This window comes from Takifugu rubripes, chromosome 3 (assembly GCF_901000725.2).
Source record: "Takifugu rubripes chromosome 3, fTakRub1.2, whole genome shotgun sequence".
In the NCBI taxonomy this organism is placed as follows: Eukaryota; Metazoa; Chordata; class Actinopteri; order Tetraodontiformes; family Tetraodontidae; genus Takifugu; species Takifugu rubripes.
This window is the reverse complement of record NC_042287.1, coordinates 10,386,143-10,454,845: the sequence shown is the minus strand read 5'-3', so window position 1 is coordinate 10,454,845 and position 68,703 is coordinate 10,386,143. Positions and strand designations below refer to the sequence as shown.

Here is a 68,703-nt window from a genome sequence, read left to right as displayed (position 1 = left end):
TTAATGCCATCAGTAGACAGGAAGTAAATATCTAGAGATAGACAGAGAGGGAGGGAGAGAGAGAGAGAGAGAGAGAGATGGGCCTGTATCCCCAGAGTGGTACGGAAGAGAAGATAAAAAAAGAGAGGGCAACTTCACAATTAGTGTTGATAATGAGATCGGGGTTATCCTGCGGCTCGCTGGGCACGGCTCATGAAAACCAGCACTAATTTGTTTGTCTCCTCCTCTGTTGTGGTGGCCCATGATTCTGACTGAGGGAAGAGCAGGAATGAACTGAACCGAGCTGCTAGCATTCTAACAACGCTGCAGCCTAAATGCTACGGCATCAACTGCCACGATCAATTATGAAAACCAGCACATCTATCTGTCTATTGATCTATCGACAGCCAGGCGCCATGTAAGGGGACATTAGCAAGAGCAGAATCACTCCCAATAAAAATCCCTGGGTCTGCCTTAGTCCTAGCTCGAAGAGCATAGAACAGGCGTCCAGAGATGGACCCGCACCAACACGCTGACGGCTGATGAGTCCAACCCTCAAGGTCAAGCTGACCCAAATATGACCAGTCTGATAAATAACACACGGACAGATTAGCAACGAAAAATGTTGTTTAGTCTCCAGTGTACAATCTTCAACTTCCGGAGCAGAGGGGAAGTGAGGGAGGTGTATTTTCTGTTTGAGGGAGCCTTGTTGCCACGCCCTGCGGCCGCAATCCCATTCTCATCGATGCGCCTTATCGATAGAGCCTTAACATTAAGACCGATTAGGAGACAACGCAGTGTGAAAGAACCCCCACGCAGCCCATCTATCACGAACACAGGGCTCAGGCGTGCGCATGCACACGCGCACGCACGCACCACCTTCATCCATCACCCCCCCGCTGGCTGGTCTATCTGATGTCTCAGTGATTAGTTGTCCTGCCCGGCTGAATTATGATGTTAATAAGTCACTATTAGTTTCCACGTCCGCACCTGCATCACGTGTGCGAGAACAAACACGCACACGTACACAAACACACCTGTCAGAGTCAGTCAGCTGTAACTCCTGCATGAACTTGACATCCCCTGCTGCAGACCGACGGACAAATTCAGCTGGAACACGGCACAGGAGGGTTCCTCTTCAGCTCTGCCTCAAAATAAAGCTGTCACACAGTTTAATACCCACAATCGCACCTTATTTTTACTTTCAAAGTGTGAGTCATGCAGATTTCGTGAAACCAGTTACAGGATCCTGTCAACCTGTCATGTTGGTCTGTTCCAACGGGCTAATTGGTGAGACGCAGGTTTCAGTGTGTTTGCTGAGCTCCTGCTGGAGGTGATGCTAAAAACTCTGGATTAAACAGGTTCCCGTCAGCAACAGCATTGATTCACCACAGAGCTTTGGTTTGACATGACACAGTAATTATTTAAAATCTATGGGTGATCAGGCGAAAGTGTCACTTTCTTGTTGATTGGCCTCATTAACAGAGGTATAAAAATCAACCGACATGCCAGTTGGGAGAATTTAGCAGAAAAAGCCATAATTGTGATGTTTTTACTTTTGGCACCAGTTCAGATTTCTTGCTTTATTTCAAAACTTTGACTGTTTCACTATGAGCTGGACTTAAATGTCCTTAAAATTAAGTATAATGAGATTCCTGCTGACAAAGAGATGATCAATAGTCACACAACTCGGCAACATATTCAAATATATGCAAGCCACCTTATTTAGATGAACATTTTCCATCTTATTTCTCCACTCACAATGTTCACTTTTTATTTAGAAATCAGGCAAAGCTTCTCACAAATAACAGGATTAAGTAGGATGAAGCCAAAAGTACTTTTGTTCCGGCCGAATCGATATTCAGACTGAAAAGCAGAGACGGGAACGGCCGAAAAAAAATAGATACTGGTCAAACTGGGGACATGAAATATGCTGCCATGGGCCTCGGCTTTAGGACTGAATAATGGATTAGGACGGGTCAATAGTGATATGTATCATTGTTGTTTAATAAGCTAGAAGATAGCCCTAGAGAAAATCTATAGATAAGGCTATTGATTAGCATATAGCTCATAGAAGGTCGCACTGGTGACATCTAAATGTGCATCACTGAGATGGTCAAAATAATACAACTCATTAGAAACAATCAATGGGAAAAGCTCGTATGTCCCGTCCCGTTTGAACCAATTCTTTATGACTTACTTGGGAGGAGTTAGTGGCGCTATATTGAGTCGTACGGTTTAGTTGTTTTCTCACGAGATGTCCTGTTAGGAGAGAGGAGTGTTGGGAACTTCAATGAAACACAATCACTGAGGGCTGTGGGTAGAAAGCCCATTTATTCAAATATCATCAATTACCAGGAGATCAAATAATCAGGTAAAAAATAAAAGGCTGGCTTGAAGGTCAGGAACACCAAAACCTGGTCAGCAGTGAAGAACTCAAGGAAATAAGAAGACTGGAACAAACACAACAACCTGAAAGGAAGGGAAACAGAACTTATATACAGGAGGGGCAACCCTCTCACACAGGCGGGAAACTTGACAGGAAGACAAGGATGACACCAGACTTCAAAATAAAACCGGATGTGGCAAGGACAAAAGCCCGTACAGACGCTGGTCCCGATGAGTGGGCCTGGTTTGTTGTATTACAATTTCAGATCCACAGATTCAGATTACAGATCCACTTTTGTACATTTAAGGGTATATTATATAAAAACAGAGCAATCCAGGCTTCTGACAAAAAATCCTTAAAGCATCTCGACGTTTCCCAAAACGAGTTAAAATGAGAAGACCTCATTTAGTTAGCATTCGTTGCTCCGTTGCTTTGACACCCGCACAGATCAACACGAGCCGAGTGGAATGGGAAGAGAAAATGGGAAAAACTTTGTGGTCGCGGCAACAGCTCTGAGGGCTGCAGGGCAGGGCTGCAAGGTGACATTTGCTCCGGCAGAATGGCAAGTTTCTAAAAATCTGTTGTAAAATGCGTCTGTGTTACAGAAAATGAGCCATCTGCCACCGGACAATCACAACATGTCCGCTCTCTGTGCCTCACACACACACACACACGCACACATGTTGCTGTGCTGGAAATGATGTAAAGAGGTTGTTCAAACAGCCATATGGGACAGACGTGTGGCGCGGAAGCATTTGTTGTCTTTGTATCTCAGATTTGGCACTGAAAAAGACCAAATGAGAGTCATTGTTGGGTTTGTCGGCGTCTCTGTCCGAGGTCTCGCGTCGGACGGGTGTGGCATTTGATTTCAAGCCTTTTTCTCATGGGGAGGATTTACTGAGTGTGTGAATGCATTTAAGTTTGAACAAGGTGGTAAAGTTTCCCCAAAGCTTCCAGGCTTGTGTTAAAATGCTATTGTCACTTCAGAATAAACTGGGATGGCAGATTTGACAGATTTGCTATGCTGCCTTGGTAAGTTCCACGTTGTGTAGATAGCAAAGGAAAGAGTAAAAGGAAAAATATCACAGAAAGTGGAAAAGGGATTTTCTGACGTGTGTGATGCAGCTTCAGGTGATATGAGGCACACAGTCAAGGTTAGTGTGTGTGTGTGTGTGTGTGTGTGTGTGTGTGTGTGTGTGAGACAGAGAGAGAGAGAGATTGACCATTTTCTACTCTCCAATAACTTCATTAAAGAAATATAAAATGGCAGGCCATTAGGGCAAACAGATTCACCAGCCTCTTATTGAGAGATGCTTTTAGAACAATCTAATTCACCTCAGATTGGATGGAGCACACACACGCACACACACACACACAGAAAATATGACCGTGGCTGACTTCCATGAGGACTGCAGTAGGCGGAGATGGGAAGCACATTTCCATTGAGATGAAGTGGATCCTCTAACGCGTCCATCTACCCTCCTTATCAGAAGGAAAGACAATGAAGAAGTTCAAGGGACCAACAGAGATGCCAAAACTGACAAGTACAAAATCGACAGCAGTATTTCTTCTGGCTCGACCTCCCCGTTCTCCTCTCTGCTCTTGATTTCTGCTCTGCTCTTCAGCCTGAGTTATTAGAGATGAGAGGAAGTCATTCACTCCGTGTGGTTATTAGTATTGATCTGAGCACTGTTCAACAGCCTTTTCCTGCTGATTTCCTCACATTTGCCCTCCCCCCCTTTATATCCTTTAATAGCCCCCCCCCGAACCAAGGCATCCATCTTTGCCCTGCCGCTGTGAAGTTTTTACATACTGCTTTGTCGGTGTGTCACTGATTTACTGGAGAGTGTGGCTGGAGCACACACACGCACACCCACACACACACACACACACACACACACACACACACATCCTTGCACTTCTATCATTGGGTGATATTATAGATTCTCCTGCCCTTTATCCTAACCCTAACCATCACATCTAATCCCTAAACACCTACCCTGACCTTAACCTGAACCAAGCGCCAACAAACAACCCTTTGAAGATGTCAGGACAAGCAAAAATGTCCTGACTTTATTAGTAGAATGCACATTTTGGTACTCGATGCATAGCATGTGCAGAGGACACGCACAACTAATCTAATCTGTTTGTTACTGTCTTCAAAATGCATGTATGGGTCTGACACGGTTCACGTTAATGCATGCTGCGTGTGTGTTGGTGCATGTTTCTATCAACGCCTTGCATGGATGATGTTGACAGGACAAACCGTGCAAGGTGAGGACTGACATTAGTATCATGAATAATGCGCCTGGCTCCACCTGTGTTATTAAAATGGCCCATTAATAATAAAAAGACAGAACACGACACGAGCGGCTGCGCGTCCGTCGCCGGCTCGTCACACTGCTCTGTTTAGATGGGAGCCTGTTTGTGCAGTGTGTAATCTGGTCCGCGCAGTCATCGAGACAGGTGCTGCAGTCTGAAAGCAAGATTAAAAATGAATTGTTGTATTTTAAATAAATGAGTGAAAGTGGATTTTGTATGCCAAACTGTCCCCTAAATACAGACTCAGCAGACTTAGCAGAGCAGGAAGTATCTTACACACCTGCCTGTGAGCAAATTCAGAGGACTGCTGCAGTATATTGTGGTCTTTTCACTGTGTGCACGTGCGGGTGTGTGTTTCCTTGTATTTGTTACATATTTAACTAGTGAAGTAAGGACGTTTTTGCAGAATGGGGCTATTTTGGTCCCTAAAGCGTCAAAGGACTGTTTGTGGGGTAGCGTATGGTTTTCAGCAATGGGGGGATGGGGGGGGGGGGGGGTTCCTGCAGCTTGGTCTGATCGCTTTGGACATCTGGTCCAAGTCTCTTAACAGTCTCCTCTCAACAGGAGTCATTTATTTACCATCTACATTTATCAATTTTAAAGTGTAACTGGAAGCTAAATGTTTAGCCACAGAACTTAATGCATCCTCAAACTCTGGGCGATCATTAGCTTCTCCGTCTTTAGCACGGTGACAGGTCTCCCCTCCTCTTTGACTTTGTAACTGCAATAAAGCAACAATAACTGATGTAGAAGCCCCCATCCCTGCAGCGTTAAACAAGGTCAAAATTAAAACTGCTTGTCACGCGGAGACGCAAATGAAGGGAGGCATGAGCAGGCATAAAATCAGCTCACGCTAACAAACAAAGCCAGTGAAAGAAAGGAGGTGGCAAAGAGGTCTGTTCAGGGGAGGAAATCAGTCTGGCAGACATAATCTAGTTCAACTCGGCCTGTTTCTGCGTTGTTGAGGCAGAGGAACACGCCGAGTTTCCCCACCCAGTTCTTTCGCCACTCGGTGAGAATGAGGACACGAGTTTGTTTTCCGATGAGGAACGGTGGCACAGAGTGAGCGCCAGGCAGAGCACACAGTTTCCAATCAAGTTTCCAATCGAGGCAATTATTGTAAACATACAACCTGCTCCCACTCCTCCTCCAATCAAATGGCCCTCTTGCACGCAAAGTGGGTGAGTTGCTTGTGTGGTTCTTCCCCCAGCTTTCAGGAACACTCGGGCCGGTGGGATGACCCACCTCACCATCAGGTGGAAATACTGCCCCGGCAATTGGACTGAACCTCATTAGACTGGTAAATATTCCATCAAGCCAATAAGTGAATTGACATTTGCAGAAGGAGCTGAAAGGCCATAAAAGATCCAAACTGCCCAATTATTTGTTGTGCCATCTTTGTGCCTCAGCTGAACAAGGCTAATGGATATTTTATGATCAATGCGGTGCAAATAACAAGGAGGACAAGACTGATCTGTGCTGGACACGAAGCATTTAATATGAAAGGGAATAGCTGTGAAACATCTAAACCAGGCCTATTATCAGGCGGAGCTCCTTAATTGCAGGTTGAGGTTTCTTTACTGTTTGGCACACGCTGATTAAGATCAGAGGCAGCTACACACACACGCATGTTTTACTCACACACCGAGGAACGTGCATGATAGAGAGACACCATCGAGACCCAGCTGGCTGCTATAGTCAGAGAAGCACTCCCAAGATCTCTGCGAAGCTTCTTGCTACGTCTGGAGAAACCAGAAAATGTCACGCTCCAGCGCGGCGAGACTCAGGATTGATGACAAACCTGCGTAATGGCCTCTTGTGTTCGGTGTGCCGAGTTAACATATCTGCATCTCATTTGTGCTCCTCTCTGTCCCAGTGTTCCTATGAAAAATACCAGCCTTGCAAGTTAATCCGCTCTGGATATTAATTACAGTCCCCATTAACATTTAATAAATACTTCCCAGGTGGGCCCACTGCTGAGTGAAGTGAGCGCCTTATCAAATATTGGGCCTTTAATTGGCCCTCTCATTCCAATGAATGGCTTTTTAATTAGCGTGCGGCTATCATCTTTGCACCAACCACGGGGGCCAGCCTGATCAGCATGTGCAGACGTGCCAGATTCGCTGACTGAGGGCATCTTAAAGACCTGAGGTAGGCCACACATTGCAGAATTCTCCACTGCCGCAGCCACAGGAGGAACGGTGCAATCTGTGGCCACAGCCGGCCTCAGTTAAGCAACTGCACGGTTGCAGCCTGGAGGCCTCCTGGGAAGCAGGTTTACATAAACCGGGGATATGTATGGATTCCAAAACACTCGCATAAATGACGTTTGCTCTCGTATAAGTTAAGACAGGTCCGAATGATCGTTTTTACTAGCAGCGGGTGCACAATTCTCATTTATTGAGCTCCCTATTGAGTCGCTTTATTGTCTTTATTGCTCAATTGTGCACAGCTTGCAAACTTGCTACCGTGTAAGTGACGGTGATGACAGAACCCGGCTGCGAGGCAATAATGGGAGGAGCAGCAACGCAGAAAGAGCCTTCATGGCATCACTTAACGATGCCTCTTCTCTTCTTCATTGATTGATTCTCCCCAGTAGAAACATGCAGGAGTCTTCTGATCAGGAAATATGACCCAGCTGGACAAACAACAAGCATTTTCCTCAGCAACATTGCTCGACACTTGCTGGACTTTTCCCCCTATTGACTCCGTGGACACCTTCTCCCCCGCGGGAGGGAAACAGAACCCAAATGTGAAACACAGCCGCTTCCTGACTGAGCTGATGTATTGCCGACGTCAGCGCGCGCGAGGACAATCACACAGGGAGACTGAGAAAACAGCAGGAAGGCTGACAAATAACATCACAGAAACACTGACACCCCGGAAGCTTTGGATGTACCCAAGAACACTTTCACACTCACACACTCGCATGTCAGAACAGGACGGGAGAATGAAGAGCCATCCGCTCGTTCAGTCCTTTGGTTGGTACAAAACTCACTTTGGTTCTGAGGGCTCGGGTTTCTTGTCTCCAAAGGCGGGAGCTTGCCTGGACGATGATGAGCGCGGCGGATGGTTTCAGCCCTGAAAGCTTTGGCCTTCAGTCAAAGAAATGAGAGGAAACTTGCTGAAAGCGATCCAATCTGCTGGTTCAATAAATCTCATTTTTGCCTGCTAGATGTTTGCATAACCAGCATGAAAACAGCAATTAAAACAAATTTCATTGCCAAACTGTTTTCATTAGAGCCCAAAAATGAGTGTGAACTCCTTTATGTGTGCTTTTTATTTTCAGCTCTGAGTCTAAATTGTTGTGTTATTATTCAAAACTTAACCGACCAACCAAGAACTGAGCCTCAAACAAGAGCGTTAAGCTTTGAGTGGATCACCCCAGAAGGTTCATTTTCAATGTTTTCTGGATCTTTTCTGGATCTGCAGCTAATATATGCGATCTGAGTTCACGTCAGATGAGAGAAAAGAGGATCACATTCATGATTTGAGCGCTGAAGACAATGGATGTCACTCCCCTTTATTCCATAAGAACAGCTGTGATGAACATCTGTGTGGTTCACATAATTGGTTTCATTCCATCTATTCCCAGAAGCTAAATTTGCTCTTTATTACCATTGATTTTTACTTAAATTGATAACAATGTCATATTTTTAATGTCGGAAATCGGACATGTGTCAACCGGATGAGATTCTGTCTGACTTTTGCTCCTGTAACTATAAGTTTGAGTCCTGTGTTGAAATTATTGTCCATGTTGCTGTAACTCCACATGGACTCCAAATGCATCTGTGGATGTCAGCATGAGTGGCCCTTACATGGATCAATAGTTTACCAGCGATGTCCCTCAATAAACATGACAGCCTCACATTTACTCTGAGGTCACAGAGTTCAGGATGTGCCATTCCCCAACGCCGGCAGAGTGTTGGTCATCTTGATGTTTCCTTTTCCGAGCCCTAGAGACTCGGCCCATCCTTTTGTCGGAAACCTTTCCTTCAACCAAAGTATGGGGATGTTGCGGGGCTGAGGGAGACCTGGCAGAAATGTCTGAAATCATAGTGAAGGTCTCCAACAGCAGCTGAGTTAACGGCTGAAAGACCCTTTAGAATGGTGAGAGCTCCCCCTAGAGGCCAGTACCTCCCCCCTGCTCCGGCCTAATGAGATGATGCTGATTAGGCCTGGTCCAAGGGATTCAACTCTATTATTTATGCATGCTGCTCTGTGATTGGTGATTCTGGGTCAAACAAATATCATTGACTTCACTTGATTGAACACAAAGCGGTGACTGGATTGGATTACAGGAGATATAGCGCGCTGACAACTGCCTCACTGAGCGCACACACAAACACAGGTGCTCAGCCTCCCTCGCCAAATTCTCCTGTGGTCTTAATACGCCTGTGCCATCAGTCACAGGTCGACCCCACGCGCCTTTCCTCTGAGTCAGCCGCCCTGTTCCATTTTTCTGCTATTTTCCCTCATCTGCCCGAGACTGGACCTTCCCATCAGAACGACTCTCCTGATCCGAGCCGCCGCCTCCTTCTCGTCTGTCCCTTTTAATGTCTCCCTCTGTTCTCCCGCGCCGCTGTCATGCTCGTCACCTCTGTCATTCTGGTCTTTCATATATAATTCATGTTAAACAAACAGACATGTCAGCCCAACTGGGCTGTCCCCAGGCTGCAGCTCCTTGGGAAGGTGGAGCCAAAGCGATGTCACATCTCAAAGGCCTCTGTGTGCAACCAGCTGAGCCACAGTCGGATTAACAAGCTACATCTTCATGCAATAATGCTAAAATCTTCAGCACCAGAACAGTTTGTGAAAGGGCTTCTTGACTCATCCGTCAGAGGATGCACCAGAGCCTTGTGAGCATGTTCATGTCTTCAGACACGATTGTTTTGCACTCATGTGTTGTGCACGAAGCGAAGTTTGATCCGTGGAAACGTCGACCCGAATGCCTTTTGTCCCTCGTGGCTCAGAGTCCTCAGAGAGGACTCCATGTCTGTTACTTTCCATGTGAATCTAATTTATCTGTTAAAGCATGATGAGGCTAAGCGACTGCGCTGGCTCCCTTTGAACAACATACACGCACACAGACACGCATGCACACGCACACACTCATCTTGAAAATTCTAATTTTCCAGGTGCAGAGGTCTGTGGAATAAAGCCAGAGCCACTCATAAGGAAACTGCCTTATTCTCCATCAGCACTCTGGAGCGCCAAAGCTATTATAGCGCCCAGTACTAGCACACACATACAAATGGAGTTTACCACTCAACAGAGAGCACGATGGGGCCCGAGGAGCACAAGGGTGTGAGCGCGAGCGTGCACGCTCAGTTCATTTTCAGATTCTACACGGACAGCGCTCCACTTGTGCTGCGGTGGCACAAGGTGACAAAGTGGAGGTTTAAATGAAAATATTATGCAGCGTTTATAGCTGAAAGCCAACCTGGGCATCAACGCAAACATTTCGCTGTGTCGCCTTAAGATCAACAAAGGGCCAGATCTAAATTAATAGTAGAAAAATGCCCTTAGAAAGACTTCAAAGTGGATGTATTGTACATTCCCACGTTGTGTCGTGAGCTTTTCCTGACAGATAAGAAAAAAACATTAGTAAATATGGATTCCCTTGCCTATTTCCACCCACTGTATGGAGAGAGAAAGAGGATTTATTCAGACAGCACGTATACACAGCGACTCACATTGTATACAGTGTGTGGCTGAAATTGGCTCCAGAGGCTTTTCCACTCACATAAAGCAAATATCAGTAGAGGAATAAGATATTGATTTGTCATTTCCCACAGCTAAAGCCAAGTCAACAGAGTAAGAAGGCATGTGACTGGCGGTCCCTCGCCCTTCCCGTCCTCTAAAAGCCTTTTCTCCACAGTGATACACCGAAATGAACCCTTCTGTAGTTTACATCACAAACAGTCCTGTGCATGTACGCACACTTGATTGGTATTCATGTGGCCCTTCTGTCTATCTGCACAAACCAAACAATTGGAATTTGTAGTATTCTGCTCCCACAGGCTGAACAACAAGTTCCCGTTCACACGTCTCGAGGAGGGAAACCAGGCAGGGAAGCCGTAGAGTTGAATCAATTGAGATTATGCTCACCGGCCTCTTTATTGAGGTATATTAACAATAACAGCTGTTTATTAGGTTCAGGTACTTGCTTGTTAGCACAAATAGCTCATCAGCCAATCACATGGCTGCAACGCAATGCATTTAGGCCTGTAGATGTGGTCCAGACAACCTGCTGAAGGTCAAACGGAGCATCAGAATAGGGAAGAAAGGGGATTTAAGTATTTCAGAAACTGCTGAACTTATGGTTCGAGGTATCAAAAAAGTAACAGTCGCTCAAATAATCACTCATTACAGCTAAGAAATGCAGAATACCAGCTCTGAACACAAGACGTCAAACCTTGAGGATGGCCTACAGCACCAGAAGACCGCACCGGTGTCACTCCTGTCAGCTAAGAACAAGAAAGTGAGGTTACTATTGTGCAGGCTCAAATGTGGATCGGAAAAACTTTCCCTGGTCCGACAAGTCTGAATGTCAGCTGCGAAATTCAAATGTTTTGGCCGGAATTTGGTGCAAACAGCATGAAAATATCTCCCACACCATTCTTGGCCTACTTTGGGCCCCTCAGTACCAACTGAGCAACTGCGTGAGGCTATCATGTCAACATGGAACAAAATCTTGAGGCTCGTTTTGCCACACAGGAGTCGCTGTTGATCTATTGCTCCCCCTGCTGGCCGAGGAGTCAAAAACCTGTGGCAGAGGGAAACGGCAACAAATGATTAATAATCTTTTTTTTTTTTTTTTTTAAATGCTCTTAAAAGCTGTGAATCACTGTTGTGTGAGGCTTTTAAAGCAGTTGTGAAAATCACCAATATTATCATGTCTGCAGCTGTAGGAACATGAACGCATGCACAATGCCAAAGGACATCTAAGGCTAGAATTAAGCAAAAATGCCACATTTTATCATTGAATTAATTTTTAGTTTGGATTAAATCAGCTGCAGTCACTGGCTCCTCTCTAATGATGGCAGGCTGTGTGTTCAAGCACCAGAGAAATAACACCTTCGATAATGAAATGCATGAGCATGAATACTGTGGATCGTTTACTTTCCTCCCGTTTTTTTGCTTGTCCTTGGTTGAAAAGTTGGACAAATTATTCCAACTCTTTCTATCACCACACATTGATTACTTTCCAACAAACATCTGCTTGACCCTACATTCTTCTTTTCTGTAGAAACAATTGCTTTTGCTATTAGACTCATAATGAAGCATATTGGGTTTGATGAAAGCTGTTGCATGCTTCTATTGGCAGGTGTGAGATGTTTTGTATCTGTAGTTTCCAGCTCATACTGCGTCGAAAGAATTTTCTGCCTCATCAGTTAAAGTGGAGTCATATTTTAAATAATTGGTCCACGAGAGGAAGATTTGAGTTTGTTCTTATGGTTTTATGCAATTTATTCTCTTTTGCTATGATGGAAGTGCCACTTGGGGTTAGTAAATTGGTTAAATGTAGAGCTGAGGATGCTGCTTTTGCAGTTTACTGTTTCTTTAAGGTTAAATTATGAAGTATCGTGAATTTATTTTATAATATTTGAGTTTTCATCAACCCTTCTAATGTAGACCAATATATAATTTTAACCAAATACGACTTGTTGCACATTAAATGTCACCAGAAAACCGTCGGTATGTTGAGATGTTGCCTGGAGCTGGAATTGTAGTGACGCATAATGTCCACATGGTGGCGTATGATGGTACTACGTACGGTTTGCTACCCTTTGAATTTACCAATGAAGAAGTGATTGACACTTCAATGGAAAGTGGACTTCCGAGTGAATTAAGGTAAATGCGTTTTTATTAAGTTTTTACTTCATATTAATTCTTGTGTTCGGTAGAAAACAAAAAAGCAATTAAATCGTTATTTGCATTGATTCTGAAACGCAGCAGCCCCTTGGGAATATTTGTTGTATGTTTTATGTACGTTTGTTGCGTTCGGAATGCGCATCCCTTTTTTAAATGGTTTCGCGCTCAAGTTGTGTTTTCGTGTGTTTTCATGTAAGAAAGACGCTCGTATTTATTTTGATAAAAAGAGTACAAACTGAGCATTTCTCTTTCATTTAAATTACCGAACTGTCTGCACTGGGAAAACAGATGAACACACTTCTGAAACTAATTAAGTTGTTTTATAAGTTGTACCCATCTTTGTCATTTTGACATTGTTCATGTTCTTGAACAAAAATGAAAGCGTTGTCAGCAGTAATATTTCTGATGGTTTATACTTGACGATGTAGCACAATAGAGCTGTACGATTGTGTAACCTGAATAAAATAATCAATTACCCGAACAAAACCTTTTTGGGGCTGTTTCTGCAGTACTATAATAAAAGGTTCCTGCTAGCTATGATTGGGAACCTCCTGTTCAGTCATTATAACTGAGTTTGCATTATCAAATCCAATTATTTGTAATACAGTGGAAATGGCTTTTGGACAATCACACAAAATACATTTAAATGGCTTTTGCTAATTTACAATAAAAAGGATGTTACATATTACAAAAAAGATTAGTTGCAAATGCCATCAGCCTCAAATGTGGCTCCTGTTGCTCTCAAGTTCAGTGTTTTTTGGTTTTAGAGTCTGAAATGAACTTTGATAATGTTTAATGATGTCATCTGAGTTGAAAAATTGCTTTGGCCAAATTTGGATTTCGTGTTATGTTGAAAAAAACGCACAAGCCCATCCATCATCTAAAATCCCTCATCGTTTCTTTTGGATGACAGGAAGAACGTCTTCAAGGAACTCAGGAAACTCCCGAATACCTAAGATTGGACCTCTTTGACAAATTAAAATAAAGTACTTGGAAAAGCTCACTGCTGACAGGGCAAAGCAAAGTCTGCTTTAATGCGGTTTGAGCTAAACACACTGGTTCCATTTATGTACCTACACATGCAGGTGAGGAGCACTTTGCAGACCTCATAACGTGCATGGAAGCCAAACAAAGTTTGGCTGAACTGCGCAATATTTCGCCATCATTTCCCATTTGACCGTTACCATCATCCTGGGCAATAAACCGTAGAATATTGCCGCAGAAACAAGATTAAATGACGTCATGGCCGAAGAACCTGTGTCAGCTGTGCAGCTCCTCAGAAGCCAGAAGGTCAAACTTATTGAGATTCTCAGCGCAGACGCTGATTTTGTCCTGCAACATGCCGACTCGCGCTGCCTGCTGTCCTGTCGCAGCTACCAGCAGGTGAAGGCTTGTCACGTTCCCAGTGAGAAAACAACAGAGCTGCTGGATCACATCATTCAGAGGGGGCCTGAAGCGGCAGAGGGCCTGATCAGGCTACTGAAGGATGAGGCCCTGCAGGAAGCTTTCCCCAGGCTTCACTTTATGAAGGATCAGCAAGTCAACACAGCATCCTCAGGTAGAACAAAGTCACCACTGTCAACAGACTTGTCCAGATTCTGTAATTAGTTTTTGATATAATTAGACGAAACATCAAGGAAGAGACAAGCAGCTCCTGTTTCCCAGCGCTCAGCCAAAAAGATCTGCAACACCGGTGGGTGAAGCTGCAGTCCGATCTTTTAATCCTGAGCCCGAGAGCCCAGTATTCACCAGCCTTGGTCTCGTTTCACATCCCTCGTAGTGAAGGAGAAGCAGCTGATGACCGTGGCTCGAGCCATCGGGAAACCTTGGCGAGAGATCGGCAGACTTGCGCTGGACATCCCCACTGTAAAGCTGGAGCAGTTTGAGGAGGACCACTCACTCCACGTGGAGCGGGTGTTCGCCATGCTGCGCTACTGGTGCACGTGTCAGAGAGAGAAGGCCACCGCCGTTCACCTGCACGCTCTGCTGTGTCAGGGGGATTGGGCCCTCCCCCCAGAAAATATTGACTTTCTGCTCGAGTCCGACTGAGGCGGCCACGTGTGTATCTTGGAAAAATACTAAAAGACTCGAGTCCTTTGTGGAAATTCCCCACAGACAGATTTGTTAACTATGTGCGAAAGGTCAGGTAGATAGATAACTTATCATGCTTCAGCTTTTCTGTGAAACTGCAGCTCTTTTCAGATAATATGAAAAATCAAACCCTTTTTTTCACTGTTTTATAATCCTTTCCATTTGGAAAGAATACATAGTAGTATATTATTCCCAGTCTTTCTTTTACTGTACCTGAACTGAACAGTTGGTGGGAATTTTGTGGAAATGCTCGCAAAAATTCCTCTGATACAGCAAATCGTATCCATGCGTCTTATATGGCTGCAGTTTTGCCAGGTGTTGCGTAACAATAAAGACATTACGCCACAGTTTGTTGGAGTTCTTGGAAAGGTTTATTCTGATTTGATTGTGAATGAGGTTCGCCTCTGATATAAATTGATTTTATTTGGTTCAAAGGTCGGCGTGCTCCCTCACTCATTATTCCATGACTTTGGTTGTCCCTTTCTGCTGTCCTCATTTTCAGCCCACTCAAGCAAAGTCGACGCACTGATTTTCTTTTCCCAACCTCCAGATATGGCAGACGTGGTTCCATGTGAGTATTATAGTCCATTCCATCCTAAAACTGTGAAGTAGATATTTGCAATGTTTTTAAATGTTTTATCAACAGCAATTGGGCTGGTAGAGGACCTAGCCGGTCCCCAGCACCCTGAAGACTCCCTCGTTAATCACTCGGAGGGACAGTTCTTCCTCAACGAAGCCTTCAAAATTATTGTCGACGAGGTGCTCAACAAAGGCACCGACGTCCAGCAAAAGGTCTTTCGTGTTGCATTCATGACAGAATGCATTCTTAGGTCATCTGAACACTGCTGTTTTCTTTTTGTTGCAGGTTTGTGATTGGAAAGAACCAGAGGAGCTGGCTCAGCTGCTGGACCTGGAGCTGAGAGCAGCGGGCGAGCCACATCACAGGCTCCTGGAGAGAGTCCGGGACGTGGCCAAGTACAGCATCAAAACAAGTACAACTGCTGGCTCACACCAGTATATATTCACATATTATTTAGGGCACTTTATTTCTGTACTGCACTTTCTAATACTTGGGTGGGGAAAAATACTGCCTTTATTATTTTATTTTTTCCAAAATATACATTTTGAGATTTTATTTTATTTTGTTGTACTGTAGGTCATCCGCGGTTTTTCAATCAGCAATTTGCTGGGGTGGACTACCATTCCCTGGCTGGGAGATTCCTCTCTGAGGCTCTCAACACAAACCTGTGAGCATGAAATATCCCAGTAGCCAACTGGAATACTGTGGTTTTCAGAAAAAGTCACAAATTCAACTACGATTCCTCATAAATCGCCGTTCTCACCTTTGTGGTTAGTGTTTGAGTAACGTGAACACTTTGCTTCTATCACATCTGAAGCTACACCTATGAGGCCGCTCCGGTGTTTGTGCTGATGGAAAACGAGGTGCTGAGAAGTTTGCGTCTGCTGATTGGTTGGACGGAGGGCGATGGCATTTTCTGCCCGGGGGGGTCCACCTCCAACATGTACGCCATGAATCTCGCACGCTTCCAGCTCTTCCCCGAGGTCAAAAGCCAGGGGCTGTGCGGGCTTCCTCGACTTGCCATCTTTACATCTTCGCAGGTGAGACGCATCTCTTAAACGTTGCTCGTATGAAGATGTTAAAGTGAAAGAGTTGCTCGAGTCCTCATTAAATCTGAGTGAGGACAGTTGCCTTTTTTCCCCCGCAGAGCCATTATTCTGTGAAGAAAGGGGCGGGCTTTCTGGGCATCGGAACAGACAATGTCATCTTGGTGAAAGTGGACGATGGGTAATGTGCTGTTTCATCTAACAGCTGGGACAGAAGGAATTTGAAGATGTCATCCGGGAAGGAGCATAAAGGGTTCATCTCTGTTTGTGTTTGTCCCACAGAGGCTGCATGATTCCAGAGGACCTGGATGAAAAGATAGCGCTGGTAAAATCTCAGGTAATGATGCAATATTTATATTAGCAAATGTCTGTACAGTATGGTGCTGTGTCTGTTAGTGGCACCACTTTTAACACAATGAAGTCAAAGTCATCAGTATTGCACAGATTCACTGTGAGGTTGTTTCCAGGGCACGGTGCCTTTTATTGTCAGCTGCACAGCAGGAACCACAGTGCAGGGTGCCTTCGACCCTCTGGACCGTATAGCTGATGTCTGTGAGAAGCACAAGCTCTGGATGCATGTGGACGTGAGTCATTCCTCTAGAAGATAGAATCCATGTCTGCTGATGACCAGCTTCTCCCAACTGGGACATCATTATATATGTTTTATAGTGTTTTCATATATAATGAATACATGTCTAAATTTAGTGAGTAATAACAACCATACAGTTTAAATTCAAACATAGTTGTATTTTCTTTTGTAGGAATGTTTGCACAAGAGTAGATGTGGCACAGACGGCTTCAGTTGTGTTAGCACTGGCTTTAAAGCAGCATTTCACCTTCAGACTTCTCATCTGATATTTCACGATGCCGTAACCGTGTCTGGATTTTGGACGTCGTAGGAAATGAATCCCGTTTCAGCCGCGTGTGAATAAAGTTTCTGTTGAAGTTATGAAAACGTGATTTCCTCAGGGTGCCTGGGGAGCGAGTGTTCTCTTCTCCAAGCAACACAGACATCTGTTGAAAGGCATAGAAAGGTGGTAAAGTATATTTTAGAAATATGGCAAATGCAACATTTTCACTGTAAACCAGTTAACATGTATATGCGTATATGTACGTGCATGCAGAGCAAATTCAGTTGCTTGGAACCCACATAAGCTGCTGCTGGCTGGTCTTCAGTGCTCTGCCCTGCTGTTGCGGGACTGCACGGTTTGTATTCCCGTTCTGAGACTGCTCAGTCATCCCGTTTACGTTGGAGGTTATTGAAAATGTTCGACCATAATGGTAACGAGGCAATCTTTAATCAGGGTTTGCTGAAGCGGTGCCACGTTGCCAATGCTACATACCTGTTCCAGCAAGACAAATTCTATGATCTCGATCTGGATATTGGGAACAAGTCGCTGCAGTGCAGCCGTAAGGTTGACTGTCTCAAACTGTGGCTCATGTGGAAAGCTGTTGGCTCTAGTGGCTTGGAAGAACGTGTGAATAAAGCATTTTTCAACGCAAGGTAAGCGGCTTCAGCACACTATGAGATGCAAATTATGTCTTATTTTAAGATCAAAGAAATGTGTTTCAGTACAGGGAAAAAGAATCTGTTTTTAATAAATACGGTGATTCATGAATTTTGAATCTAAACCAATACTATAGAATTATTCAAATGTTGTTTTTATGAGCCAGGAAACCAAACTCTAGTGAAGGCTTGTCTGTTGTGCAGGTACTTTGTACAGGAGCTGAAGAAAAGAAAAGGCTTTTATCTTCTGCATGAGGTAAGTCATGATTTAAGGAGAGTCAAATATATTTCTGCCCTTGGATTATTTTTAATACTTGCCTGTTTTCTCTGATCAGCCAGAGTTTTTGAATATCTGCTTCTGGTTCATACCGCCCAGTCTGCGGGGAAAGGAAGGAAATCCAGATTACCAGGAAAAACTGGCCAAAGTGAGTTTTTAGGCTGGAATATGGTGTCTCCATCGTCTGTCCAGATGCATGTAGGGGCCAATTTGGTACAGCAATTAACTCTTTCTCTTGATCTCGTCACAGGTGGCTCCAGCCATCAAAGAGCGCATGATGAAAAAAGGCAGCATGATGGTCGGATACCAACCTTTAGAAAACAAAGTCAACTTTTTCCGCATGGTTGTCCTGTCTCCACTGGTTTCCCAGGAAGACATGGATTTCTGTCTGGATGAAATTGAAAGGCTTGGTAATGACATGTGAATAAAACCCTAATAGCATGTGTAGGCTGCACATATTTGCAGCTTTTGAATAAATCCTGCCAACTTTAGTTTAAACTAGCTAAAAAAACACTCAAAGTGCAGACCTCTTCCAAGCAGGCCATTTTGTGACATCCATCCATAGTTTGGAATATATATAAGCTGTATTAGGTTACATAACATAGGTGTCTTTATGATCAACGTTCCACCAAAATGTAATTGTCTTTTCCTTGGCACATTAATATTTCCTGAAAATGTTAATAAAATCTGTTCTAAACATTTTTGGTTATTTTTCTTGGTGATTAAACAAATGCCAACTGTCACATAACCTTGGCTGAGCTAATAAGCCATAGTTAGGATTGTATTTTATGTGGGTGGTGGTCTACTTTTAATGAGATTACAATTTCATGCACGTATCACATTTTATCTTTCAACACAAGCATAACAAACTCAGGTAAAGTGGTAGACTAGACTGTGAATGTGTTTATGTGCTGTTAGCCCGGCCGTAATCATGCATGTGTGATGCAGTCGTGTTTATTTTTGGTGGCTCTTTCCAAGAGCCTGATGCTTTTTAATGTCAGGATAGTCTGACAGCTGATTTGATGAGAAGGCTGAACGCTCAGCTTTCAGCGTTGTTTTCTGTGAACGTGATCTTTTTAAATTTTAATAAATGTTGGCAAGCCACACAAATGTTTTCATTCCATCCATCAATGTGTTTCTGTCAGATCTCCAGGCCTGGGATTCAAGGGCTGTTTAATTTTTGTTAAAGATCCCAAATAAGTGTAGTGAATTCACATGTTCTGCTCTAGTGCGGTGCAAGGTTATTACGATTTTTGCAAACATGAGTTTTGATGTCTACTGCTAAAAATGGTCTCAATGTGATTGTTCACGTTGTTTATGGTAATTTAATTACATTATTTGTATAAAAAAAAACTCCCCATACATAATTGAAAACATGTCAATGTACACTAGGCTAAATGATCATGTATTATAAGGTTAAAGGAGTTCTCCATGTGCTGTGACCACATTGATCCAAGGAGTTTCAATAAATACTTGCATCATCTATCTACTAAATCCTGACCATTTTTCAGGTAGCTCGGCTTCATGTACTAGTGTCAAGTCTGCAACTGAGAAAACATCAAGTGAGATTTGATACTTGTTAAAGGTACCAAAAAAAAATCTCCCCAAAAATTGGACATAAAAAGTTGCATGGAGTGCTGCATGGGTTTTGAAAAGCCCAAAAATGAAACAAAGTGTAATCTCCCGGGTGCTCCTCAGTGTAGGGATCCAACTTAATGTTTTGAGGAGTTCTGAGGCACCCAAAGGGACTATTGGTTGTGAAGCCTTCATTTCATGGGGGCTACGGAATCATAAATTTAAAAAAAACAAAACAAAAAAAACCAAACTCCACATACTTTGGGAATCTGCAACTAAACGCCAAGTCGATCGATTTTATCTGAAAGCGGCCGCTTTCCCTCGCAAGTATGGCCGCTCGTGCGGTCACGTGACGAGCCTCCCAACCAATCGCCGCGCTCCTCGACGATCACTTCCGGTGGTGTTTCCTGTCAGTGTTTGTAAACTGAGGAAAAAAAATTGGAAGTGCGACAAGATACATTAATCCCCAGAAGTGTTAAAAGGGAAGGGTAAGCAGATGGACTTGTACTCTTGCTTTGCTGAGTGTTTTAATGTCCGCCAAGTGTGCGTGTGAGCCGGCTGGGGCGGGAGAAGACGGCGTTATTTGCGCGGTCGGCGCGGATCCTGCACGCCCTGCCTGGCTGTTGTTGTGTTGTCTGCGGGGGGGTGGGGGTTCAGTCACACCAGAGTTGTCCCACAACCCAACTACTGGCTAGCTAGCATTGAAATAGATTCAGTTTAGAATGAGGCAAAACGTGTATTGGCTGCTCTTACTGCGGGGATCCACTTAGGAAGGGGGTGCCTTCATTTGTGGCGGAGTAAGCGTCTCCATCGACTATCGAATATCCACAAAAGACAGTTAAACGTTTCCCGAATGAGTGGCTAGCTAGCTCCTGCAAAGACCCCTTTCTAGCACATAAAAGGTGGTCTACACCAACCAGAGCTATTCGGGGGCTCTCGAAACAAGCCATGAAAAACTAAAAAATACTTACATTTATCACGTAAAACTTATGTCTTGATAGTATAATTTTGATTGTATAATTGTGCCGTAGCGTCAAGACACTCAAATATGCACAGATTTGAGATAATTCGAATATTCTACTTTTTTTTTTCATTCATATCACCTGCAGATTTGCTCTGGCCGATTCACACTGACCTCAGCTGAGCATGTTTGTTAATATATAATTTCCCCTCTTGTGCATGTTATTGTCTTGTTTGCTTTTCTTTTGTTTCCTTTTGTTGTATTATATTTAACTATCCGACTGGTTTCTCCCACTCACAGAAACATGTCATGCACCAAACCATTGGGGCTTCTGTGCCTGATAATCTAATGTCAGAACTTCATTTATGGTCACAGATGTACAAATTAGGGGATTTGGCAAATCTACTCATTCCAACTCCTAAAAATGTTAGCTTTATGCTTTGTCATGCCTCTACTTTCAGGCCTTGGCCCCTGATGATTTGGGTGGGTGTGATCTCATCTGTTACCCCTAATCCTGAGTGAAGTGTCCCCCCTGTTTTCCCCAAACACACACGCATTCAAACAGCGACGATGACACACCATTCCAACAACTCTGTTCGAGACCATATGAAATGGGTCAGTGCGAATCACTTTTCATCTCCAAAAACATCCTGGTGCCAGTTTCTCTGTTCCCTTTTCACACCCCCTCCTCCATCCCACCACTGCTTGCGTGCGCAGTCATGGCAAAGATGATCACTTTGGTTCCTTTGGTCGAAGCTGAAATCAGAATAATCTGAAAGGGTTTATTTTTGTAAAAGCATTTGCTCATTGTCCTTTTATTACTCTTAAATAAAGCCCACATTGTAGAAACACTTGATGTAACTAGGTCAAATGAAATTGAAGTGTGATTTATCCCGATTTTTGACAGCTCTGCTTTGGCTTTGATATTTCGTTTGCATCACCAGGCTGGGTTGCTGGGCTGCGAGACGGTGTTGTCTAGCATGGCCCTCATGCAAGCGAACAATATCCCAGGCCAAAAGAGAATGACGTCACCCTTGGGTCAGGGGCACAGGGCCAGTCCTGAGAGCCACCAAGCCAACACACATCATAGCCACAACCACCACGGACACCAGGTCCACCATGGACAGGCCCACCACAGCCACGTGGGGCATCCATCCACTGGGAGCTGCCCTCCGCTGGTGAGATAGAAAGAAATAGGATCTGAATGGCCTTTAAAGTGATTTCTGAACAATTTTTGGTGATGCAGTCGTAAGACGGACTCGCAGAACTCGTTTAACTGCCATCATTTACACTTCATGCAAGGAGAGATGCTCGCAGATACAAAATAGTGTATTAAACTATAATCAATATTCTATTAAGTGTTCAGTATTAAATGATGGCAGGTTGAGTCAGTGAGTTGACATTTTGCCGTTCTTTACCTTAAAAGCTCATCAGAAAAGATGGCGATTATCACTCATCGAGGATGATGGATGGAAAAGACATCCAGGCAAATCAGAATATGCAGCCCAAGAAGAAGCACAAAAAATCAGGGTCATCCATCAAAGTAAAGGAGAAGGTGGAGGTAGGGGCAATGTTCCGCCTGCAGTGCTCCTGCTCAGTCGTCTCCTCCAGTTCTAACGAGTCTTGTTGTCAGCATTTACTTTCAGCCATCGACATGGACGACGACAGCGCCCTGAAAGTCCAGAAGAACTTCATCTGTGACCACTGCTACGGAGCGTTCCGAAGCAGCTACCATCTCAAACGACACATACTCACGCACACAGGTGAGGAGACGAGAACGTCAGCAGTTTGCATCTGAACTTTACTCCCACGAATAAAAGGGACAAAAGAATAAGACAAAGGTGTTTTTTTTTAATGTAGTAGAGTGTTTCTGGTGGAGATCTTGATGAGCTATGGATCGTTGTTGCTTGTTTCCAGGAGAGAAGCCGTTTGCCTGTGATGCGTGCGACATGCGGTTCATCCAGCGCTACCACCTGGACAGACACAAGAGAGTGCACAGCGGAGAGAAGCCATACCAGTGCGATCGCTGTCACCAGGTGGGTTTCGGAGAGCGCTTCGGACGGTTCTCATGCTGGTGCTTTTGTTTTGGAACTGAACCAAACCCGCGCTTCTTTCCCCTGCAGAACTTTTCACGGACTGACCGGCTGCTGCGGCACCGGCGCCTGTGTACAGTTGGCGTGACTAAAGAGGAAAGCCAGTTCTCACAGGAAACATCTGCCCACCCAGCTTCCTGGAGCCCTTTACAGCCTTCCAACAACCGCCTGACAGTGTGACATCCTGCAGAGCTCCTCCCATTATTCATTCATTTAATACCTTTTTTTTTTAATTTTTAAATTCTGCTGTTATATCATCAAACTGGCTAAAGCAGAACTACTTGATTGTGGACATCAGATATCACGGCAATAACTGAACTGAACAAAACCTACGTCTCCTTTCTGAACACGCGTGAGTCCGGGTCGGTTCTGCTGCCAGCTGTGAGCAGCTTTGACTGAATTCACCAACAGGTCCCGAGCGCCGCGCGCCAGAACAACCACGGGAGCGCCGCGGTCCACGCTGCTGAGGTAGTATCTGCTCACCTAGACGATGCTGTGGGTGAAAACGACTTTGACACTGAGTCAAATATGAAAGAAGCAAGAGTAAGGAATTAGTTATCCACTTTAGTCTTTTATTTTAACACGTGTCTTAAAAGGACTAATTTTTTTAAGTTATTCCTTTAAAACACTAAAGGATGTCCTGGAGTTCCTAAAGTTTTTTTTCAACTGATCTTAATATTAGTTCATTTTAGTCTTCTTGCTTGTTTAAAATGGGTTTGGGCTGATTTTTTTAATAAGGCACAGCATTGAAATCCAGCAGAGGCCAACACTTGTCTTAAGACGGCCTTATTGTTTCAATGTTTTTATTTTTCCTGAAGTCCCTGTGTGACTCCCCCCCCACCACCGACACCACCACTTTTTTTAGCAGTGACTGCGTACCTGGACACCTCATCAGTGTTTTGGCTTTTTAGAGAGCATATTTTGCTAAGTCAGCATATCCCAAGTCCTGATTTTTCCACAAACATTCCTTGAAATGAATGCGGCACCTCCAGGAAGATGAATTCAGACAGCTGCAACTCTCCTGGCAGGTTGATAGAGCTCCACCTGCGTCTCGACCCGACTGAATGTGATCTGCATACAGTGCCATGTTGTTTCATCTCAAGATCAACCCTCAGCATCTTCAGTGAAGGTGACTACCGGTAATTGTACGCATTGGACGGGATAAAAGTCCACACGGTGTTTTCTTCTTGTATTCAGGCCTCTGTACAGTTCCTGCCGACTGTAAACACTGGACTGAAGAGATTAGCTCAAGTGTAGAGGATTTGATTGTAGATTGGTACTTCTGTTGCTGTCAGACTTTTACATTATGTTGAATGGGTCCATCAATGATGTGTACTTTTTATGAAGGTAATATATATTTAAAATGTAATTAGATGTAGAAGATAGTATGTATGGGACCTACTCAAAATCAGAATATCTACAAAAGTATAATCCTTAGATGATTTGATTTTTTGCCTTTTTTACAGTCCTTGTGTTGTCATCTTGTTACTTGGTAGTAAGAATTAAATCTAAGCTGCCAATCTTCCTCTTTAGTATAGCAGTCACCCTATTTTTTGACATTGCATGCATTTTGTTGGAAGATCTTGTATACATTTTATTTTGGTAAAGAAAGACTTCAAGTTCTTTTTTTCATTTTGGGACTGAAGTTAAAAAAAAACTGGGCTCAGTCATACTGTATTATAAAACTCAAGAGTTTCAATAAAGCTGTTTTTTTCCTAAAACAGGCAAATGTGGGGGTTTTTTTCTTAGTAAAGGGAATTTCTGTACAGTCTGTCCCTCAAATAGCATTTACAGTGTAATGCGCGAATATTGCCAGTAGGTGTCGTCAACGGCCTCATGAGGTTTATTTACCTGGTAATATTAAAATCGATGTTAAGCTGCAATGCTGCTGGAACGGGGAAAAAAACCTGCATCGGTTTGATTCAAGTAAATCTACATTTTAGGAGTTGCTACTACGTAATTCTCCCTTTAGTTAGCTTGCACAACTGTACATTCTTAAAATTGTGCAGCCCTCGCTTGCACCAAAAGAGGGGGGTATATCCTCAGTGAAGTCTGCTTCATGAAATGCATTTCCTGCTGCTGGCTTCGTGTTTGTGATCAATACGAACCTGGTCAGAAGGTGATTACTCCTCTGAACAAACGACAACATGAGGTATGCAAAAATAAATATACCTGCAGCGCATGAACAACAGGTTCAAGTCGAACTGAGCCATGAAACAGACGGCAGGTAACCCTGGCGACAGCTGATACCCACAGTCAGAATGGAGGAATGAGTTTCCATCCGAGCAGGTACGGCCACATCAGTCGTGTGTTGGGAAGTGCACATTGTGCCCTTCGGCACCTCTCTTTGCTATTGACCAGTTCGTTAATTAAAGCATTAGGATAGGCAGGATGAGATCAGCCTGAAGGCTGCGAGGAGTGTGCGGTTACCCCCATGGGAGACATCCCCTCCCTCTGCAGTCTGATTTACAGCACCCACAGGCCCCTGGCACTTAACAATGGACCTCCTTAAGTGAGGTAGATGGGGAGGAGAGTAGAGAGATGGAGATAACCCTCCATCTTCATACACAAAGTGCTGAAATCATCTCGGTTTGAAATCATCCCTGCTCGCTCCGTCTCGCAGGGAGTCGGTCCGGAGTGTGGGAGTGCCGCCTCTGCTCGGTCCGAGGGTTCCCTTCTAAGAGTGATGGCCGGACTCTCTGCGCGCTCACCTCTGCTGTCAGCAGGGATGAAAAAATAGGCCATTCAAAGAGAAATCTCCTCAACCACCGGTAAATCTGCCCTGGCTGTAAATACCGAGGCTCTGCAAACATGCGGGCGGTGCGGGGCTTCACCGGTCCGCAGAAACTGTATCCTGCAAATGTTTGGATGCCCTCTGGACAAATACATCACCGCCGTGCAGCGGCTGACTGCAACCCTCCCAACGATGGCTCCCTCTCCCCGAGGTGTGGGAGAGCCTTTTCATCTCCGGCTGTGATTAATAAAGGAATTGCCACCCTCTTGAAAGCACCCCCTCCGAGCATCCATCACGCCGTCGACAGCCCACCTCTCCGTGTTAATTAGCGGTGATATTTAAGCTGTCTAAGGTGTTGCGCGGCCGTCAGCGCACTGACGCCGCTCATCATTAAAATTTCAATCCCCGCGTCCGAGTTACTCCCACTCTCTCGGTGAGCTCGTCCTGAACGCACCGGCAGAGTCACCCAAGGTCACCGCCGAGGGAGGGGAGAACGGCCGAGGCTTTCTGTCATTTCTGGGGACAGAAACTGAAATTTTCTTATGATGCTATATTTCATTGTGAAGAAAGATTCATCCGGCATGAATCTAAACATTCAAAGCGAGCATGACTTATTAACGATTAGCAAATATTGCAATATTCCCTGTTACTCAGGGCCATTATTTGGAAATAAATTATGGATGCAGCCGAATCCCGGTCTGCCTTTTCCCTGAATGGCCTCCTGCACCAATATCACAAATCAACTGACATGAAAATAAAGAGTAGCTGCTTTAAATCACACCTCAATCAGCCATTTTTTAACCATTTTCGAGCGCTTCGCCCAACATAAAGGTGGTACCTATTTTCAATCTCATCTATGGATGACCCATCCGTCATCCACTCTCATAACACACCATCTCTGATGGGAAATGTTCTGTCAGACGGTGCATCCAACTGTCCCAAATTCAGATGTATGCCGCTGCTTTAGTTTTCTAATTAGTGCAGCTCAAGAAGATTAATTAGCCGCTGCATCCACCATCATTCCCACTTCTCCAAATATCATCGAAACACCTCATTGGCGAGCGAGGGAAAAGCCATTTTTGGCTCATACGCGCACGTTTTCAGTGGTTCGGCTCATGAATATTCACACGGGGAAATTAATCACCGGTCGAGCAAATTAATCACGAGTCGATTGCGCAGCTGTGGCTTTCAAAATGAGCGTGCATGGGTGAGCTAGCCTGAGCGGAATAGGAAGCTTAAGAAGGAGAAACGATTGTTCGTTTTGACGTGTAACATTGAAAAATAAAATGAATCAGAACCAGTGAATCTGGTGGCTTAAGCTAACCCACCCTCAGCTAACCTAACTAATGCCCCTTTTCCCCGACATTCTGAGGTGCTTTCCTGCATCGGGCTGAAACTTAAGCCAAACAGTCGTAAACTATTATCCCTTAGTTTAAAAAAAACGTCAGTATTGCAAACAGTAGCGCTCTCACACCGAGGTGGGGGCCCTCCTGCTCTACCACCACCTCCACCGAGGTCTGTAGCTCGCTGATATATTCACAGAGCTCAAGTTCACCGGCGCTGGACCTTGTTGCCGAGATTTATTCCAGTGCAGAGTCATCCACATTCCCCTTGACAGGATGGACTTTGAGATGGAGGCGCGTTCAGCCTCGGCAGATACGTTAACACGCCTTGGCCTTACGCCATCCTATTAATTCACAGCCTGTACGGACACGCTTGGACTAGGCTGCTTTTTACGGGAGGAAAGCCAGCAGCCGCCACCAGACCATATCTGGCCTTCAGATTTCCCAGGCTCTCGCTGCAGGATTTAGGACCTAAACATCTGCATGGTCACATGTTCTATTAAACATTCCACTTAATTTAAGGCTCTAATTTCTCCTTCAGAATCGCTCCAGTTCATCAAAGGGAGAGGCCATTATGCGACAGAGCAGAGCGCGCCTGACAAATAAAGAACATTAACAGCAAACTCTTCAGCGGAATGAATAACAGATTTCTCTCTGCCTCTTCAAACACACCTCCAAACTATCCATCACTCCCGAGTTCAGAGGGATCGTGTCAGTTAAAGATGTAAAACCTGTTGCCACGCTCGGGTATGGCACACTGTCAGGAGACGTGCTGGTTCACCCCAGCTTATCAAGTTCACGGGCAGGTCGCTTTTGAAATTACGCAATCTCATCTGACAAGAGCGGCCCAGGGCTTTCCTCGGGCTTTCCCACCGTTCCCCCATATGCTGCAGACGTGCACGAGTGTGAAGTGAAAAGGTAAAGAGGAGGACTTGATAGCTGAGAGAAATGGCAGGGCAGGGCGGCCGCGCTCTGCACCCCAGAGAGATTTCCACGGATCAAGGCTGCTGCAGGGCCACATTCCCGCTCTTCTTGATCCTGTCAGCACAGACTGTCAGACTGATGAAGAGATAGGCTGCAGATAGATGACGGCGTGGCACGAACAGAGGAGGGAGAGCAGGGGCCGCAGTCAGCGAGCTGCTGATGATCGGCCCGTGATTTACTCTCATTGTGCATCTTTTGACCTCCGAGTCAAGCGAAAACCTGCTCTTTATGAGGGGAGAGGAATGAGAAGAACGCTCGCCACCTTCTCAGGATGAAGAACAACAGGGTTGACCCAATCAACCCACATCCAGGAGGAGGGGGGAGGGTCATATGAGCGAAACCATTCAAAGCGTTTTCCATCATTTTCTTCCATTGTTCTCAGGAAGGTCTTTTCTGCCATGACGTCAGCGCCAGTACACTCAAGCCCCGCCCCCCTTTAAGGATGAGGTTTTACGACCGCAACCCGACACCGTTTCTGTGTCCTATGAGCCACAGAGCCGTAACTCACTTCAAAGGCAGGAGGCATCAAATCACAGCGCGCCCGTAAATTAACCTGTCCGCTCCCGGCCAATGAGAAGACGGCATTAAATCTCGGCTGTCGCGCCGGCGGCCAATGGAAAGACGGCGGCGGTAAATCTGTCAGGGCTCGTCTTTTAACGGTGTTGTGGTGTGGTTGGGGAATCCGCGGGGAGGGAGGGAGAAAGTGAGAAAGAGAAAATCACTGGGGGTGGGAGGGGGGGAGCTCTGCAACAGAAAAATGGCTGCCTCTGCATCCGCTGGCATCACTAGTGAGATGACGGGTGTGTATCGGCTGAACATGGCCGCGGCGAAACAGCTGATAAACGCAGTGAGACCTTTGAGCGTCGCCAGCAGAAACAGCCATAAAGCTTTATGACCGAAGTGGCTGCGTCTGATGTCCAACTGTCTACAGTGAGAATGACAGACGGCGCGTCGTTTGGCGCGCTCTCGCATCCCGACATCCAACGGTCTGACAACAGCAGTGATGCAGTGGCGTCCCGCGGCCAGCACGCCTCGCCGTCAGGCGCCGCAGCCAAACCCTCTGAATCACGGGCAAACCAAAGGAACCAGTTGCGGAGCTCCAAGGAGATGACTGAGACCACTGGTGGCGCAGGAGCCACAGGCCGCCGAGGACTTTTGTTTCTCCATCCAGCCAATAAAAGCTTTGGCCAGAGATCATTTCCGCAGCTTTCGTTAGCGCTCGTCTGGAGCATGCGCTCAGTTAGGAGGAATGTTCTGCACTTTTCTGGCTTGGAGAGTGGAGCAGAGGGAAAACAGAGGGAACAGCAGAGGGAAAACACATCAGCCAGACCATTTGCTCAATTAGCGCTATCCTGGGTGATGCGCCTTCATTTTTCCATCATTAGCATCATAAAATAACAGATATTGCAGACTTGGATGAGATTGTTACCAACTATCTATACATCATTATAAATGTTTTTCTCCCCGAAACACATAAACACTGTGCAGCGCAGGCAGACAATAGTGCCGTGGTGGAGGTGTTGTTTTTGGCCTGTCTGTCCCGATGTGGCCATGACTCTAAATTGTATGGGAAACCATAAACAGACCCAGCGAGGGCAACCGGGGCCGTAAACCATGTCAAGCTGCAGAGCCGCTGCACAGGGAGCATTCCTCATCCTCTCCACACGCACAAGCTCACGTGGAATAGCACGCGCTTTTAGCAAGCTTTAATGGTGCATTTTAAAACGCTGGATTTACAAAAAAAAAAATCTGCTGATTTAGTTCTAGTAAATGCTACTAAACGGCCCACGAACTGCTGATTCCGTTGGTTTGTATTTCAGGTTATACTTAGATATCAATATCAGCCTCAGCACCATGGCTCGGTGTAAACGTGGAAGCCATAGAAACAGAATAGCCTAATTAATCTTAATGCTCTGGGTCATTAAACATCATGTGGGTCTTGGCCTTTGTCCTGCTCAGACAATATAACGGCACTTCCTTTAATATGTTTGCTGTATTAGATCCAACATGCCGTCATTGTTTTCCACCAGTGTTGTTTCTTCTGAGCAGGACAAGCTATTGGATGGTGTTCAGACCCATTGACTGTGACATAAAGACTCTGGAAGCTTGCAGATGATGATAATTTATTGACTTTAATCCACACGGTTTGCTCACACACACACACACACGAGCGCGCGCCCTCAACGCCGAGCCACACATTCACTGCATGCATCGATCAATTACAAGGCACTTGTCCACACATCTCTGACAATTTTACTGCATGTTATGCACAGCATGTCAAGGCACAGCACTTCAGACTGTTGTACTTGCGCCGGTATAATTAATATAAATTGCCTAGATTTTTTAAATGATGGTGCGGGTCTAATTAGTAGGCGACTGAAGCCGCGTTGGTGCTGCAGGCCTATCAAGATGAAAAGTGATGGTTTGGACGGGCACCTTGGGCGGGATCTGTTTCATCCCCTTTCTCTCCTCATCCTGACTGGGATCTGATCTAATCACATTTACTGCAGTCTAACCTTGTCCTCTTTAACCTTCACGGAGAGCAGCAGCATCAGCATTGGAGAGCTGAGTCAGTTCCGCTTTAACAGATTCACTCACTACAGTCGGTCTCGTCCTGTCCGTCACTACAACCGGGCAGGGAAATTCACACTAGGCGCTTTCTCTCCAATCATATCTCGCAAAAGCATGTACATCGTACACTTTTACTGCTGGTAAAAGTCCCTAAAATTAGCTCCCATCAAATAACCACCGTGAGATTTAACACATTATTAGAGAGGAGCGGGGAGAAAAAGAATTTCCCACCGGGCAACTGTGATGCTCTAATTAATACTCTGCATTCCAACATCAACGCTTGTGTGTTCGTCTCCACCAACTGCTGCAGGCAACAGACACCCTCCACATCAGAAATATTCATTTCATCGCCGGAGCCTGTGCCAAAGGACTCATTTAAAGATGAAAAGTGCATATAAAGTGGCAGAGTGCCAGTTTATGAAGAGGCTACGAAGAGTCGTTTAACGGCTTCTGACTCAGACGTATCACAGCATGCACGGGAAGAAAGCTGATTATGACTGCAGGAGTGAGGAGGGAAGACACATAACAGATAACTAAACCTGCTACTTGTGTCAAATTAGTCGAGTTTGTTTGCATTGTGACACAAATTTTAGAAAAACATGACTAAATATACATTCCCCCAGTAATATTCTCCTAATTTATTTTATATTCTCTCCTCCCAGTTCTCTCCGGAGCATAAACTCCATTTGCATGAAAATGAGTGTACAAGGTTAGTGTGTTAAGTGGGAGTGTACGCACCGAGGTATACGGCTCATAATCCACTATATAGATTTAATGATGCTATAAAACTTATCGGCATGTAACACAAGAACTAGAGATTCTGACTGTAAGGGAGAGTCTCTGGCCCTTGCTGCTCTTTGGTCTGTGTTTCTCCAGTACCTCTAGCCTTGCACTCTGCTGCAGACACCAGGAGATGGAACCCTTGCACTACTTTCTCTCAGGCTGAGCCCTTGAGGGAGCGGGCTGGACTCGCTGCGCTGCCTTTCTGGAATAAGGAAATATCAGCTCACATAACAGATTATTATGACATGTTCACAACAGTGCTGAGATGTGTTTATTAAGAGGTTCTGACATGGAGGTGCTCCATACAAATATATGAAAAACAGAAGGGTTTATATCAATCGGTATGTCAGCAGTCATACACACTTTTTATATCCGATGTTGATGTCGAGTGACAGCGTCTAACGCTTAAGATTTATGAAGACATGGAATGTTGTGGCTGAAGGTCTGTGCCCATTATCCTCACGGTGATCGTGTCAAGAGAAAGCCTGGCCGAAAAAAGAACGCGGACAAAAATATATGGACAGTTTTGTCAAGTAGTCCCGGGAGTGTGAGGGCATCAGGCAGCGGCGCTCCTCACGACTCCCACTGATGGAGAGGAAATGACAGGAAAAGGTTCAGTGCCACGAAGACTGGTATGAACGCCGGCTCACTGGAGTGCAGGGCTTCTATCGTAGGAGCGACCACTTGATCTGTTCTTTGGCAGACTGAAGAACCTGAAGGTTTGGAGAAGGTTTGTCTTGTTAGATCAACATGAGAACAGGAGTTTAACATGAGTTTAACCACACCATAACACTGTGATTAGCAGTTGTGCATTTATAAGACAGAACACCGGCATCCTGAAGGCTATGGATGGTGTTGCAGTAGAGAAGAGTGCTTTAATAATGTCTTCTATTGCCAGGTTACAGTGTAATGGCTTAACAGTCGATAAACTAATGGAGCTTTTAAACGTTATAGCACCCAGAGTGGCTTTTTTCCTTACCTGGGTGACTGTCTGCTCTGTCAAAGGCACATCGTCCCCCTAAAAGAACAGATTCACGTGTGAGTTTACTAATGATGGAACCGAGATCACCCCGTGTTGAATGTTTCTGAGATGAGAGAACGACATACTCTGAGGGCCACACGGTGCACCACTTGCTGGGGGTCACTCTCCAGAATCACCCTGAAGGAGGCAGTAAAGCATCACTCAGCCATCCCAGACACATTTAAAGACATCTTTTTCTCAACCGTGTCTTATTGAGAATGTTTTTCATGCTCATTTAAATTTAATAGGCCTTGTATTTGGTGCTCGAAAAGCTGTAGGACACTTCAAGTTGGAAATGTAAGAAAACCTCCAGACATGACGCTATGGTGGCTTGCGTGATTTATTCTTACTTACCCTCCATCAACAATTTCATCCACTGCTAGAAAGAGACCCTCCATATTCTCCAACAAAGCTCTCCGCTCCACGTTTTTTCTGCCATGTTAAAAAAAACAGGTTTAATCCTCCCCGAAAAAAGATAAATTTTGATCGACACATTGCAGAAAAATAGCAGCTGTTCAAACATACCTCAGCATCTGACTGAGTGAATCAAAAAGGCAATTTAGAACAGCCATGAGCATGAGCTGTTGAGGAGAAACAAATAAATTAAAAGCTGTTCCCACACAACAACTCTACAGCAAATTAGGATCATCTGGGGGAAAAAGACATTAACAAAATGGTTTGTTTTGCGACGACAGCGGGTGAGTTCACACAACCCGGAAGTAAAATATTTATTACCTTTTATTTTGTACCTGCATCTAACCCGGCATCCATCAAGTGACAAAATGAACTCAAATTAATAAGAAGAATAAGTCAAGGCAAAAGTCTGACCAGTGAATTACACTGTAGTTCATTCTCGAAGGAACAAAACACCTTTTTTCTCTGGCTCTTTGTCTCAATCTCTCTGACATGACAGCGATGAAAATAATAATCAACATGATAATAAAATAATAGAGGAAAAAAAGGTCGCTAAAATCACTCACCTCATTTTCATGGGAACTTCCTATGACATAAAAGAAAAGGTCTATGTTGCTCTTGTAGACAACAGTGAGGCCCTCGAGCAAAGCGATCTCACCTACGAGGACACAAAAGAAACCAGACCTTACATTTCTCTGAAGCAGGGCAGATTTATCACTGACAGCCACTAAACTACTTTTAAGCACTCTTCTAAAGTGGTTTATATTTGTTGTGTATTAGCATGTACAATGTGGTTGTACAATAATCCCACAACAGGCATGGAGGAGTAGGACTAGCTGAAAGCATCACCAGGTTTCAGGTGTCATTGGGGGTTTTGGGACCTTGAAAATCCCTTGCAAACAATCTAAACACGGCTGTCAGGCTTCATCCAAGCAGCTGTCAGCTGTACCTGTCTTAAATTCAAATTCCAAATTTTATCTCACCAAGGCAAAGGAAGTGAAGGAATTAAATGCATTTTCTGGCTTTTTTTTTTTAAAATAATGTACAGAAATCAATGGAAGCAAAAGCTAAATAACCTCTCTAGAGTTGAATGAAAAACATAGTAAATTAAACCTAAGAGTAAGACCTAGCTGTGTTGTATTGCAATTCTTATTTTAGTCACAAAAAGACACTCAATAATAACAGTGGCGGAATTATCACAATTTGGGTCAGTTATTACTGATCAACAGTCACCAGAAGAGTTAAATTGAAATAAATTATTGAACAAAGAGAGATCCCACTAGGTACCAAAATAAAAGCTTGACATATTTTTAACATTAAGAGACAGATAAAACTGGCTCATTTCCGTGTGTTGATGTGTGGTGACTGCGTTTCCTCTGTAGAGCAGGTAGAACCAGCACGTTAACAATGATGGTATCGGAGACGACTAATCGGTACTGTATAATATAACCAATGTAGAAAATTCTCCAGGGTTCATATATGTCATACAAACCGTTGTTAATGCTTAAGTTGAACATATCTTACTATCTGTTCGGTGTGTTTTGTTGAAAATGTTCTTCTCAAATGCCTTCTGCTCCTTCACTGTTGGGTAAGTATCATCATAATACTATAAAACAACAAAATACATTAAATAATAATGATTAGCATAGTTGGGAAATTCTCAGTCATACAACACAATATCCAATTACTTCTGTCTAGTTAGTATCATGCTGACCACATCCTACTACTATATATTCAGCTTTCTCAGTACATTTATTGCAAATATTGGTAATTTAAAAAAGGAAAAATAGTAGTATTAAAGGACGTATCAAGATATATATTTATATAAGATTAAATGGCAATCTAAAACGCTTCAGACACCCATGTAAATGTGTGTAATTTACTATACCTTGGCATAAAGCCTGTCTCCATCGTTGTCCAGTATTAATACAGCCTTCACTGTGTACAATGACGGTTCCTGTTGACGCCAATGACAGGAGATAAAATTATCAACAATATCACAAGTGACCGGAAAGGATGGGTGCATCATTGTACTTGTCGAGTGAGGGGGAAAGTAATTTGGTCAACGGTTAGCATTATGACAGCGTTTCATGGGATTTATCATAAGCGAACTCAAAACAAATCCACAACTTCCACATCACCAGTGTACACGAAACTAAGCTGTGCGTTGCTAACTGTTAGCATTGCGAGTCGAGTGGCTGATGTTAGCGAGCTCTCGGCGCATTTTGTTGCGTTTGAAACATTTGCTGGTGTTACCCGCCGTAAGACAAAATGTATATTACATGTTCGTTATATGGTGGGAAAATACAATAGGCGACAATACCAGAATGGGAGAATCCATCTTGTTTCCTTATAGCTGGCTAGCTAGCTGGATAGCGGAAGGGTACGAACGACACGCAGGAATGAAGCTCTTCCTCATTGGTCGTCGAGGACGCTCACGTGGTTCATCCAGGTCAAAGGTCAGTTCTCTGCTTGCTTCACCTGTATCTGGTTAATCGTCATTGCTAAAACGTAATTGAAACACAGAAAATATATATTTTTTTTTTTAAAGTGACGCTGAACACTTTGATAACAATGCACAAAAATGGACAAAAGCAGTGCATTCATGTCGGTTTTTACTTTATGCAATAAAAAACCCCACTAAGCTAAAAAAAAAAAAAAGTACATAAAATATGGAATATCTACAGTACATATAATATTCATCAATGGAAATTGTCTTGAAAACAATTATGATGAAATAATAAGACTGACAAATCCACAGCAGGTATGGATGACTGCAATTAATATATAATACTTTTTATCAAAAATGCACATTGCCAATCTGCTTTTTTTCTTGTTGGATTTTATCAATTTCTAAATTTGGGCATGACTTTCATGGCTTATCATAAACTGAGACTCGGGTTTAATACATTAGTCCATTATAATAAAAGTTTATTTAGCCTAAGTGGAACATTTGTTCTGTAGTAACAAATAATTTCTGCAAAGTTGTTCACACAGCTTCTAATTTTGCATCTTGTTATTTTAATTTAATGTTGCCTTTATTTCACTATTAAAACATTAAATGTGTTCAATGATAATCTAAAACCTAATGGCCCATTAATAGAATATTGACAGATTGTTTTGCAGGACAACGAGTTCACAAACACCAAAACCCTCAAGAGTCTACAAGCCACTTTAGCTTGTATTCATCGAAATCTTTTTACAGGATCCTCCTACATTTAACCAACCTCAATTATCTTAGCTCCCACTTCTGGGAAACATTTGGAAACCTAGCCTGATGGGGTTTTCCCTCTATCTCCCTCCATAGATGACATCACTGTGTGGCCTTACAGTAAGATATACTGTATTTGGGCCAGAGTTTAAAACAATACTGGACTTTGTACAGTCTCAGAAATAAATAGTGGCGAGTTAACTGTAAAAAAAAAAATCAGCACCAAACATGCAAACTGTTTTGAAATGCATTTAGCACTGTAGAATACCATGAAATGTTGCAACGTTTACACAATTCAACTGTGAGATTTCGAGATTAACTTTACTGCAGATGTAAAAAAAAACCAACAACATTAAAAGTAATGTTATAAGCTGTTAAAATGCATTTACTACCAATGATCAAATCCAGGCAATCCATGTGAGCTGTATTGACAATACTTTATAGGTTTTTTTTAATGTGTAAAATTACACAGAAACAATAATGAATATGGAGTTTAACATATATAATCATCAAAAATGTAATGAAATAGCACAAGGGTCCTTGTCCCCAGTCTAGCAGCAACCACAGCAGTTAGCAGTTCCCTTTTAAGATACAAGTACTTGTTTTATCAGCATTAAGCAGCACTTCCGCCAGCCAACATCCTCCTTTCCCCGCCTTCCCTCTCTGTATGTCAGCCGGCAGACATCACATTTATTATTATGAAGTGTGGTGAAAAAATACCCAAAGGCCTTGAGCTATATAAACTGTGCATCTTTCTTTACAATTATTTATCTGAGAATACAGTTATACAGCTGATAAACTTGTGTATGTCATAGATAATCTCATGCCACAAATTAGAGGTTATTAAATCTAGAAATATTCAAGAATATTCTGATTATCAGAACCTTTGAATGATACCTTTATGGATTTTCCAATCAAAACGAATTAAGTTCAAAGTTTTTGCTATCAAATGGAGTGAAAAAAGGAATGAACGTCTGAACAAAATGTCAGTTTTATAAAAGGAAAGATTGAGCTCAAAACCGTGTTGTTATTATCTAATAAATTAATAATTTAATAATTGTCATCCTGAATGCAAAAATGAGGCTGCCAAATGGAGCAATTACAAAAGCAATCATTCCGTTGCAAAACCTTATCTTTGCCTATATTTTGTGATAAGGCTGTGATGAAAGATTGAGAAACTCAGACGAATGATGCTGCATATTAAGTTTCCTCATTTGGTCTTTCTCAGGTAACGAATGCTGCCTGCCATGACTGACACTTTCAGGAACGTCAGTCAACCGGCGTCCGGAGGCCGCTGGTCCCTGGACGTCCACCAGGTACAACAGACTCAGCCAATCCAGTCGCGGAAGCTTTTGGCCAAAAAAACGATGGAAAATATCGCCGTGATCCAAAAGGACCATATAAACACCGTCCGCCCATAATCTGACATCAAAATGACCCATTTTGATATCACGACCTCAGATACACATTCATTTGTTTAAAGGGGTATTTTTAATGTGGTTTATCCACAACTCAAAGCAACGATGTGCCAAATGACCCCATCAAGTCACAGTCGTGCCTTATCTAGAAGTCATGAAGCAAATTAGAGAGAGTGACCTAAGAGCAGCATCCAGTTGAAACTTGGGCTAACAGTACAGAGATGCACACGAAAAGGCACAACTGACGGATACTAAAGAGATTTGGGGAAGCTGGAGAGCGACAGAAAGCAGACGGAAAGATGTCAAAGGCTAATGGAAGCAAACAAACATAAACAGTCTCCGTGGGCGTCGACCTGGGAGCCGTGTCCAGATTCAAAACAGCTGCGGTCGCTGTAATAACAGGGTGCTCTTTGGCGAGCTGTGGCGGCGGTTGAGTCAGGGGCTGGGTGCTAGGAACTTGGGCTGGGAAGTCCCTTCTTTTTCTTTCCTGGTAGAAATTCACCTTTCTTGACTCTGTCAGCCACCTACTTTTTCCAACTTAGAACAATGACAGAAAAAACACACAGAGATTTATGCCTCAGTGGGTTGTGATATGGTGAAGGGCCAGAGAAAACATTCGCCTGCACACATTCGGGTGGTATACTGGCTGAAGGTCTGTGCCTCTCTCCTGAACCTATGGATAGCCTATGGATGTCATTTCACTATAGAGTCGGACTTCTGAGGGTCGAACTGTCTGTGTCCATTGTTGTTTCATTCAGATCGGCACCGTTTGTTGAGCGTTGGTAATCATCAGCTAGACTCTGAATAGGAACCCTTTGCCCGAGATGATGAACTCGGCCAATGGAAAGTTGTGTAAAAGTTCTTCGACCACAAAACATTTCACAGAAAAGCAACAATGTTACAGCAGTCGCTTCACTATCAGACCAGCTGAGGACTGTTTTTAAAAGGCTCAGAACCCTCCGTTGGTTATTTACGCCTTTTCATTGGTTTCTGAGCTAAATATGTTGACACAGACACCCACATTAAGGCATTTGTCTAAAAATGTAAATTACATGTTTATTTATCTCAGGATGTCCATTTGTCCTACAGTTTTTCTTCTCTTTTCTCAGTTCCTTGTTTGCTGCAACTTTCTTTAGAAATTCCAGATATTCTGTTGGTGCTGACGGTGCTCATTCAGTTTGAAGCTTTGACAGAAGGGAAAGAAAATCAAGATTATTTTGAATTTGCACAGTTGTATACATACTCACCCTGTGAGGTCCTTGTAATTATGTAAGTCCATACAAGGTAAACACACTGGCAAAATGACTCATTTTAAAAGCAAATCATCAGTATTCACTGACAGGCTGAAAGGTTTGATTCAAAAATTGCTGATATACATTTCCATGTAAACTTTTCAGCTCACATTTCCTCAGATCAGGGGCACCGAGGGGCTTTTTCTTGGTGGGGGGGATTTTAATGCTCACTTGCTATGTTAGACACGCTCCCTTCCATTCTCTTAGCTCCTCTCTCTCTCATGGCGGCTGCCCCGCCAGATAGAGGAACAATGTAGTCTTTCTTACCTGTCGGGAGGTTGAACATTCCATCTCCTCCAAACTAGACCTCAACCCAGCCCACCGTGGCTCGAACGGGACCCTCACGGCGATGCCGAGTCTGACGCCTGGTGCTTTCCATCACACCCCTCACTGCTTTTATTTGGGAGGATTTGAGAGGAGACGGTTCTTGTGCAGGTCGGCCAGCAAAGAAACAACAGCCTTTGTTTGGGAGACTGCTCTCATCCAAATAGGAATACATGATTATTCTGTGTACGTCTGTGTTTTGTCACACACATCTGTCCGCTTCAGTGACAGCGTATTTGTCACAGTGTGTGTCAGGCTGTTGGGATGTGGTTTCTCATGTGGGTAAAAAGGGAAATTTGGAGATTGGGGTGCCACCACTTGTGGCATCAAGGATACAAGAGTGAAGAAAAAAAAAAAGAAAAAAAAACTTGGTGTGGGTGCTTTACAGGAAGGTTGCGTTCGTCTGCACTGAGCCATCCCATTTATGTGTGAGTCTGTGCGTGCAGCTGAGCAGAGACAGACAGACAGATGGTTGAATAAGAGATAGGACGACAGGCCTCCGCTCCACTTTATGGGATCCGTTAATAAGAAGCAGGTGTCAGAATTTACCCAAGAATAACATCAACATTTCAGAACTTCAGGGGTTTTTCCATTTCTTTTAAATATATGCGTAGTTTGTCTCCAGTTGAAGAAGCAGACTATGTTGATCAGGTATGTTCATTTTCTTCTAGCAATTCAGATTAACTAATGCTAATTGTAAGATGTGCACTGTTAATGAATGCAGGTTAAATATTTGTAATTACAGCATATTTATTAACAGTGTTTTTGGTGCACGTGAGACAAACCAAATGCCTCACATTCATGCTCAAATGTGACCCTTCTGTCAGAATACAACAAGTCAACAAAGTTATCAACCATGTTGATGGTTCGTCATAGCAAATAATATTCTATTTATTCATATCCATATTGACAAAAACATGTCACAACAGTGCATTAATTATTATAGCAGCGAGTTTGTTGGTCACATATGAAAAAAATGAAGGTAAAACACAGTTCAATAATTATATTGTGCGATACAAGAGATGCTCAGGCATTGAATTTAAAATGTTGAAAGGAAGAAAAAGGGCACATATTTTGGTTATGCATGCAAAACATTATTGATATCTTCAGTAGCTTTTATTTGAAATAGGTGAATGTGTGTATTAAAATGGAATTAGCAGTGTACATTTGAAATATAGTACCTTTAAAAGTGCCCCTCACACATACACACAACCAAATGCAGGGTATACAGATGTTTAACCACCAGTTTAAATGAAAGCTTTAAGGTTCATTTAAGGTCGTTATCAACCTAAATTCTGTTCCATGAGGAGAAGACATGTTAATGGATGTCAGTTTGAAGCCTGAAGTGGTTTGAATTCACTATAAAAATGTTTTTGTTGTCTAGAGCTTTCCTGAAGTTTTATGTTTGAAATCAAATGCATGGAAATAATTGCTGCTCTGTTAGAGCTCAGTCAGAATGAGCAAAACAGTTTTCCCAAAGCTGCCTGCTGTGCTCGTCCTGGGCCCGGTCTGCCTGCGCAGCGCGCTGTTCTCCCGCAGATTGTCTTATCAGCGGTGGGCATAGCTGCAGCCTGGGGCGGCTAATGGGAGGAGCCAACTGTAGCAAATCATTCTGTCTTTTTCTCCAAACTACACCCAAACAGCCATTTATGTGCGCTGACAGCTTCATGCATCATGAATAAAAAGGTTCATTCATTGTTATGTGGTTTTAATTTGCCCTGACATCTTGGTCATAACTCTACATGTTCCCCACCAGTGTGACACAGAGGAAGAGCAGCCGGTCCTGAATGTGTTCCACAGCCAACTATGTTCTCCCTCTGAGGAGAACCTGCGAGGTAGGCCCACACAAGCCACTTGCACAAATTCCACTTCAGCTTCTGTTCACATCAGCACTTTTTTTATTTCCCCCCCTCAAGATATTAACAGCTCCCGGGAAGCTGTGCGGAGGAGCGCCCATGACAGCTAATTTCCCTGGAGCCAGGCCACATGGAACCCTTCACGACTGCGAGATGGACGTGACTTGGCAGGAGCTGATGGCCATTACCGAGCTGCAGGTAGCTGTTCATCACCCCTCCCAGTGTAAAGACGGGGCCTCCCGTTCAGCACAGACTCGTCGCCCACTGTATCATTGTTGACGCCTCTGTGGGGAATGAATCTCCCCAGTTGATTTTAATCTGTGCTGTAAAAAAAGGTTGAACTGTCCAGAGTTCAATGCAGACACAACTTCCATAATCGCTACGGTAACTGTTGAAAAGGCAATACGCGTGCAGTTAAGGAAGACAACAATGGCCCATTTGATTAATGTTAGAACGAAGCGATTGTGAGCGGGGGAAAGTGCTGTATGTTGCTCGTGGCCCCCTGTACGGCACAATACTCATCTGTTCCACGGTGAAACCTGATCACCTGTACCAAAGCCCTTCATAGGCTCTGGGTGGCATTCTGAAGGTCCTCTATGATGAATCAGATTGATTTTCCCCACTTATAAGGACATAGGCTTATGTATATGTTTTCATTCATGTCATTTTTTTTGTTTTTTCTAATAGTTCGATGCTCCTGCTGAAGGTTCCTTTGAGGCAATGCAGTACCAGAGTATGGAAGCCATGGCCCCTATGGGAGGGTATGGGATGCCCTCGTCCCATTCCGCGCTTCCTCCTGCCCCAAGCGACAATTACAACAGATGTTACCACGACGAAGTGCCTCTAGGTCACCGTTTGGGTGGCAACACGGAGGCAATGTACAGCCACGCAGAGACCCAGCTGAGCCAGAGAGTCCTCCCGGCGCCCTCTCACCCGCAGCTGTCGGTCATGGCCCCCGGGGAACAGAACACTTTTCCATCCACAGGTCAGGTGCAGAGAGGGCCCAGCGCTCACTTCTCTCAGGGTCCGAGTCAGCACATGCTGTGGAGCGTGCACGAGCAGGCGCTGCACGCTCGCTCAGCTGACGATTTGGAGTCGGATTCCGGACTGTCGCTGGGCTCCAGTCCATCTTTGGCCTCTCCGGATTACCCCGGAGGCAGCGGGGCCCCGTGTTACCAGAGTGCAGAGATGGGCCCAACTTATAGCGACGGCGAGGCTGACATGACTGAGCGTGTCCAAACCGCACGCATTCATTACTCCATGGAGTACCAGAGCCAGTGCCACACGTACGTACAGTCTGCTGGACACCCGTCTAATTTCGCCACACAACCAGTTGTAGCTCATGCACAGACTCACTGGTCCACCAAAGAACCAGACCAGACAGCTGCTGTCAACAGCCTGTATGTTGATCCTGGAGTGTCCAGCAGAGGGAGTCCACACCCCAGCAGCTTCCCAAAACCACAAGCCAGCGTCTCCACTCCACTGAGCAGGGACGAGCGCAGAGCCAAGGCCCTGAAGATCCCGTTCCCCATGGACCAGATCATCAATCTGCCCGTAGACGACTTTAATGAGCTCCTGACGCAGTACACACTGACCGACTCTCAGCTGGCGCTGGTGAGGGACATCAGGAGGAGAGGGAAGAACAAGGTGGCGGCTCAGAACTGCAGGAAAAGAAAGCTCGAGAGCATCATTCACCTCGAAACCGAGCTGAACCAGCTTCAGACCCAAAGGGAGCTTCTGTCAAAGCAAAGGTTCGAGTTCACACGCAGCCTGGCTTTCATCAAACACCGGCTCTCGGACCTGTACTCTCAGGTGTTCTCTCGCCTGAGGGATGAGGATGGACAGCCATACTCGGTAGAGGACTACGCTCTACAGCAGACGCCAGACGGAAAAGTATATTTGGTGCCTCACAGTATGAAGACTTGGGGCAAACTTGATACCTTTGCAGCAGACCTGCTGCCCAACTGTGCCAACTGATGGGCACCTTCACGAATAGCCATGCCAGTATGACTTCTTACAAAGAACCACAGGAGGTTATTAAAAGATTAAAAATCACTTTATTTAAAATACAATAAAAAGACTGCACAGCAGTCATGTCGTCGACACCAGTGTGATCAGTTCATGCAGCAAACCTATGAAACGGGGGGGGGGGCGCTGTTAAAAAACAACCATTGAAAGATGAAACTGGTAATGCATGGACGGTGTGTACCTGCGAGCCATTGTCACTGAAATGAAGTCAGGGTTTGGATGCCACTGCGGAGTTTCCTGAAAATCAGAAAATTTGCAATAAGTCAAACAGGAGGTCCGTTAAATACTGCTAACTGCATGCAATGTTGTAGTGCCTGCCCATTTAGGACAATATTATTTCATCTGTAGGCCAAACAAGTGTTACATTACTGGGCTACAGATCTCACTATCAGCTACACAACAAAAGAGATACTGTCAGTAGTTGAGAAGTCTGGTCTTACCTACAGACAACACTTAAGCCTTTCGGTAGCTGCTGTCTGCTAGCCTCAGGCTTCTGCTCTCACTCTCCCCTGCTTCAATGATCCTGGCGATGGGTTTTGCTACTTCTCTCCCTCAGCTGGCTTCCATGGCTAGCCTTAAAGACTGCATGTGAGCTAGCATCCTCCAGATGATGAACTCAGGATAGCGAGGATATGGAATTGTCCATTTGAACTAGTTTAGCACTGTTCTCCAATCACTGGGTAGATTTAATTCACTCAACTCCTTCCACAGATGCATAGTGCGACCTTTAACCCCCCTTATCAAATGAACCCTCCCTTTTCCCAGTCGAAAGAGGCTAACAAGACTGTAGAAAAAAAAACTGAAATTTTATTTCAGAGTATGATGGTGCATTTACAAATAAAACCAGACATTAAAGAAAGATCTACATAAAAACCTTATTGGAATGCTTAGTTTCCAGAAACATGAACAAACGTAAATGAACACCCTCCATGATTTATCTACTTTTCATCTCTTCAGTTCAACAGCTGTAACCTGCCACAACTGTTTGGCTGAGCAGATTAGGAGGTAAACCTGCAGCTGTCCTGTTTCCTTGCTCTCCTCGCTCTCCTAAGTACTCAGTCCTGTTGAACAATATGGAACAACATTGTAGTGTTAACTGTGCACTGACTTGGTACGACCTGAGATCCAGATACATTTCATTAGCTGCACTTAAGTCCCTGCAACGACGAACTTGCGCTTCATGATAGTGTCGTTCGGCCTCGTCTGTACTCACCTTCACAGCTCAGAATCTTCCTCCACGGCCATATCCACTATTGCCGGACCCTCCTCCATAACCACCTGGGGGCAATAGACTCATTGGAAACGATGCAGGAAAATTTACACCAATTAACGCGTCGCCCGCATCTTACCAAAGCTTCTTCCGCCGCCTCCCCCAAAGCTCTTCATCGGACCAAAGTTGGATGACTGGGATTCGTAGTGGCCCATGTTGTAGTTGTTTCCTCCACCTCCGCAGTTACCTGCAAGCACAGGTCAGTGAGCTCAGCTGCATCCATCCACCATTTAAAAAAAAAAAAAAAAAAAGCTGTGAGGCCACAACACGTACTATAGCCGCCGTTGTCATAACCGTTTCCTCCTCCATAGCCGCCGCCGCCGCCTCCACCCTGGTTATAACCTTGGTTATACCCTCTGTTACCCCCATTATAACCACCAGGGCCTCCTCCATAGCCTGCAAGATAAACGCCATCAACAAGATGTCAGACACGAGACACAGACACTTTTGATTGGTAGCTTACCGCCGTCGCCTCCATTACAGTTGTAAGGACTGTCGTTATATCGACTTCTGCCGCCTGGAAAGAAACACAGGTGTTGACGCTGTACACGCTCACGTTACGGTGCACCACGCTGTGCCAGTCTTACCCTGACTGAAGCCTCTGTCATAATCGTAGGGCCTTCCGTTGCTACGACTGCCTAAACGAAGACAGAGCCATTAACAATTTGTCGGCATGTTCTGGGCAATCTGAGTGGAACAAGAACCTACCTCCTCTCATGCCCGTTCCCGCCCCTGAAGTCTGCATTTCCTGCCTCGTGAGGGCCTTCCTCACTTCACAATTGTGGGAGTTGATTGTGTGGTATTTTTGAACTATTTAAAAATAACAAAAAATGCATTTCAACTTTGAAGCCTTTGCAGTTTAGATAAATCGGGATTTGCAGGATTAACACTTACTGACAATCCGGTCGACTGGATCGTGGTCGTCGAAGGTCACAAAAGCAAATCCTCTCTTCTTCCCACTGTTACGGTCGGTTATAATGTCGATGATTTCAATTTTGCCAAAGCGCTCAAAGTAATCGCGTATGTGCGACTCCTCCGTGTCTTCCTTAATTCCGCCAACAAAGATCTTTTTCACCGTGACGTGGGCCCCCGGTCGGTTTGAGTCCTGCAATAGTTGGAAACGCACATTCTTCCAAAACAGAAACTCCAGGTGAATCCAGCACGCGGGCCAGTTGAACAGAAACATACCTCCCGGGAAACAGCACGCTTGGGCTCAACGACTCTGCCGTCGACCTTATGCGGACGGGCCGTCATGGCTAAATCGACCTCGTCTACCGATGAGTAGGTCACGAAACCAAAGCCTCTGGATCTCTTGCTGTTGGGATCCCTCATGACCTAAATGGCACCAATCACAGTTCACAATAGATAACAAGGGTCTCCGACATTGCGTTGAGTGTTTGGGGGGGGGGGACTCACCACACAGTCTGTAAGCGTCCCCCATTGTTCAAAATGGGCCCTCAGGCTCTCATCTGTGGTCTCGAAGCTCAAACCTCCAATGAACAGCTTGCGCAGCTGCTCTGGTTCGCGGGGAACCTGCAAAGACAACAGCGCCTTCGTTATTACCAGAGCATTTTAAATTTAAGGCAGCATCTCTGGTGCATCCTGCCTCTCCGTGGTGCAGAGCTAACACGCAGCATCCATTGTTGGAGCTCGGGCGTGATGTGCACCTTCAGAGACGGTGGATGCCCCGTTAATGCCGAGAAACGGGGGCATAGATTAAATGAACCGTCTGGGTGCTCTAAAATGGCGGTTTTACACAGCATTAAAGCTGGGCTGGATGTGAAAAGGCGACCTCATAGCGTGCCTTTCTCCCCCCCCGACAAAGGCGAAGGATCGTCCAGGCCCAACGCAGCACCGCCGCCGCAGCGGCGCCGTAGGCCGCAACATCGGGTCACCACCGACCTGTCGGTGCCGCCGCCGAAGCTACAACAATAGAACACGAGGTCCAGCTGCGAGAAAATGGCGGCTTTGACCCGATCAATGGTGCAAATCTGCTCATAACGGTCTGTAGCTGCGAGCCGCCGCCCCCGCAGCACCGACCGCTTCTAACCCGACTGAAGTAGGAGCAAGATGGGAACAAGGAAATCGAGTACTCACGTCTTTAGACATGTTTTAAACCAATCCCCGGTGCGTCAGATTTAACGATGATCCGAGCCTGCCGAGCTGCTGGTCAGCAGTAGAAATAGCGAGGAACCCGCCTCCGGCAGCCGGGTATTGGTCGGTGCTTCCCGCTGCAGTCTGTCGTCATCAACTACCGAATCATGCCGAACCACGGTCCGTCAATCAATCGCCAGCGCCAATTACAAGCAAGAAGGCGTGCATTTGTGCCACATTCGTAGAGATAAATATAAAAATAGAGCTTTTAATGGTCCCGTTAATTCCACATCTGCCCTCGTTAAAACACTGTAAAGTCCCAATAAGCCTCCCGAATCATCTCACCTTCACCATAGGTTTCACGCCCGCCCGCGATACCCGATTTGCTAATATAATTCTTTCTGATGCATTGCGACACAGATGTCTAGGATTAATTTAAAGATCCTGCTGTACATTGAACAGCCTGGTCGTTTAACCCCCCCCCCCCATCCCCGGGCAGCAGCTGACCGAGGGGCGGGGATGCTCATTGTGCGCCTCGAACCCGCGTTTTTCTACGTGCAGCGTCTAATGTTCCGGGCTAGACGCTAAAGAAACCGTGTTGCTTTGCTGCACCGATCCCTGGTTCACTATTAACACTAAGCTACAGTATTTCTGAAGGCTGCTGGTGCCCGGTGGTCTGCGCACACAGAAGGGTAAGGCCGTTTGCTCCCAATGTTTCCGGCTTTCATTGATTCGTTCGATTCCCTTCGGCGGACGAATCGTTAGCTTATAAAAGCGTTAGCCTGGATGCTCCGGCGGTTAGCACGTTTGCCTCAAATGTCCATTTGTTTGCTTTAGGAAGCTCTATGGAATCTCTCTGTGCACGTAGTGCATTCCTGTCAACATTGTCCAGTCGTTTCAGACAATTACTAAATAAATGGTCGCTTTCCAAAGGCCTTTAGGTAACTGCTAAGTTTGTTTGTTGTTCCTGGTGACTGTAGCACATTTGACCCATGGCAACGAAATTGCTGCGTTTGTCAGCAAAATACTGGACCAAGTTAACTATCGCTGGTTCTTGTTTGAGAACTGTTGTTGGGAAAATGTTTCGGCGGTTTTATCTTGTAGTGCAACATAATGAATGGTTTATATTGTGTTTAACGTTAGCTTATCTTCGGCTAGCCTACAGGGGACGGCCTGCTAGCCTGCCACAGCGTCGTGCTCATCAACAATCATTGCAATGGGCAAAAAGTCTCGCGAAGAGGAGTCTTCATCTTCCGATGAAGAGGAATATGTTGTGGAGAAAGTGCTGGATAGGAGAGTGGTGAAAGGAAGGGTTGAGTTCTTCCTTAAGTGGAAAGGATACTCGGAGTAAGTGGTGTGCCAGTTTCTGCATCAGCACCATATACCAATTCAGATTGAACGTCTCTGTTTGAACATGATCAGTGTTATCAGCTAAGGACTGCGTCCGATTTTGAGTCGTATACACTCACAACAAGCTACTTTCTGTAAGAACTGAGATCCTGTTACTGTAATAAGCCAACCAAACCAAAAGGATAGTGAAACTTTGTCTCCTGGTGTTCCTGTCACTTGAGAAGGTTCCCAGGCTCTAAACACTGCAGTGGCTTCTCTGTGTGGATGCTCATCTGTTGCTCTGTGTGCTTCCACAGCAAGCACAACACATGGGAGCCGGAGAAGAACCTGGACTGTCCCGAGCTCATTGCTGAATTCATGAAAACATACAAGAAGAACAGCAGCTCCAGTTCTACGCCGAGCGGTGGAGGCGGCAAATCCAGCATGAGCTCAACGGCACGCCCCAAAGACCCAGGTTCTGCGAAGAAGAGGAGCTCGGACGATGAGGAAGAGGGTGGCAGTAAATCCAAAAAGAAGAAAGAGGTAGATAGTGCGGCCACACAATGGTGGTTGTTGCTGACTTTCATGCAAATAGATGAGAGTAATTATGGGGTTTCAGCCGGTGCAGGGTTGGTATCTGTTGGGAAGCAGCTGATACTAACAGCATAGTTTCACACTCCACGTGTGAGGTTAACGCCTTTTACTGGTTTGGTGGCTCAGATGTTTGTTTTTTTCATTTTAGCAGAAAGGACCATACTTCGAAAGAGAGGCAAATGACCTCTGACCCTTTGCTAAAACCGCTGCTGGTTTCAGGTGTTCGGTTTATTTTAGGTTCGACTTCCAGGGGTGGAATCAGAGTTTTGTTGACTTGGATTAACGGTCACTGGATGCATTTGATGGGTTTTAATAAAGACGTTATTCCACAGCTGATATTTTCTTTCTTTGAACTGTAATAATATTGTTTTCTTTGCTTTTTAAGGACGACGTTCTAGTTGCACGTGGATTTGAGCGAGGGCTTGAGCCGGAGAAAATTATAGGTGCAACGGACTCGTGTGGAGACCTGATGTTTCTCATGAAGTGGTAGGTTTGATTACGCGTGGTGCAAAATAAAATATTCCACTAATATTTCCACGGGACGCTGGGACGGGGAACAGCAAATGTGCAAACATGACAGATTCTATTTGTTGTGCACCCACGTGCAGAGGCTTTTAGCCCACTGTGAATGACTGTAAATCCCATATTTTGCTGGTGTGTTGGGCAGAACCTGTGATTATTTTAGCTTCTCCTGGACAGTGGGATGAATGTCCAGCTCAGGCAACTGCCCTGGTTTCTTAATTTAATCAGAATTTTTAGTTGATTATTGGATATAAGAATATTAAATCAGTTTTGTTGTAATTGTCTTGATATTGCAAAACGGTGTGTTTTGTGGTTTAGTGTTTATTCACTTTTTCTGGTTTTGAGGCTGTTTGTTTCCCACTGTTTCTCCATTGAGATGCTCTTTGGACCATTCCTCCATCCTACACGTTGTAATGGTGCAATTCATTGTAGCGGCAGCTTTCTGTGCCAAATTGCTGCAGATAGATGACCCATTAACAGTAATAATAGCTTCGCCGTCCATTTATATAGAAACAGTAACCAACCCTGTGATGTTTATTGTCCTTCCGCATTAACTAGACGGATAGTCGTACCTCGTCTCAGTTCAGTCAGGAATCATTGCCTCCAGAGCTGGTATTTACCATTTAATTGTATAAATAATTAATGGCGGCTAAGAGCTCCAACAGTATAAAGCTGCTTAAGAAACCAAAGAAATTTTAAAGCCTTTATTTCAAATAGTTTTTTACTGATGGGGTGCACCAACAGTGTCTCCAGGACTCGCGTCTCAGTGCTATTGCACCCAGACGACCCCCCCCCCCCCCCCCAGAAAGCCCGTATTACCATCGTAGAGGTCCTCCTCCAGGCTAGAGGAAGAAGTGCTGCGTTGGGCCTGGACGATCCTTCGCCTTTGTCGGGGGGGAGAAAGGCACGCTATGAGGTCGCCTTTTCACATCCAGCCCAGCTTTAATGCTGTGTAAAACCGCCATTTTAGAGCACCCAGACGGTTCATTTAATCTATGCCCCCGTTTCTCGGCATTAACGGGGCATCCACCGTCTCTGAAGGTGCACATCACGCCCGAGCTCCAACAATGGATGCTGCGTGTTAGTTGGAGCTCTGCACCACGGAGAGGCAGGATGCACCAGAGAAGGGGGTGCACGGCTTCTGAACTAAATATTTCTAAATAATTAGCTTTCTGTGGCTTCCTGGAAGTCAGAGAACTCACACATTTGGTGACAGTACTGGTGCTCTCTGCCCTCCTGCCATAAAACATTTACACGACCTTCTCCCCCCTGCAGGAAAGACTCAGAGGAGGCCGATCTGGTGCTCGCCAAGGAAGCCAACCACAAATGTCCGCAGATAGTAATAGCCTTCTACGAGGAGCGCCTCACCTGGCACGAAGAGGGGGATAAGAAGGAGAAGGATGCAGTCAGTGCCTGAGTCGCTCACCACTGGAGGAAACTGGGACCTCCTCCGCTGCAGGGACTACCTTGAGTCAGATTTCTGTTTCACACTCGAACCTTCCATCCTCCCACGACCTCACGCCCTACGACATAAACACAGCGGACACAGCCGTGTCACCTCCAACCAGGCCTTCCGGTGCACAGGAGTCCAGGCTGCCGAGAGGGACACCACGCAGGAGACACTGTAGTGACACGGGTGGTATGCTGCTGGGGTTAGGGGTTTCCTCCGGTCTTTCTTTGTAATCTTTACATTTTTGTATTGTCTTGACACTTGATTTAGCGCGCAAGGATGCAGTTGTGTATCAATGACGGACTCACGTCTGCCAAAACACGCCAAGAGTCAGAGATGGCACTGGCTCTTCTTAACTGTGTTTTCTTTTCCTAAGCTTCCATTTTTAATCCATCATGAGGTACATTTCTGTTGAAAGAATCCACTGTCGCCACAGGCAACACAGTCTCAATATTCAGGAACGCTCACAGTACCTTTCCCGGCTCCATTTTAACCTTTTTCTTTTAAAATGGCTCCTGCAGTAGTTAGAATTGTATTAGTTTTTAACTGTCCTGCAGATGCAAAAGCTCAAATAATGAATTTTAAAAATGACCCCGGCCAATCATATCTTTTTAACTTCGTAAATGACACATGTTCTATTTTTTTATGTTTTTAACTCCTGTTTCCAAATATCTTGTGTGGTCTGTGTTTTGTGTTATTACCATTTGGAAAGACAATAAACTCATTTGGAGCTCTTTTGTACTTTTGTTGTAAATGCAGCTTGGTCTTTGCTCTGATCTCAACCAGACAATCTTAACTCGTTCCTCGCTTCAAGCTCCGGCGTTCGGCAACATTCTGCCCCCTTGTGGCGACGCGGGGCACTGCGACCAAGATTATGACCGCCGCAGTTTAAAGGTGTTTATTTGTGGTAGTCAGTGGTTGTTTTGCGTTGTGTATTAGTTTTAAATATGGGAAATGCTCTTGGCTTATTTTAGAAGTATTTCATTCTAGATTTGAGTACCGGGGTTTTTGACACGTGGAGCTCGCACCTTTTACTCGAGACAACTGCCAGCTTTGTAGTATTTGTGGTGCTCTAATGGATTATTGAAACAACTGTGTAGTATGTCTGTTTAGAAAACTTTTTTTTTCGTAAAGATGTGAATTACCCATTTGTAAATTTACCTATAATTATTTAATCGCATCCTTGGTTCTTGGGTTATGATTGATGCCAATTAAAGATGTTTTTCAAGCCTTTAGTTTTGGGCACTTCTTTCTGTCCCATTCAACATAACTACTGTCAGCAGCTCTTGGAGATAAAATCTGTAAGAGGTTTCAGAACTTTACAGTATTTTAGGGTCGTTCTAATTGAATCAATGGTCTAAGATTAAAACGTGCAGACCTTTGCAAAGGACGCCGCACCACTGGTCTCCAGACAGCAGGTGGCGCTGTTACACCACATCCGTCAAAAACAACATGGACCGTCTTTGTTTGGACGTTACTCATTTAAAACAACGCCAAATATTTTGGGACTATTTTGACTAGAAGGTGTAGTTTAATACATTTCAATTTTGAGGTTTTATTGGCGTCAGATCATGCAAAATTTTTCTGAAATTACAGATTACATTATACAGTTTTATGAAAACCATGATTCCCATTTAACATTCAAAGTCATTGACATTATGTATGACATTATTTTAATGTTTGACATTAAAATAACATTTTTGTTTTACATTATTCTAAAAAGTAAAAACATTGGTGAGCCCAACAAAAAAGGAGGCAACTATACCAGACAAATTCATCCTTGAGGACAATCTTCCCAGGCTGAGATGATCTGTCCATCATGACGAATGCATGGGATTATTTATTTATTATAATAAATGGATGTCAAGTACCAACAATTTCCTTAATATACTGCTGTGAAGGTGGAGTGTAAGCATTGTACTTCTCTCATCACCCCCTTTTTCTTTCTCACTGCCTTTTATAGTGCCTCTCTCAAAGCACACGCGCGCACAAAGTGCTGCTCAGATACGTCCAAAGTGATGGAATTTTCCGAGCAAAAAGCCTTTTACACTCCAAATGGAATGCAAAGGTCACTAGTAAATTTCCAACCCCTGGGACCATTAAGGCGGGCAAAGGGAGTGAGAGCAGCAGGCTGTTTTATGGAGCCTGGAGCTGTCTGCTGACTAACCCGGGCCAGTGGGTTTGGTTGGGAAAGCCACATGGGCACTCATGGGAGCTGTGCCGGTTCCAAAAAGCTGCTCGACAGGCACGCAGATCGAAGCTCCGCTGGAACCTGAAAAGCATTACATTTCAGCTTGTTCTAAAATGGCCTTCGTGTGCTCGCTCTGCATACGTTTCCCACGCTCTCAGAATTACTGACGATGATTTAAGAACTGCATAAATTGAGCCGAACCTCTGCTACGTTTGTGATTTAAAAATCACTTTACTGAACCATTTCTGTGGCATTGTGGGTCGAATTTAGCTCCATTTTTGCTGTTAAAGTACCCTATTTCTCAAATTTAATTTATTTACTAGCAGCAGCCTCCCTTACCCCTCTGACATAATTTCTTTCTGTGCCAGTGACTTCTAGTGCAAATGAGTTCCACAGGGTACTGCCCACAGTGGCCCTGAGTCGCCCTGCAGCACATTAAAGCAAATGAGTGCTGGGGGAGCCGTGGCGAGGGGATGTGACTGCTGCAGAGGGCCTCATCAGTGCTGCAGAGCTTGTCCAGCGACACCAACAACATGGCTAACAAACAGATATGCGCTCAGGGATGCAGCCCAAGCTACTGAAACGTGTCCCCGCGCGTTGAGACGCACGTGTAGCACAGAAGCACGTGTAACTCGATGTGGGCTTTGCTGATGCTGTGCTCGAGCGTGCACAGCTGCCGGACAGCTGTGCCTCCATTTCCTCGCCGCGGCCACATTAAAGGGTCTGCAGTCATGGCCGCCACGTCGCCCCTCTGCACAGTGCAATGATCTGTATGAAGGTGATTGTAATGTGATGCTCTAATTTGGGCTCCTATCAGACTTAATGTGCAGTAAAGCGCCGCAGACAAAGCATCTTCGTTGTAAACGTGACCCCCCCTCCATCCCTCCACTGCGCCATGACTCTCGCCAGCCGAGCCTCCGACGGCTGTGTTTCCCCTTCACCCCCCCCCCCCCCCCACCACCACCACTGCCTTCATCTTCTCTCCCCACCAGGGGGAAAAGAGTTATAGCTGCCATAAAAGGCAGGTAATGCATTGTTAACTAATTCTGTCTGCTCAGAGCTGATATATCCTCTGCTCTAAATCTCAGTGCTTCCAATAAAATGCAAATGCTAATGCTTGCCCTCCATGAGCTGATATCATTTTTAACAGGCCAGAGGTAAAGGCTGCAGAGGGGCGGGGTTGGACCATGAAGTCGGTGGCGGTATGATTGGATTCTGATGCTTCATGGTGCATTTTTCCCTCATCTTCTTTTCTTTTTCTTTTGAAAGACCCCGAGACCTGATCTATACTGTTGGCGAGTGGCCCTGTGCTCGGCATGCACACGGTTGTCCACATGCGGCTGCAGGTTCACACGCAGGAGCGTCTCACATGTTTGATCCGTGATAGCTTCAAGCTGCGCCTGGCTCACAGAACGCGTCCCGGTTAGCACTCATTCGCCATCGAACAACACGAGTTCATTTGCCTGCAGATGTAATGCATCATATTTCTATGTTAATAGTATTGTCATACTTCATGTAACCCTGGGCTTCTAAATATTGATCCACTTCTAGATTTTCAATTATCCCATGCCGTTTTTCTGCCATCTGGTAAGGACCAGTGATTTGTGTTCCTTCATATCTGGAGGCTTGTCCTTTAATTAGACCATAAATTAATTTGCAGAGAGTGAGGCGGGGTGAGAGAGAGAGAGGGGGAGAGAGAGGGAGACATTAAGTAAGTCTTCTTTGACTGAGACAGGAATTCATAGGAGACCGCACCGCAATGGTTTATATGCAAGAAAAGGGATAACTGCATTACAAATTCATGCACCATAACTTCTGTCTGTCACTTGTTTTTCAGTCAAGTATTTAAAACAACCCTGCTGCTAATGGCTGCTTGTGAGTCAGTCCTCCAATAAATAACCAGGAATCACCACTGACATAATTAGACCTAATTACTTGCAGTGCAGGAGGGAAATGATTAGGAAAAATGGGGCGTATTAGCATCGCAATGTGTGCGAAACTTTGTGTTGTGAATCCATCAGGGGATTTAAAGTGACCCCCCGCGCAGGCGAGGCAACAATGGCGCGTTTCAAACCCAGCTCTTACTTACAGCTCAAGTGGAGGTCCTCCAAACGCATCCCAATTGATTTTAAATTGGGAATATATGTTCTCCCGCACAATTAGCTCATTGTCCCCTGCTGCTAAATCGGGGCTGTCACTGCAGCCTGTCTGAGCTCCACAACCGTGGGAGACGCGCACGCGTTTTCAGCGCAGAGCTGTTTAGGCTAAAGAAAAGGGGTTCCCGTCGGAGGAGGGGGAGCAAAATCAGCAGGGTTTGAATGTGAAGTACAGTCATGGTGAGTGAGGCTGAACCTTGGGTGCATCGTGGGTCATTCAGGCGAGGACACAGCCGCCGGCGTGCACTGATCCCGTCCTGCGAGGCCTCCGGAGAGGCAAGGTCAGCAAACCTGCCCCCCCCACCACTGCTCCATCTCCATCTCCATCACCGTCCCCCGGCCCTGGACTCACAGAGGAAACACGCCCGGCCGCCACAGACAACACCCGGCCCTGAATTTACGACGGCGACTCGGTGGCGGCCTTTCACGTTAAAAGTCCTCTTGAGTTTCCTGCGGCGCGAGCTGTGCGTGGAGCGGGCGTTAACCCATTAACATTCGGGGAGGACGTGTACACAGGACACCTTTGTGCCCCCCTCCACCCGGGCCTCTGACCTGCAGCTGACCACAGCGCTCCGCAGCCTCTGCTCCCGGCCGTGGTCAGCGGCAGCGCCATAAACCGGCTAATGTTACGCTGCACGTGAACTTGAAGTATTATACGCTTGAGGTCCGGCCCGGTCCAGCTGTGACAGGCTCGTTTTGGCAGAGTTCAGAGGGAAGGGAAAAAAGGGAAAGATCACATCTGTCTGCGGAGCTCGACACTTGTTATAATTTCGTCGCGGTGAACATAAGTTCTCGGGTCTTTTCATTTCCATCAAGGATTGGACTTCAGAGGGGCTGTGAAATCCCCGGGATTTTCTGCAGCGGTATTTATTTCAACAGGGAGATGCCGGAGAACCGATCCGGGAGCGGGCTAATGGTTCTGGCAGAACATGAAATGCCGTGAGGCTCAGAATAGAGAGGTTTCCACAACAGGGGGAGGGAAGCTGATTAACATTACAGTGGGTTATAAAGCCTTGATAAATACTTTATAAAAGCCAGCTGCATAGCAAATCCAACACATAAAAGAAGTCTGAGGTGTTACTAAAGGAGCTCCTGACAGGTTCTGGAGCAGCTTTTATAATTCAATGTTACAACCATCCGTCTAAGGGCCCTGTCATCTCCCAGGGCCAGCAGGATATATACGTTAAACACACATTCAAGTGCTCCCAGACTACACACTCCAGTCCATTACACTGATTAGCAGTAAACACATTTGTAATAAAAGCTGGTGAAATAGAGGAGGATGGTCAGCGTGCTGATTCATGGTAAAACCCAGCTGAAGTATAAGGCAGCTTAGGTGTCACACTTCTGAGGGCGCCGGAGTGATGCAGGGCTTTTCTTCCAGGATCTGTAACACATTTATCCAAACAGCTCACATCTAAACACCGAGTCCTTCATCTGAACTGCTGGCCAGGAATAAACCCAGGCGGGTCTGGAGGCAGAGGTCCAGTAAACGTGAGCGAATCTGGGCCACGTAGTAAACGGACCAGATGTCTTTCCATAGCAGAGACACCTCCTCCACCTCCTCCTCCTCCTCCTGTCCTCTGCTCCTCTACCTGACTGTCCACCCAGCTCATTTCCCCTTTGGTCTTCTAATTGAATGTTGCCTGGTTCGAAACCTGTTTACCGTAAACAGAACCACGGCTAAACCGCGGTCGGAACATTTAACACAGGCGGCTTCATTCCAGGCAGAGTTTATTGGAGAAAGAGGAGCAGGAGAAGAAAGGGCGGATCATGTGTTTCCACTTTTGACCTCTCCTCTCTGGCATGTGCGCACCTGGTTCAGCTTAGAATGCCGTTTCTGCTGAATAGCTGTCGGCAAAGCGACTTGTGGTTTCTTCTGGGGACAGGTCCAAGTGTTCGCACCAGACTCCCCCTGAACAGAGCTCTCTGTGTGCCTTTTGCAATTTGCTTTCCAGGCAGCGGCTAGGAGTCGCTCAGGCGCAGGCAGGGAATCAAAGGGCGCGTCAGTGGCTGCGCACGTTTGATGGTCCAAGTTGAAACCTGAAGAAAAACGTTCCACCTTTAGGCAACGGCAGCCTCGCTAACACAGACTCTCTTTCAGGAAAATCCACTCTTGCTAGCGATAAGCAGAGGGATTTTTCTAGATCATTTTTTTTTAATTAAAAAAAGGTATGTGAAACGTATGTCAGCTGTTTTGTTTCAACGATGGGAAGGGCACGGCACCGCCACCTCAGAATCTGTGCACCTCATCTGTTTCCTATTGGAGGAAGTGATTCTGGCAGGAAGGTAGGGGCGATGCACGAAGACAGGCCGGGATAGAAAGACAGTAAAACCAGAGTAAAAGGGCAGCGAAACAGGAAATGACAGTGTGACCCACTGGGTCTACTTACTACCCTGCCAGAACCCCCTGGCCACATCCAACCTATACTGGGCCAGCAGTTTCCATCACCTGCTGTTACTGGTTCCCCCATCATAAATCCAGGTGCTCCTGAATAAAGCTTTCTTTCTCCAGGAACCGCAGGGGGCCAGAGGGGAGTCTTGTGGGTTGGAGGGGCCGTACTAATCTCTGCCTCCTTGCAAGGCAGTATCACGGAAAAGATTGCTTTGACTATGGGCAAGCTAAAACATTTCCATTAACCCCCTGCTAGCACAAAACACCTTCTTTCATATTATTAATTCTACATACTAATTAAAAGAAGTTGGACCTTTCAATATGAAGTTGATGCATCTTTTTATTACACGCTGCCATATTAATATGGGCCCAGTCCACATGGGAGGGTGCTTTTCGTCTCTCCTCGGCTCCTCACTGCCCCCTCTCCTCCTGAATTGGCGCTGCAGTCGCTGAGCTGATAAACCCAGAAATCATTCCCAACTGCAGCTAGAGCTCTTTACAGTACCTTCAGCGCTCCCTGGTGATGGATTAATGTACTGTTGTTGTCATTTTATTGCCATTTTATTGCCCCTGTGCAATTTACCAGGCTTTATGTGCCTCCGCTGTCCAGCAGAGCTGCGCGCAAGCGCATAAAAGCCGGGACTGTGACAAAAGGACGGACCAGTGCGCATGCGCAGCATTCCACCGCTCCTCCACTCGTGGCCGCAGTCTAAATCAAAAACACGATTCATTTAAACGTAAACGCAACAGTATAGACTCTAGCTGATCAGAGCACTAGCAGTGAATCTTCCCAGCTCAAGAATTTTCACACTCTGTCTTTCCCCATTCTCACCACCTGGGGGCGACATCTCCCGGTCAGCCCGCAGCTGCAGAAACATTTGGCGCTCACATGACACAATGTCCTCAAATATTTACGTCTCAAAGAATATTATATTTACTCCCCTCGCGTTCCAATGCACGAATAAGGGCTGGTGCAATTTTGCCGGAGTTCCACTTAAAGGAAATCTGGAGCTTCATTTCTGGGCGAGGCTCGGTTTATTTTGGTGATAAACTAGACACATCCGAGTGAATGATTTGCCATTATAAACATTTTGTTGTGATAGTAAAGCGGTTTATCTTTATGGATCGCGCACGCGCAGGCGTGTACGCCCACAGCTGCGGTTTCGGGGTTGCTGTTCCAACTTGTGCAGGTCTGTAACATCATTTGCCAAACATTTGTCTCTCACTCGCTATGGAGCAACTAAAAGAACTTTATCTGTTTTAATGAAGCGGGCAATTCCATGTTACTGTTTTTCTCTTCCAAACATTTGCAGCATAATTTGCACAATTTAATGTAATGAACATTAACCTATATACCAGACAGGAAATAAACCCAAGTATAAGTCGTGGACATTAGTGACCACCAGGGGGAGCACGAATGCTGCTGAATCAAAGGGCGGTAGCTGACAATTTAAAACTTTTATGTCTACAGCACACAGCATGAGAATAAATTCACCTTTCTGTGTCCTGTGACTGTTACTGTTGTCGTAGATAGATACTAGACATGATGAAGTTTGTCCCTGGCTGCCACAATATGTATTCTTTGTGATATGTTTAGTGCAGGTGAGCATATGCATGTATGCTTGTGTGTTCTACCATTTATACATTTTTTGTCATGCTTGCCATATAAAGTACAGTATTTCTAAGGACTTGTAACCTCAAAGTCTTTTACGTCCTAAGAGGTGCTGATCCATCACTCTTAATGGAAGAGGATAAGTTTCAGGCAGTGAAAGAGAGGACAGACAAAGGGAGGGCGATTTATGGCCACTGTCGAAGTGGAACTCCTGACTGTGGGCCTTGATCTGAGAAGGGCTGTGGCTAGGTTACGTTAGGCTACGCCCCGGGCCAGGGTCATTCACATGCACCCTCCACCCTCTGCGCACACACTCTCTCACACGTGCACGTACATTACTCCAGACCCAAAGTATTTCAACTGCTACACCCCAGAATCCAGGCCCTTTTCATAAGCTTTTGATGTTCTCCTGCCCCCTTCTTCTGCAACTTTTACATGACCATCTTTTCCAGGGAGTTGTGTGCACTGGGTGGTGAAATATGGAGTGGAGATCTGTTACATGTTAGCCTAGGAGATAGCTCAGGTGTAAATTATGTGCTGGCCACTGGCCAGCCTTATTTATGAGAGGCTTGTCGGGTGTTTAGGTGTTGGAGTGAGAGGTGCGGCTTAAAGCGTTTACTTCACTGTAAATCAGGTCACGCAGGCCAGGTCTGTTTGGATAGTGTGTGTTTACATGTGTGCCTGTCTTTAAAGGCCTTGTTTTCGCTGCAGGACTGTACCACCTTGTGATAATGTCAAGACAATGGCGTTCACGGTTTGTCGGGAAAGTGATTGTGCTTTTATGTGTTTGTATGGCTGTTGTGTCCGGAGGCCATCATGGCCACTACAGATGGGCTTAAACAGTCGCTGTCGTTGTAACTATTATCGCTTCTGACAAACAAAGCTCCTTTTATGCATCCCCTCAGTCCTTCCACCTGCTCCCTCCATTCTAGCGTATGAGCAAACGTGAAACCATACTCAAGACCCTTTCTTCTGTGATGTTGCTGTCTGTCTCTATCCCAGACATATCATGTGGAGGGTGAAAGCTGGGACTGTGGCCCATCTGAGAACATCAGGTATCACTCAGCAGGCAGTTAGACCTGCCAGCACATGATGGATAACTGTTCCCAGACAGAGGAACTGCAGCAAACTGGCAGCATGGAGGCCGTATTTGAGACCGTCGCTCTCCCACAAGGTGCTGCCAGTGGTGTAAGGTGTAGCCGTCCTCCTCTCTGACCCATTGTCTGTCCTCTAACGGAGCCTTGTCTCCTCGCGACAATGTCATAGAACTGAGCCGGAGCGTTACACCCGCCGAACGTGGGAGTGCGTCGGTCCTTAAAGTGGGACCAAAGGCAAAAGGGAGTGGAGAGCGGAGGAGAGATGAGCCGAGTTGGGGTTGAAAGGGGTTAAGAACATGAGACAGAAAATTCTGAAGAGAGATCGAGAGGATAAAACAAGGAGGGGTGGGGGTGTGGGGGGTTGGGAGAGGAAGAGGGACACAGGATGATGTGCTGGGAGCAGGTACATCTGCATTCTGTCCAAACACAGCATAAGCCTTTCTTGGGTGTCTCTATCCTAGCAGCACCCGCTGGCAGATTTACAGCCTTGTTTTGTGTGTGCATGTGTGCATGTGTGTGTCCGCATGTGTGTGTGTGTGTGTGTGCAGAGGAGCAGGAGGGATAAATTGGTAGTGAGAAACACAATGTGCAAGAGCAGGAGCATATTTGGGGAGAAGGGCAATGAGAAAATAGCAGCCATGTTGCATTCCATTGAACCCCCCCAAACCACCACCACCTCTGCAGTATTTCACCCCTCGTCGGTCCCTCTATCCTCTGTCCCTTCCTTTGACTTCTTCTCCTCCCTCTCTGCCTCGTCTCCCTGCCCTTCTTCTCTCGGAGCCCTCGGCCCTGCCATCGCTCTGCTGGGTCCCAGGTTGTAAAGCGGGAGAGGGTGTAAATCTGTCTCTCCTCGTCTCAGGAGATTTCCTGGAGCTCGGCAGACTCAACAAAGTCAAACTGGTGCGGATGGCCAAATGTTTCACACACACACACACACACACACACACACACACACACACACACACACACACACACACACACACACACACACACACACAGACAAACTGTGAACATTAAACACATATGGAACAAGTCAGAGTGCCTGAACCAGCATAACAACAACCAAAAGCAATCTAACTATATATTTACACACACACTCTAGGAAACAGTGGAAAAGCTCAAATTCTCTGTCTGAAATTTCATCTTAAACACACTAGATTAGGCAGGACTCTGTTCTCACTGTGGCTCAGTGATTCTGCTTAAATCCACTTATTTAATCCCAAATGTTCACACACGCTCGACCTTGTTTGGAAGCTGCTGTACAAACAAGCAGTTTGTCACTTCCCCTTCCAGCTGGGAGTCTGGGAACTCTGTGTGTGTGTCCAGACTGACCCCCCGCCCCCACCTTTTGTCCAGAAGGTCTGTCCAGACAAGCCTGTTGTCTCTCCTCCCCAGTGCCCCTATTTCTCCCTGCTTTCCTCTCTACTTTATTGCACTTGATTCTAAGCGCGTCCATTCCTGAGATGGCTCAGATAGCAGCTGAAGCTAAATTGCACGTCATAAAGCATCTGCAAATGCAATGGAGCTCTCGGGGTGGGAGAGGCGGCAGAGGGGTTCAAGGCGCTTAGGTCCCGCTATGAAAATACAAGGTCCCCTTTTTAATCTTTAAAGTGGAATATGAACTCTGTTTCAACATCCACAAATCACAAGGCCCTTTCTTAAACATTAAACGATTCTGTTGCATGATCAATTTCCTGAGTGCCTCCTAAATCAGTTTTATGCATACAATTTTCAGGAACACTCGGCTATTTGAGCGTGTGGGTTTTGGTAGAAAGTGACTGAAAATCAAAAGTAAAATGATCTAATGGTATTTCGGGACACCAGAACGATTCTCCGTGATACTACTAATTACTCAGACAAGACAGGCTAGTTAGAGTGAGATGCTATGATTTATGAGGGAGCCATATATTTGGCTCTGCTATGTTCCTGTCAAAAGGCTGACAGATAAATGACTGTTGGGCTGTAATTGGCCTTCCTGTTTGTATCTTTTCTCATGTGACAACAAAGCGTCTCTAGGCTTTGGCTGTAGATGGCGTTCGTGTCGGAGTGTTTGCTGCTCGAAGATCCGACCGAGGTGAGAGGGAGGCTTAGGAGGTGGTGTGTGAACGCACAGGAAAGATTATTGCAGTGCAAATTGGAAAGCAGGTCAGATCAGTTGTGTTCCCGCGGGGCGTTCCATCAGATCCTCTCTGAGTCAACATCTGTGTGTGGCATTAGCAAAGAGAAATGCCTCCTACACCAAATCAAATAACCCTCCGAGCTGCAAAATTAATTTCAACAGAGATTGCGCAAAGCCAACTTAGGGCTGGAGCCAAAAGATGTAGAGATAAAGAGTTGTAATATATTCAAGCAGAGGGAAAGCCCCCCTTCCAGATTTTAGATTATTAGATTATTGCCCACAAACTGTCTGTGAGGGAGAAAAATTCCTAAAGACAGCAAGAGCAAGACGGGGCCAGCAGCTGGCTTGGCAGCGGCCTGGGTGTGATCATCATCCCTGGGAGAAGTGACGCCCCTCGTGCCTGCCTCCTCCTGCCTCCCAGCTAGCCTTGCCCTGTGACAGATGAGCCCAATGACAGCAGGACGCAACAACCTGCAATTGAACATTCCCCAGTGATCTGTCAACGTCCACAGCAGTGTTTCACAGTCAGGAAAACCCACAGGAACGCACGCCTTCACACACTCACACCCTCATATTAAGTCACTCCCCAGGTATTAGAAGAATCATGGCCTGAAATGTCTACTCATGCCTGTAAAATAGCTTGGATATCTCTTGCAGGTGTCCTCATTAGAGCTTAGCAGGGTGCACGTGCGTGTGTGTGAGTGTGCGTGCTGATAAAGCAGCTCCTGTGGTGGGAACAAGTTGTATGCTACAGTGTGGCTGACCCCAAGTTTGTCTTTGTGCAGTCTTGTTTGTCTTTCTGCAGTTCCCCACTTTGACCAGCAGGTGGCACCTGCATCACAACCAGCTCATGACTTCAAGCCTGATGGACATTTTATTTTCCGCTTTGGTAGCAGTGCTGCGGCGCGTCAGGCCAAAGGAAATAGAAAAACCAAAGCAGGACATTATTGTGTTTTGCTGAACACGGGCTTAATGAAGTCCATCTTGCCAGTACATTAGGAACAAAGGCAGCAGAAAGAAAGAGATTGAAGGACAACTCAAGAAACAGTTCCAACATATAAAAGCTGATAAAGTATGAATGGCAAGGCGCCTTATTGAAGACAGTTGACTGGTTGTCAAACTGGAGATTTATCTTCCAAGCAACTGGAGTTTTATGGTCGAGCTCGTCCACAACGCGAACAGCGGTGCGTTGTAATACGGCATGTAAAGAATGAGATTCAATAGAAGCAGCCGTCCATCTGTCATATTTAAAGGAGGAGACTAATGACCACTGGCTGCCTGGTGCTTGATTTCTTCAACTGGCTTATTTTTGTGTGCAGGCTTGGCACAGGCGCCTGGCTACAACTACGGGGGCTACCAAATCCTTAAGAGCTGCTTTCTCATCATTATCTTAAGACAGTAGCTAATCTTCCGCTATGTTTCATTGTGAATTATAAAACAATCCAGCTGTCCTCGCTTGGTTGTTGCAAACTGATGATCACTTGGCTTCTTAGCCATAAAAAGCTTTGTGCAAAATTAATTGCTTTAATCAATCAGCCGGTCAATTTCAGAGCCATCAAGCGTCGCCCAAGATCATGTGCATTCTCTTCCTTTCTCCATGCGGAAGGGCCCGAAGAACGCCAGATGATTTATGGCTTCTGTGTGTGCTGCATACGTAAACAAATTCTATCCACATACACTTGCTGGCGAGCGTACACAGGGAGAAAAACCCCGCATAAGCTCGTGTGTTAGCGCACCGTCTATGCATGCATTCCAAGTGGATGACAAACAGCAGGGACGGAGCATGTGAAGGAGCAGGATGAGCACTGAGGGAACTCTTTAGCGACACATGCACGTTAAACAGAGCACACGGGACACACCAGCCAGGGCGCAGCTCGCATGTGAGCGTTAACACACCGGCGTCGCCCATCTAACCTGGTTGTCAGGCCATCGCGCACATTCTTTTCATGGCTGTGGTGTGCACGAGCAAATGCATGTTGGAGTATGTGTTACATACAATGCACAGGGAGCTAAGTGCAGAGGCTTGTTGTTAGCGTGTTGTTCCTCTGCTGTGGCTTGTGGGCCTGTCTGCAGGGCTGATCGATGATCTTTTACTGCTTCCCCAGGATTATCGGTCGAGTTCACCGGGAGGGGAAGGTAATTCATCAGAGCGCAGCAGAGGGAAACAGAGAGGCGAGGGGACAGGGAGAGGGAGAGAGAGGGATGGAGGGAGGGAGGGAAAGCAGGCGCATGTGTCTCTTGCATGTAGGAGGTGGCGTTCCCTATGAAAATGGAAGGAAATATAGGGAAGGGCAGGTAGGAGGAAAACAGAGGACAGGAGAGCTTGAGAGAATAAGGAGAACAAGATGGAGAAAAAAGAGGGGAGATGTTCAGATGCGCAGGCGGTATCACCTGGAAATGTATGGAGAAGATAGAGGAGCCGACAGAGATGGATATCTCCAGATAAAACGATGGTGTTTTCAGGCAACCTCGCAGTGAACTCTGCTCGTACTGTATATTCAACATCAAACAAAAACATGACAGCGCGCTGTCTGTGCCGGAGAAACAAGCGCTCAGGGCAGCAGATGGGATGTTGTCTTTTGATTTTAGATGCCACAACTGGGGGGGAGGGAGGTAAAATGATTGCCCCTTCAAAGGCACACTCCTCGAGAGCTGTGAGGATCCCTGATACCAAATGATTTAATCATCTCCGACCTGAGTAATCAACGAATAACCAACACTGGAGAGGATCTGACCTTGCTCGACGCGGCTCGACACCTGCAGATGAAAGTGCGCCCAGACGGGCTGAAGGAGGGGGCATCCCACACCATCAGGCGACGACGGTTTTAAACGTCAGCAGCCCGATCGCAGATCACGACTAATGTTCCAGATGTATGTAATTAAAAAAGGTCAATGAAAAACGTGCTTTTAAAATAGGATGGTGCATATGGATGAATGGGGCCACGACCTTCACGTAGAGGCTTTGTTGAGCAGGTTTCTAATATAAATCCAATCATTTCTGGTGGGGTTATTCTTATGTTAATGAGACTGCACGTGTTTGTGCGGATATATGTTTCATACATCTTTCTGTCTGTTTGCCCTCACGTAAGGCTGCATTTTTCCACCTTGTTGGGGATGATTTCCACCTTAAATTTTCTCCCGCTGTCTCCTCTTTCTTCCTCCCTGTCTTTCTGCCTCTGTCTTTCTCTCTCTTTCCCGTCTCTCCCCTTTGATGGATGGACAGATCATGTATATCCAATCTAGCAGTGCTCCTGATGCAGTTAAGAGATGTGACAAGTCTCCGGGCGGGGGAACCGAGCGGAGCGGAGCGAAGGGATGGGGTGACGAAGAGGACACGACATCTGGGGAACAGGGAGGGAAGAAAAAACAGAAAACATAATGCAGCAGCGAGAGACAGAGCCAGACAGAGAGGAAAAGAGAGCGAGAGACAGAGAAAGATGGCTGTTTAGTTGTCTCTGAAGAGTGTCTGCACAGCGCCCTAAGCGTTGTGTCTCACTAAGAGTCCAAACAGACTCCTGCACTTCGCAACAACCGTGATGATGACCAAGATGCACGGAAGTTCTATATTTACATAGTATTTGCACCTGATATAATAGCGTAAGATTGGAGCAGACTGTTCCCTTCTATTTTCCATAAACCTCCTGCATGAGTTCCACGGATGGAGATAGATTACATGGTTGCTTGTTGACATTCACTCATTCCCATGAGTGTAAGGATGCAGTTGCGATTGTTGTCCACTAGAGGACACTGTTAACCTCAGCGTATTGTAAAGAGCCGCTATCGAACTGCAGCTGAATTTGGTATTCTTGTTCTCTTGTGCATTTATTAGCAGTGCTGGCTGCTGGGTTCTTGGGGCACAGGTGGTTTCTTTCTGTATTGTCTTTTCCATATTTTCACCAAACCAGTTGCATGCGGGCTCAAAAGGTACTTTTGAAGGTTTTATCCCGAATATATCCATGTGCGGGTAAATATTGGCTGTTTAACCTGCAGCCGAAAAAAGAAGCAAAAGTGCCAAATACGTGCTTTAACAAATGATTGCAGACAAAAGCAAAATGATACTTACCTGCTAATTTCCCCCAAGGTCCCTCATAATGAGCGAACACAACTCTACAAGGTGAGGAAGTCATGTTCTGAGAGACCCTAAGACTGTCTGACCCCTGAAAGGCAACAAGGTCAGGGGTCAACTCACTTGACCCTCTACGAACACATCAACCCCTGTGACTGCCTACTAAACATATAGATAACTCCCTGCATGCATACCTTTACTGGGAAGGCCTGTGTGCGGTTCTAGAGGGAAACACTTTCACTCCTGGCCTCATGACAATAAACAAAAAAGTGGAAGTGACACAAATCCATCTTCCTGCCCGTCTCCTTCCTCTGTCCCCACTGCACCCCTCCACCAGCACACAGCATGTGCCCACACACACACACACACGCGCGCGCATTCCTCCATGTTGAAGTCACTGGGCAAACGGCAGCCATTTTCTCAGATGCCCCCCCCCCACCTCTTGATAGTAATCAAATTTGGTCTCATCTTTTCATTTTCTCATCTCTCCTCCCCATCTGTACGTTGTAACTCCTCTCTTTCTCATTCTCTTCCTCATCATCCCTCACTGTCACTCGGCAGCTCTGAGCCATTGACCTCCGACCCCCGAGCAGGTTCACCAGAGGGTCAGGATCTTGGCGGGGGGAGACAGGCAGAGAGACGGGGGTGGAAGGTCTGTTATTGGGGGATGCCAGCTTCCTCCTTTGGCCATGGATACAGCCTTCTCCGCTGCTGCCATAGCAACTGGACTAGACGGCAGAGAGAGCAGACTGAGGCGAGCTGCTGGGATGGAGCTCTCTCGTCTGTGATTTGGCTTTAACCTCCGTGGGCACTTGCAACTGTTCACGCTTGCATGCTCTCACATGCACGCATAAATGACAAAAGAGGCACCCACACACACTCACATGAGCGCACGCACACACGCACACACACACATACACACACACACACACACACACACACACACACACACACACAAAGTACCCGCGCAAGCTAGCGAAATCTAATCAAATTTCCTATTTGTACTGCCAGGCTGTGCTGGTAAGGACTTTTTCAAGTTCCAAGATTGATGGGTATTCCATGTTGGGTGCAATTAATTGCTGCATAATTAGACTTACAAGTTATTTATTGAAGCAATTTAGAGAATACAAGAGCCGGGGGATATATTAAAACCATTTGATCATAAGCCGCATAAACTTTAAAGATGTCCTCTTACATGCGTTATTTGGACAGAAATTAGGGATGCAACCCCCCCCCTCCAAAAAAAAATAAAATTCCATATTGATAAAATGATGTATGATAAGATATGTGGACTCAAGTGAATGATGTGCTGGAAGTCTCGCAAGGTCAAACAAAGGTTTGGGGGAAGCATCACGCACACAGAAGGAGATCTGTGCACATTTTTGCTGCGTGCAGATGTGTGAAGCTGTGAGGCAGCTCGCGTCGCTGGAAGGGCCTCAGGGGCCACAAGACTCAGTCCAGGTGTTGCCCAACAGAAACAGCCCAACTCTGTTGCCCCTGGCTAATATCTACTCTGCTTCTAAAGTGATGCAGGTTTCTTTACAAAAACCAAATCTTTAGTGTCTGACAGACGTCAACGGCTATTTTGTGTCTTTTCTGTGGTCTGATTTCACTGGTTTGTTGTGGCATTTCCTCTCAGCGCTCTCCTCCCCTCTCTGTCTGCGCTCGTCTCGCTCCGTGCCTGGTTGTTCAAACAAATATGATAAATGAGGCTATCGCTGTCTCAAGAATGAGCTGTGATCAGAGAGCCTTTGATGTTTGACACTTTTAATGAAGTATCTTGATGAATCGATGTACAGCCATTTTGTACTGCGTGTGACACACTCTTCTGCTATTGAACACGTTGTTGTTGGTTTTTTTTACAGTCAAGTGTGTGTGTGTGTGTGTGTGTGTGTATGTGTGTGTGTTTTTCCCACATTTTTCTTGACTTTCATTCCTCATGGTTGCTGACAATGTCTGTGCTAAAGCAACATGCTTATCTCTAAGAGTTGTCAAGAGTCTCTTATCACGTCTTTGTAATCCTGAGATGAATTTCAGTTCTGCGCACACACTCACGCTGTGGACACACATTTGCTTAACATCCAAGCTTCTTTTGAATTCACACTATTCATCTAAAGAGGGTAATTATAAATAAAGACATACATAAATAGGAAACGACACAATTATGAAGCAACCCTTTTCAAAATCATGCTCTTCTACAGGCTTGATTTTGTGGTCTGGCTGGATCTGGGAAAGTGGTTTCTTAACAGCCTCAACACGCCTCAGTCGTCGTCTCAGCTCTGCTCTGATGGCTGTGCTGTACTTCACCTTCACCAATAGGTGGAGCTATTTACATGAAACAGATGACGAGGCTGCGGCGGTCAAATGCCCTGGAGAAGTAGGAAGAGCTAATCAAATTGCCAGTGTGTCTGTGTCAATTACAGTGGGTCAACTTCATAAGAGGAATAGGTCCAAATCATATTTTCACCTGCAATCTCCAGCAGCTCCTGGACCAGGAGAAGACCAGGGTATTCTGGCTGATCATGACATGGAAATGATGGTTTGCATAAGCAGCCATTCTTATGAGATATTCGTTCTCCTTTAAATTCCAGAGATAAAAGTTCTGTGCAGCTGCCTTGAAGAATGAGCTCTGATATTTGTAGATCTCGGTGAGATGAATAGCGGCCTGATGACCCTTACAGTGCCAAGCCACTATCTTATCGCTTCCTTTTATCGGCCTGATAAAGTAAACAACTTCGCCATAGGTGTGCAACTTTTCAAATTCATTATGAGCCTGTTCAGGCCAGCCACTATCGACGTTGGCTGGGGGTGTGTGATGAATGCCGAGGCCAGCTGCTGAAACGAGCATATAGTCCATGATTTGGACACGTGCCAATGGCGGACCTGTAGCAGATGAAGATGAAAATGCTTGAAGGAACAAGCCTGGAGAATCCTTAAAGCCCCTCGGCTCCAGTTAAAATACTCAAGTTTTGGGTTCACGTAATGATGAGGGAATCTGTTGGACGGCTCATTTGCATGTTTCTAATCAAGGAACTTGGAGAGGAAAGTGCATAAATAAGAAACAGGCTCGTGAAAGCAGACTCTCGGCGAGTGCAGCCACAGTTTCTTATGTGACGGGGGGGTCACTGTTT

The 68,703-nt window shown here is 45.4% G+C and overlaps 6 protein-coding genes across 11 annotated transcripts; 4 read left to right on the top strand and 2 right to left on the bottom strand.

The window, feature by feature from the left end:
- The first annotated feature begins 12,459 nt into the window (after positions 1 to 12,459).
- On the top strand, positions 12,460 to 18,768 carry csad (cysteine sulfinic acid decarboxylase). 2 transcript variants are annotated; one of them, XM_029833585.1, is made up of 16 exons: positions 12,465 to 12,547; positions 13,482 to 14,126; positions 15,162 to 15,230; positions 15,306 to 15,451; positions 15,525 to 15,651; positions 15,816 to 15,906; positions 16,057 to 16,279; positions 16,387 to 16,466; positions 16,568 to 16,622; positions 16,753 to 16,869; positions 17,255 to 17,319; positions 17,410 to 17,491; positions 17,590 to 17,789; positions 17,997 to 18,048; positions 18,128 to 18,217; positions 18,320 to 18,768. In XM_029833585.1, exons 2-16 carry the CDS (start codon positions 13,811 to 13,813, stop codon positions 18,491 to 18,493), a joined length of 1,887 nt encoding a protein of 628 aa, XP_029689445.1. In that variant the 5' UTR covers positions 12,465 to 12,547; positions 13,482 to 13,810; the 3' UTR covers positions 18,494 to 18,768. The 2 variants fall into 2 exon arrangements, with proteins under 2 accessions (XP_003963196.1, XP_029689445.1); XM_003963147.3 differs by lacking the exon at positions 13,482 to 14,126 and having other exon boundaries at positions 12,460 to 12,547.
- Positions 18,769 to 20,008: 1,240 nt separating this feature from the next.
- On the top strand, positions 20,009 to 24,423 carry znf740b (zinc finger protein 740b). 3 transcript variants are annotated; one of them, XM_011621864.2, is made up of 7 exons: positions 20,009 to 20,132; positions 21,067 to 21,220; positions 21,550 to 21,783; positions 22,032 to 22,166; positions 22,239 to 22,368; positions 22,523 to 22,641; positions 22,729 to 24,423. In XM_011621864.2, exons 2-7 carry the CDS (start codon positions 21,176 to 21,178, stop codon positions 22,876 to 22,878), a joined length of 813 nt encoding a protein of 270 aa, XP_011620166.1. In that variant the 5' UTR covers positions 20,009 to 20,132; positions 21,067 to 21,175; the 3' UTR covers positions 22,879 to 24,423. The 3 variants fall into 3 exon arrangements, with proteins under 3 accessions (XP_011620166.1, XP_029689447.1, XP_029689448.1); XM_029833587.1 differs by having other exon boundaries at positions 22,032 to 22,368; XM_029833588.1 differs by lacking the exon at positions 21,067 to 21,220 and having other exon boundaries at positions 20,010 to 20,132; positions 22,032 to 22,368.
- Positions 24,424 to 31,354: 6,931 nt separating this feature from the next.
- On the bottom strand, positions 31,355 to 35,032 carry copz1 (COPI coat complex subunit zeta 1). The gene is made up of 9 exons (XM_003963062.3): positions 34,872 to 35,032; positions 34,437 to 34,505; positions 34,073 to 34,154; positions 33,115 to 33,206; positions 32,660 to 32,715; positions 32,489 to 32,566; positions 32,221 to 32,272; positions 32,093 to 32,131; positions 31,355 to 31,826 (listed from the first exon to the last, which is right to left on the bottom strand). Exons 1-9 carry the CDS (start codon positions 34,887 to 34,889, stop codon positions 31,779 to 31,781), a joined length of 534 nt encoding a protein of 177 aa, XP_003963111.1. The 5' UTR covers positions 34,890 to 35,032; the 3' UTR covers positions 31,355 to 31,778.
- A 4,132-nt stretch (positions 35,033 to 39,164) lies between these two features.
- On the top strand, positions 39,165 to 42,752 carry nfe2 (nuclear factor, erythroid 2). 2 transcript variants are annotated; one of them, XM_011621866.2, is made up of 4 exons: positions 39,165 to 39,444; positions 40,550 to 40,628; positions 40,710 to 40,847; positions 41,337 to 42,752. In XM_011621866.2, exons 2-4 carry the CDS (start codon positions 40,581 to 40,583, stop codon positions 42,624 to 42,626), a joined length of 1,476 nt encoding a protein of 491 aa, XP_011620168.2. In that variant the 5' UTR covers positions 39,165 to 39,444; positions 40,550 to 40,580; the 3' UTR covers positions 42,627 to 42,752. The 2 variants fall into 2 exon arrangements, with proteins under 2 accessions (XP_011620168.2, XP_029689410.1); XM_029833550.1 differs by lacking the exon at positions 39,165 to 39,444 and adding an exon at positions 39,517 to 40,479.
- Positions 42,687 to 46,197, bottom strand: hnrnpa1b (heterogeneous nuclear ribonucleoprotein A1b). 2 transcript variants are annotated; one of them, XR_966393.2, is made up of 12 exons: positions 46,045 to 46,197; positions 45,364 to 45,480; positions 45,136 to 45,282; positions 44,842 to 45,052; positions 44,656 to 44,757; positions 44,535 to 44,585; positions 44,411 to 44,464; positions 44,221 to 44,343; positions 44,027 to 44,134; positions 43,891 to 43,955; positions 42,859 to 42,914; positions 42,687 to 42,781 (listed from the first exon to the last, which is right to left on the bottom strand). XR_966393.2 is itself a non-coding variant. In XM_003963150.3 (11 exons), the coding sequence occupies exons 1-10, from the start codon at positions 46,054 to 46,056 to the stop codon at positions 43,900 to 43,902; spliced, it is 981 nt and encodes a 326-aa protein (XP_003963199.3). In that variant the 5' UTR covers positions 46,057 to 46,197; the 3' UTR covers positions 43,463 to 43,738; positions 43,891 to 43,899. The 2 variants fall into 2 exon arrangements, 1 of the variants encoding a protein (XP_003963199.3); XM_003963150.3 differs by lacking the exons at positions 42,687 to 42,781; positions 42,859 to 42,914 and adding an exon at positions 43,463 to 43,738.
- Positions 46,198 to 46,521: 324 nt separating this feature from the next.
- cbx5 (chromobox homolog 5 (HP1 alpha homolog, Drosophila)) lies at positions 46,522 to 51,171 on the top strand. The gene is made up of 5 exons (XM_003963063.3): positions 46,522 to 46,733; positions 47,200 to 47,388; positions 47,688 to 47,913; positions 48,350 to 48,450; positions 49,762 to 51,171. Exons 2-5 carry the CDS (start codon positions 47,258 to 47,260, stop codon positions 49,901 to 49,903), a joined length of 600 nt encoding a protein of 199 aa, XP_003963112.1. The 5' UTR covers positions 46,522 to 46,733; positions 47,200 to 47,257; the 3' UTR covers positions 49,904 to 51,171.
- The last annotated feature ends 17,532 nt before the right edge of the window (positions 51,172 to 68,703 follow it).

Bases quoted from the DNA above. Each gene is read 5' to 3' on its own strand.
- csad (XM_029833585.1), top strand. From the start codon at position 13,811: ATGGCCGAAGAACCTGTGTCAGCTGTGCAGCTCCTCAGAAGCCAGAAG. The intron at 14,127-15,161 runs GTAGAACAAAGT...CCTCATTTTCAG, and splicing joins AGTCAACACAGCATCCTCAG to CCCACTCAAGCAAAGTCGAC. The intron at 18,218-18,319 runs GTGAGTTTTTAG...ATCTCGTCACAG, and splicing joins ACCAGGAAAAACTGGCCAAA to GTGGCTCCAGCCATCAAAGA.
- znf740b (XM_029833587.1), top strand. From the start codon at position 21,176: ATGACACACCATTCCAACAACTCTGTTCGAGACCATATGAAATGG. The intron at 22,369-22,522 runs GTGAGGAGACGA...GCTTGTTTCCAG, and splicing joins ACACATACTCACGCACACAG to GAGAGAAGCCGTTTGCCTGT. The intron at 22,642-22,728 runs GTGGGTTTCGGA...TTTCCCCTGCAG, and splicing joins AGTGCGATCGCTGTCACCAG to AACTTTTCACGGACTGACCG.
- copz1 (XM_003963062.3), bottom strand. The intron at 32,273-32,488 runs GTAAGTAAGAAT...TGCCTCCTTCAG, and splicing joins GATGAAATTGTTGATGGAGG to GGTGATTCTGGAGAGTGACC. The intron at 32,132-32,220 runs GTATGTCGTTCT...CTGTTCTTTTAG, and splicing joins TGCACCGTGTGGCCCTCAGA to GGGGACGATGTGCCTTTGAC.
- nfe2 (XM_011621866.2), top strand. From the start codon at position 40,581: ATGTGTTCCACAGCCAACTATGTTCTCCCTCTGAGGAGAACCTGCGAG. The intron at 40,629-40,709 runs GTAGGCCCACAC...CCCCCCCTCAAG, and splicing joins CTCTGAGGAGAACCTGCGAG to ATATTAACAGCTCCCGGGAA. The intron at 40,848-41,336 runs GTAGCTGTTCAT...TTTTTCTAATAG, and splicing joins TGGCCATTACCGAGCTGCAG to TTCGATGCTCCTGCTGAAGG.
- hnrnpa1b (XM_003963150.3), bottom strand. The intron at 45,053-45,135 runs GTATGTTTCTGT...CAACTATTGCAG, and splicing joins AGCGTGCTGTTTCCCGGGAG to GACTCAAACCGACCGGGGGC. The intron at 44,344-44,410 runs GTAAGCTACCAA...TTTATCTTGCAG, and splicing joins CTGTAATGGAGGCGACGGCG to GCTATGGAGGAGGCCCTGGT.
- cbx5 (XM_003963063.3), top strand. From the start codon at position 47,258: ATGGGCAAAAAGTCTCGCGAAGAGGAGTCTTCATCTTCCGATGAAGAG. The intron at 47,389-47,687 runs GTAAGTGGTGTG...GTGCTTCCACAG, and splicing joins AAGTGGAAAGGATACTCGGA to CAAGCACAACACATGGGAGC. The intron at 48,451-49,761 runs GTAGGTTTGATT...TCCCCCCTGCAG, and splicing joins CTGATGTTTCTCATGAAGTG to GAAAGACTCAGAGGAGGCCG.